General features: G+C 36.5%; 1 protein-coding gene and 1 long non-coding RNA gene across 7 annotated transcripts; one reads left to right on the plus strand and one right to left on the minus strand.

The window, feature by feature from the left end:
• Positions 1-27399: 27399 nt before the first annotated feature.
• Positions 27400-40912, minus strand: LOC149527966 (ACT domain-containing protein ACR9-like). Of its 5 annotated transcripts, XR_016358317.1 has the most exons (9): positions 40670-40912; positions 39721-40308; positions 38956-39174; positions 38758-38863; positions 38069-38495; positions 37669-37953; positions 37225-37475; positions 36502-36667; positions 27400-28051 (listed from the first exon to the last, which is right to left on the minus strand). XR_016358317.1 is itself a non-coding variant. In XM_089807922.1 (8 exons), exons 3-8 carry the CDS (start codon positions 39875-39877, stop codon positions 37332-37334), a joined length of 1338 nt encoding a protein of 445 aa, XP_089664048.1. In that variant the 5' UTR covers positions 39878-39949; positions 40037-40308; positions 40670-40824; the 3' UTR covers positions 37155-37331. The 5 variants fall into 5 exon arrangements, 2 of the variants coding, with proteins under 2 accessions (XP_089664048.1, XP_089664047.1); XR_016358316.1 differs by lacking the exon at positions 27400-28051 and having other exon boundaries at positions 36166-36667; XR_016358319.1 differs by lacking the exons at positions 27400-28051; positions 40670-40912 and having other exon boundaries at positions 36166-36667; positions 39721-39942; positions 40037-40174.
• Positions 28599-29617, plus strand: LOC149527967 (uncharacterized). Of its 2 annotated transcripts, none has more exons than XR_016358320.1 (4): positions 28599-28737; positions 28855-29001; positions 29184-29270; positions 29432-29617. It is a non-coding gene; the product is annotated as an uncharacterized LOC149527967 (long non-coding RNA). The 2 variants fall into 2 exon arrangements; XR_016358321.1 differs by having other exon boundaries at positions 29441-29617.
• Positions 40913-72089: the final 31177 nt, after the last annotated feature.

A 72089-nucleotide genomic window follows, 5' to 3' on the forward strand; every position in this document is an offset into this window, starting at 1 on the left:
AGCCATTCAAAGTTTGGGAATATGTTGTCACTCCTCTGAAGTGATCAAGAAAAATGGTGGACAAGATAATCTCCATCTTGTGGTACATTTCAGACAACTATGCAAACACAGTTAAACCTAACCATTCATTTGTGCATACAGAAGAAAATGATGGATAACATGTCATAGGACCCTTCAATATTTGGCCACAATATCCCATGATGGATAACATGTCATAGGACCCTTCAAATGGTGTAGAAAGAAATATTGATAGCTCGTGGGGACCTTTCATTCATCACAACTCACATGGCAAGGAAATTGCTTCAATGCATTCGTAAATTTTTAATCAAATGAAGGATAGAAAGGATTTATTTGATGGAAAAAGGGGAAGCTATAAACTAATTATGTCAAGGACTATTATTGTTTAGCAGTCTTAAGAACCAATGTCTCTCATGTATTGGCAATACCACCTAGCATAAGAAAATGCTCTCGAATGAGGGAATAACTCAAGCATATATGTAGGTCTTTGTGTGCCTTGCCCACAATGTGAGATCCAATCAGTTGCATCTTAAAAGATTACAAAAATAGAAAAAAAAAATTAAAGTTGCATTGAGTTACTATTTGGAACAATCTGTCACAACGCTAGAGTTGGGTAAGGAGCATAACAAGAAAAATAAGATAAATAGTCCAAGTAGACTAGAGGAACCTTCTCTTTCATATAATTGGATGAGATTCAAGAAATCAAATGTCTCACTTAAGAACATGGAAATAGTTAGAGAAGATGTTTTTTATTCAAATATGACTTGGAGAAGATTTATTCAGAGTGTGCTCAAACAAACCTTAGTGATGAGGCTAATGATTGCCTCTATTTTATGTTAATTTTAAATACTTTATTTTAATGCTGCCAAGACATTTGTGAGCTTATGATTAGTTAAACTTATGATTAAGTCCAGATAGAACCATTAACCCATGGATAGATAGCATGTCATATTTTTCCAATATTATACATATAATGTAGTATTTCATATAACCATCAGAATGTGTGTTTTAATATTTGGATTTAATTTGATTATGCTTATTTGAAAATATTTATGCATCATAACTAACTTGTTAGGGAAGAAGTTGGAGTATGGTCGATTGCATTCAAGAAGGAATGTTAAGTCCTAGCTGTAGTGGAAGAACCATAACGATACGATGAGACATAGTTGCTACAAGGAGGAGTTGTTATTCCAAGAATGTAGGGATGAAGTGTTACTATATTCCCTCTACATTTACTATTGTTTTTAATTGGTTATCCACACTTTATTGCTTGTACCACGAGCTGTTATATTTTATTCTTCTTATCTAGCAGATTTATAGTTAGTTTATTTTATTTCCTATTTTAGAATAAGTATTGATTGTCTATTTATAGGGATGGAATCAATAGTTTTGGGGGGGTTAGAGAAAATTTTATAAAAAAACATTGTTGGCTCTCGTAGTGAATTGTTTGATAGTTTTATGTATTGTTCTTATGTCAGGAGTTTTGGAATATAATGAAGTAATTCTAAGTTTACATTTTGTGTTAGTAGATCAGTAGAATCCAGCCCAAGGGGCCCACTTCGAAGGTGGATTAGACTAGAGTAGTGTAGATTTACTTCTAGCATTTCCAGTATTTCAAGCAGAACTTATAAATTTTTCCAATAACATCTTACTTTGTGAATGTTCCTGTAGCATCTACAAGAGCAGTTATAGTGGATGGTCTAAGTCGAAATATAAGTTAGCATTTAATTGTCTTTTCAGCATTCATTTTAGTAAAGAGTTAAGTGTGTTACTTTCTTGCAACACTAGTATAGATTCTTTCTTTGCATTTTACTTTCCTGCAGCATAAGCATAATGGCTCCTTAAGAAACCTAGTGCATATACCATGTCAACCATTTCAAGTATACGACCCTAGGATGACAAATTAAATTCACCTCATGGTAGGGGAAGCAACCCATAGATTGAATATACTATTCCTAAGTAAGGCCTTGGGCTTGATTATCACACAACTATTGTAAGGCCGATCATTTTTGGCATTGTTGTCGAGGATGGTGTCAAGATAGGAACATCTTTTTGGGTCATAGTTTTTTTAGTTAAGTTTAGAGAATTGTAGTACTAAAATTTTCTTCACAAGTGTGAAGAATTAAATTGCATTCATCGAAGAGGAAGACAATGCAATGAGTATGGCAGATTTCTTCTATTGGAATCTATTAATTTGAACAAAGAAATCGAAGAAAAAGTTGAGCTGCCTTTTGAGGATGTAAACCCTGATTTTCAAGCAGGATCTTCCTCTAGAGTAGAACCCTTGGACACAAGAGGACTTCATCTTTTTACTGAAATTTTGGCCATCTTTCTTGATAGTTCTAGTCCAAATCCACTTCTTGTTGATAATCCTGTAGCCAATGCTCCTTTTCAGTAGCAACCCCATAATCAAATACCTCCAGTAATGGCACAACCTACTTTTTCATTTCTTCTCCCAAGCCTCATAACCAATTCTAATCTCAAAAATATACTCACAGCTATTCTTTCAAAGTTTTATGGCCTTGTAACTGAGGATCCTGATACTTTGTTGTTTGAGTTTGACATACTCTATCATAGCTTGGACTATAACACTAATGCCCACAAGCTCAAGTTATTTCCAGCAACCTTGAAAGAATCAACCTTTCAATGGTTCATGGGCTTAGGAGCAAATGCAACCGATACCAGGGATGAAATGCAAACTCTGTTCCTAGAAAAATAAAAAGAGTGCTACAAAGGGAATGATCCAAGAGGAGATGACATCTTTAGAATATCAAAAAAAGAGGATGAAACATTGGAAGACAATCTTTCATGTTTCTTATATACACTGCAAAAGAACCTCCAACATGTACTAGTGGAGAATTCAAAGAAACTAGTCTTCATGAGAGGGGTAAAAAATAATTGTATGGAAGCACTAGACCTGATGGCTAATGGTGACATATACCAATCCTCTTGGGATGACCTCAAAAAAATATGTCTTAACTACTCAAGGTCAACTATGAAGAAAGGCAAGGGGTACCAGCCCACAACTACTAAAGGGATTAGTCAAGGCATTTCAAAGCTCAAGATATCTAATCTACTCTCATATTTTAAGCATGACATCATAAATGATGTTGCTACACATCTCAACACAATGACTGCAAAAAAGAAACATGCAGAAGTTGAATCATGACTGGTAGAGTATTGTACTCATTGTTGCAAATAGAAGCAAGATTGTGTATGTAAACTAGTAGCCAACCTGGAGAATCAACATTTGCCAATGGAGTACATGAAGACGGATGGGGACAATGATCAGGTGTTCTTCGTTGCTCAATGTTGACCCTGGGCTTCAAGACAAGGTGTGCATCAAGATCCTCTACAATTTTCAAATCCTTACAATAATCAATGGAAAAACCAAATCTCTTAGAATCCTTCTCATTACTCCCAAGCTTCCTGGCCAAACCAACAAAATGATCAAAGGCCTAACTAGAAAAACAACCAATGGAAAAACTAGTAGAATCAATGGCAACAACTGTAAGGAAATTGGCAGCAAAATAACCAATGGAGGGGCCTCCACAATGGTCTAACCAAAATCCTAGTAACCCACAACTACTGCCTCTAGTCTAGAAACCTACAATAATGCCACCTCTTGCAACAAATAATACTAATCTTAAGCTAACCCAATTGCCTGCTCAGTCTCAGCCAAATCTAAACAACAAGCAACAACAGTAGCAAATGTACACTACAGATACTCAGCAGTGCCCTATGTATTCATTAGAGGTATCTGATATGCATTTAAGATTAGGTACAACCTTGCCTACACCAGAATACCCTATTATCACTTAAGTTGCAGACATTCCTATAGCACCCCTTCCAAAAGTTATATTGCCAAATACCAACCTGCCAATTGATGTACCCAGTAGGACTACTGACCATACCACCATGAATCCTCCCTTTCCACATTGGCTAAATAAAGAGAAATCTATATCCCAAAAGGAAGAGACATTTAATATTGTTGAGCAGCTAAAAAAATGCACATCCAAATTCCTATATTTTAAGCTATTAATGATGTCCCTCTTTATGGAAAGGCTATTAAGGAAGCATGCCTTAAGAAGCCAAGGCAGAAGAAGAAAGATTCTCAAATAGTCCATGTTGTCGAGCAATTAGAAGATATCATTTTAGTGAAGATAGTGATACCAAAGTATTCAAATCCTAGTAGTCCAGTAGTTAATCTGATCATAAATTGATAGGCTATGAAAAATGCTTTATTTGATTTAGGAGCAGCAATAAATGTAATGAGTAAAGATGCAATGCATAGGTTATGTATGGAAGGCTTAAGAACAACTCCCACAATGTTACAACTTGTTGATAGTTCAACTATCACTCCAGATGGTCTCATAGAGGATGTGATAGTAACTTTAGATTCATGGGAATATCCTACCAGTTTTCTTATCTTATCACCTAGAGTAAAACTTGTGGTCTATCTTGTCATATTAGGGAGACCTTGGTTAGCCACCGCTGATGCTAAAATTAGTTTTAGATCAAGCAGAATGACAATTTCAAATGGTCAAACCATAAAGAAACTATAGCTATATCCACCTGACCAACCCCAACTAGACTTGGGAGAACCTATTTGGCCAGATTTAGGGGATGTAGAGGAAGAACTAAATTCTATAGCTCATCTCATGATGTTGCATAGGCAATCTTTTCTGAAAATGCAGGAAGAAGATGATGTAGTACACCAATGAGTGTATAGTGGCCAAAGATAGTGCTGAAAGCTTTGTCTTATAGCTATATATCTATGAAGAGGGTATCTACCTAGCAAGCCCTAAGATAATTGACCAGTTACTGCCAAGCAAAGTAGCTACAAGTCTAGTACCAAAAGTGTCAATGGTAGAATTAACAACTACTATAGAACTCTCTCTTGGTCATAATCTCCATGTAAACAAGAAGTTGTCCATATCACAATTGGAATTATTAACTAAGCTCCTCAATCAACATGAAAAAGCATTTGCTTTGGATTATAAGGATATCATAGGATTGAGTACTAAACTTTGCACCCATAGGATATACTTCAATGATGGAAGTTTGTCATTCTGTCAGCCTCAGAGGAAAATAAATTGAGCATTGTGTGAAATAGTTAAGACTAAGTTATAGAAGTTGTTGGATGTTGGATTCATCTATCCAATCTCTGATAGCAAATTGGTATCACCATTAGTTATTGTACCTAAGAAAGGAGGAAAGGGGTGGATATGTGTAGACTGTAGTGAATTAAATAATGCCACAAAGAAGGATCACTTTCCTTTACCCTTTATTGATCAGGTCTTGGAAACTTTGACCGGAAAGAAATACTTCTCATTTCTAGATCAATACAGTGGATACAATCAGATAAGTATTAGTCTAGAAGATCAAGAGAAGACCACATTTATGTTTCCTTGGGGTACCTATGCCTATTTTGTATTACCATTTGGCTTATGCAATGCACCTGCTACTTTCCAAAGAGTTGTCATCGGCATCTTTGCTAACATATCACATGATTGCATGCAAATATACATGGATGACTTCACTACATTTGATGTCATATTTGAGGAAGCTTTGGAGAATTTGAAGAAAGTACTAATCTAATGTGAAGAGCACAACCTGTTTCTCAATAGTGAGAAATTCTTTTTGATGATGTAGGAAGGCATGGTATTAGGACAATTTATCTCTGAAGTTGGAATCCAGGTAGACCCTACAAAAGTAGAGGTAATTTTCACACTCTCTACTCCTACAAAGAAAAAAGAAGTCAAATCTTTCCTAGGACATGTTGGCTATTATAGGAGGTTTATCAAGAATTTTAGTCAAATAGCTAGTCCTCTTTATACTTTTCTTACCAAAGAGGTTGAATTTCCCTAGATGAAGGAATGTGATGACTCCTTCCAGGAGCTCAAGTCACTGTTGACAACTGCACCAATACTTAGGGGTCCTAATTGGACTTTTCCATTTCAAATACATATCGATGCTTTTGATTATGACATAGGTGCAGTCCTAGGACCAAAAACTCAACATGTTGAAAATGAAATCTACTATATTAGTAAGAGACTTCATGGACCAAAGTTAAACTATACAGTGACGAAAGAGAACTATTAGTAGTAGTTTATGCTCTGAACAAATTTTGATATTACATAACTAGTTATCCCATATTTGTTCATACTACTCATGTAGCAATTAAGTATCTCATGAACAGACCTATTATTACACAAAGGCTAGCAAGATGGCTACTTCTTTTACAGGAATTTGATATTACAATCATTGACAAACTAGGGAAAGCAAATGTGGTAGCTGATTATTTATCAAGAATATACCCTAATGAAGATGATACTACTTTGATAGATGATACATTTCTAGATGAGCATTTGTTTCATATTGTTGTCAAAACCCCATGGTATGTAGACATTTCTAACTACATTGCAGCTAATAAAATGCCAACACATTTCTCTTACAAGGAAAAGAGGTTGCTTGTAGAGAAAAGCTTCCATTTCTCTTGGATTGATAACATGTTGTTTTACACTAGACCTAATCAAGTTATGAGGAGATGTGTGAGAGAAGATGAAACATATGACATTCTACATACATGTCATGATGAACCATGTGGAGGGCACTTTGCAGCTAAAAGAATAGCTTTGAAGATTTTAATAACTAGTTATTATTGGCCTACACTTCATAAAGATGCAGCCAACTATACATGGAAGTGTCATAAATGTCAAAGGATGGGATGACCAACAAAAAATAGATGAAATGCCTCTCAATCCACAAATGGTGTTGACACCATTTGACAAATGGAGCATGGACTTCATTAATCCAATAGATTCTCCAGCCAATGGGAAATCATATATCCTTGTATGCACTTACTACCTGAAAAAATGGTTTGAAGTCAAAGACATGAAGCATGCCCATGATCATAAAGTTGCTGAATTTCTATATGAAGACATATTTACCGAATATGGTATACCCAGAGAACTTGTTACTGACCAGGGTGCTCAATTTACTTCTAATTTGATCACAAAACTCATGAAGGATTATAATATCAGACACCAAAAATCTAACCCCTATCATCCTCAAACAAATGGACAAGTAGAAGTTATAAATCGGGCAATAGAAACCATCTCAACAAAGACAATTCATTTGCACCACAAGGATTGGAGAAATAGACTACCAAAAACTGTTTGGGCAACAAAAGATCAATGATGGCATCTCGTAGAATATTCTTCTACATCAATAGCATGTTGCATCCTGTGGCTTTGACCTTCCTTATCATACCCAGAATATAATTCCTCTCCTCCTTCAAAATCCTATCCATCATTATATAATCAAAGACCACAATGTTCAACTCAATGTTTGTCTTGGGAAGCAAAATCTGGAACTGTATTATGCCAATCTTCACATTCTCAATCCTAGTGGTGCCTCCAACTATATGGCTTTCCTTCTTATTAAATACCAAACCCTTAACCATCTTTGTATCATCAATTTTTGCAAAGATTTGACTTCCCTCAAATCCACAATGTTAGGCTTCACAGGGTTGATGACATTCAAGACAGCGTCAACAGCAAGTGGGGCTAATAAGGTAGAATAATGGGTGACAACCTTACTATTCAAAGAAGTGCTCGCACTTTTCACCAAAGAGCCATGGTTTTTCAATTCCACTAGAATAGCCATCATAGTTAAAACCTCGACGGCCTTCTCAGAGTCCCTGTGAAAAGCCTCTGACATAATGGTAGGATGAACACCCTTAAACAAAAAATCCATGCATTGTTTAAGAATCACATCGATGATGACAACAACTATTGTCGTGTCATCACCAGCAATAATATCGTGAGATTTTGAAAGCTCTACAAGCATTTTAGCTCACCGGGGCTACCTGCGGGTATTGTACTGTGGTTGCCATTTTCAACTTCTTCCAAAACTTCTCTGTGTTGTCTACTTCACCTCTCAAAACCCTAGCAGCAAATTAGCAAATCGAATACCCTCTAATGAAGCTTCGAGTGTCAAATTGAATCCCTCTCACTCAAACAAGTTTGTTCTTACTTCTCACTATAGTGACTAGTGAATCGAAAGACTATATGATGAGCTCAATGCGCTGAAGGCATATTGCAAACCAATAATTGCGCTAAAGGATTCAATATGCATTGAAGGTGTATTGTGACCAATCTTCTTTTTAAAAAACTCTAGTTGTCATTGAAATTTTGATGTAATTTATCATCAATGGTATAACAAACTTGTTGAATCATCTCTGTTTGGCATCGATAGTTTGACAAGGTTTGTTGTCGATGGTATAACCGTTGAATCATCTCTGGCTGGCATCGATAGTTCAATATTTTGAATTAGTTGTCTAGCGGCGGCATGTGACATAGATCGGCATGATTTTTGACAAAACTTCATGTCGATACATCAACGCCTATGGAATGTGTCGAACTTTCGAGGTAATTATAGTGTGGATGACTTTCAACATTTTACTATTGAAATTTTGACTAGAACAACATCAAAAAATAGGTCCAAATTAATTAGTGTAACATGCCTAAAAATATAATTTCAAAATTTTCATACAACTCCACCTTTGAAAGAGTTCGATTAAATTTAATAATGTAATCAAGCTAAAGAAATCAATTAGAAAAAAAAAAATTATTACAAAACACATTAAAGTACATATCATAGTACTTCCAACTTGTTATTTATATTGAGTACAAGAACTTTTGAACATGATTACTTAAAATTTATTTCTTATCAATATTATAATCCATGAATCATTATCAACATTTCAAGTTATAATATATGGCTCATTGTCACTATTTATATTGATAGACATACTTGTTGTGTCATTGAATTAAATTGCTTTGATGCAAAGTTGTCACGATCAAAGTTTTCCCTCCTAGCAAAACCATCATGAATACAATTTAAATTCCTTCCTCATAAAGTCATATCAAATTATTGGATTAATGATGAAAATTATGTAGTAAATACGCACTACCCTTGCATATAATATGAGCTCCATTAAAAATAACCTCAAAAAGTGTTGACATATTTCTAGATCCATTTAGTTTAAGGAGCAATCATATCTACACAAATTTACTAACACGTTTAATATAGCTAAAAATTCACTAACACCTTTAATATTTATCAGAATTTAAACAAACCTTCACCTTCAAAAGAGTTTGATTAGAATTAAAATGTGATCAAGCTATATCAATAAATTAGAGAAAAGAGAATAGTAGTTATTATGATACTTCTAAATTGTTGTTTATATTAAGAGTTTTTTTCATCTAGCAATATTTTAAATTATACTCTTCAAATAGATAACATTTCAAATCATAATACAATTTACTATGTGTAGACACCTAAGAATCCTTTAGAAAATAATATTTTTATTTTCTGAAAAAAAAATCCTTGATGACATCATCATTTATTAATTAATTATTTAATTAATTAATTAATTAATTTTTATGCCATTAAATCCCTTTATCTTAATTAAAAATATTTAATTAAGAAATCCCTCCCAAAAATGTTTAAATCTTATTTAAATATTATGTCCTTATTTATTAATTATTTAATTAATAAATTTACCAAAAACCCCAAAATAAATAAAATATTTATTTTTTGCCCAAAACTTGGCCAATTTCCTTAAGACCACTAACCTCTTCCAAAATCTTCTAATCCTTCTTTAATTTTGATTAAAGGCTAATCCCATCATTTCCTACCCCTAATCCCAACTCAAAATATTTAATCAAGATTAAATATTAATCCTCATGTTTATTAAAAATATTTTAATTAATATCTCCTCAACCCAAACCCTTGAAATAAATAAAACTTTATTTATTTCATAAAATCTTATCCTAGGAAGTTCTAGACTCTTCTAGAAAGTCTTCATCCTCATCCAAAGCCTAGACTCTTCTAGAAGATGTCTTTAACCCTAATCCTAATCCCCTCCTAACCTTGTCACATTTCCTAAACATGGGTTAAGACTTGCTAACTCAAGCCAAAGTTAATAAATATCTCCTCCTTCACCCACCCTCATTAATTGCAATCCATTTGCCATCCACTTGCCTAGTCCTAAGCCATCTTTAACCCTTCCTCTAATCATTTTTACAACCCTAAGCAAGCTTAAAACCCCCCTAAACCCTCAAATTCGAATTTCATGGTATCTCTCACAAATATCTTCAACCACAAAACTTTATAAAGCCCACAAAGTCATAAATGTTCTTACAAAGCACTTATGAAGGGTCTTTATGAAGATTTTATCTCTTGAGCCTCCTTTGTTGACTCACCCTTGCCCTTTCCTCCATCCTCTCACCCTGTGACATGTGTCACTCCCTGATTGGTTGTAAGGAAGCACAATCCATGTGCTCTCCTCTCATGCAATCTAAGCCCTCCATGAGCTTTTTCCCATCCTTGCATCCTAGCCTTTGATCCCTCAAGCCCTTTGCCTATTTAAGGAATCCTCTCCTAAGCCATTTCAACACAATCCATGAAGTAAAGTTATAATGCTATTTTGAGAGCCAAATCCATACTAAAGCCATCTATCCACACCAAAAATCCACAATCATCCATTGAAGCCTTTGGAAGCATATTGAGCATACATCCTATCCATTTAGACAAAGCCACTCAACAAGAGAGCTTCTCATTGAGAGAGTCCATTAATGGCTCATATTCTCAATTGAGAGCTCATCTTAGTCTATCTTGAAGTTTATGATTTTTGTTTAGTTTGTAGAAGCTTTATTTAAATTTAGTTTCTATTAGCATACTAACACTAACATTGCTCATATACATTTTGGCACGCCCGGTGGGACCCCGCATGGGTCATCTTCATTAGCTTTTTTAGTCAAGTTTTGTATGTCATTTGCTGATTTTGGCTAATTTTGCTTGTTTTTGTGATTGGTAGGATTGTATAAATTGGTTTTGTAGGTCCACATGAGCATGAAGAAGACAAAGGAACTCATAGTCTATCTAATAGTGTTTGCAGATTTTTCAAGCTTATAGGTGGACAAAGCACTTGGAATTCTTCTTCCTCTTCTTGTCTATATTCTTCTTATTCCATCTACTTCTTGTTCTTCTTCTTGTGGGAGATTTTGGCCATTTTTTTTCTAAGGAAGCAAAATCATACACACTTCTTTTTAGTGCTTAAAATGAACCCCCAAATCATACTTAAATCCATTTAAAAATTAAAATTTTGCAAAAAAAAAAAAATCTTGTAACAAGTGAAACTAAACCAATCTAATAATTTGCATCCTTGCAACATCAAGGTTTTAGATGCATTCATGCAAAGTTAGGAACACTTCATTTTTGGGAATTTAAAAAGAACTTCAAGTTTCCATTTCAAAAGGTTCAAAATTAACACTAAGTGCACACTAAAATCTAAATCAAACTCAAAGCATCAATCAAGGATAAAATGAACCTCATTTGCAAATATTTTTAAGTTCTTTTAAAAATCTCATGAAAACTAAGAGTCCTAAATGGTTGCCAAAATTGACCTAAAAGCTTTGTTATTAGTTCCAAACAAATGTCTTGTTGCAAAATCTTGAATGTTTCTTAGGTTTTTCATGCATCAAAACAATCTAGGAATATCATTTTTTGGGCTTAAAATATGCAAACTAGAACACAAAATCTTGAATGAAAACCAAAGTCCAAAGAGTCATTTTCACTTTTGAGTCCAAAACAATCTTGAATGATCTAAGGTTAAAACAAAGCACTTCAAAGCTCTTAAAACAACACACAAAATCTCAATCTTGAATGCTCAAAGGAAAAAACTTGAATGTTTAATCACTTGTCTTTGAATGCATGTTGTTAAAATCACTCTTGAGTGCCATGGATTAAAATCAAATTTTTTTTTTTTATGAATGCATGATTAAAACAACAAAATCCAATCTTGAATGTCATAGATCAAATAATCATCTTTTGGGATATAAAAAGAATCCACATTTTTGAAATCTTCTAAGTTATAAAAACTAATAAAGACGCTTTGAGTAAGTTTTTAGTAGGACTCACCCTCTTTAATCACCCATCAATTTAACCATTGGTTGCAATCTCAGCGCCATCTATGGGGATGGGTCTACCTAAGAGGGTGTTAAGTGCTCCACAAAGATCAAACTCCACTCACTTGGGTCTTTAGTGGTTTTTCTAAGTTAGAAAATTTCTTGAATGCGCATTAATCTCGCTCACACTTCGTTTGGGCATAAAAATTGGACAAATCTTGACGTGGAGGGCCTCCGAGCGTGCGCTTGGCAATTGAGTTTCACACATCTTTGTTTTGAGATTTAAAACAAACTCACACTCAATCTCGAATGCCTAACAATCAATGAACATCACATGATTTTGACGCATTTTCAATGACGCTTGCATTTCTCATGTTGATGATCTCTCGACTTCCATTATGCTGACGATGCTGTCAAATTGGAATGAACATTGTATGTCATAATCACAAGTGTCTTCAATCATAGCTTACAAAATCTAAATCATCAATTGGAATAAATGCGTATCTTTTAAAGCCCAAGATCATGTATGTGGTCTTGTTTTACACTTTTTAGGAGGCCTGCTTGGGGATTTCATCACCCCTTGGGATGACCTCAACTCCAGTGTTCCGGCGGAGTATAAAGATCGGGAGGTGAATCCAAAGACACCTCTCTTGGGATCAAAATTTTGTCACTTGGGCTAAGCCTCAAGGAACTTTATACCCTTGAGAAGTGAAAGAGGAGAAGTGGATTACCGCTCCTCTCGGCTGTGTGACATCTTTTTGGTTTCATCTACGGATTTGGGCCTCACGTACCTTGCGTATATCGAGGACTCCCTAGCTATAAAAAATTTTATCCTTGTAGAAAGCTTCCTAGGATGTTGGTGTGTTTGACGTGCTTGCTCAAAACTTTTGTCTGCTTATTTGTTCATAGCTTTTGAATGAATGTTTGCCAACTTTGGTCAAAATCCTAAAAAAGCAAAAATCTCCTAGCTCAAGGCATACTTAGCGTAGTCACTGCCTCATCAGAAAATCATCCAAGCTCCCCCGCTGCAACCAAATCTATCTAGTTCCTTGCTTTAGAGCAATCCCATATCCAAAGTCTCTCCAAATCATCCCCCCCTAGCCAGCTAGAAACCCAATCCAAAATCACACCCAAGCCTTTAGAGAGTTGCTGTCATTCTGCTAGAATTTGTTATCCAATCAATCCGATCAATCCACCAGCCTCACCACGGTTATCCTTTTGACAGAGCTTTGTCTAGGGTAATCTAGCTTTGTCACCTGTTATCCCTCATCACCTTGAGCTAAAGGTTGGGATCCACAAGTGATCAATCTCGTGTCATGCCCATAGGATCATTAGTCTATTCTTAGGTTGACACAATCTCTACCAATCCAGCGCATAGGAAAGCAAAACTCTCACTTTTTGACAGCATGCCCTTGAAGTCTTCCACCCACAAGAAAGCCAAAAATCTCCAGCCAATCCTCCTTAGGTCTGTCATACAGCTTTGACTCTCCCTAGGAAATCTTTCATCAGCCAATCCAAAATCTGTGCTTAATCCAAATCCAACCATGAGCTTCCGTGTTCATCCATATGCAAGACCCCATCCCCATAAAACTCATCATCAAAGCATGAAGTACCAATCCTATCATGATGTGTTTGGTCGCATTGTCTTTGCTCCCGCCACCTCCTATTTCAATGATGATGAAAATCTTGTTGACTATGACAAGTATATTGAAAGCCTTAGAAACATTCCCCCAAGCATCCCCCAAAATCCAAGAGTTATTCCAAACTATCTAGTCATGCCATCCGATATTCCAGCTTCCCCTCCATCACCCCATCAACCAAGCTTCCAATCTTCCACCCCCATCACACTAGCTATTCCTGTCAATCCACCTCCACCTTCGACACACGAGTCTCCAAGGAATCTCCTAGAGGAAATACAAGAAAAGTCGCCTCCAACAGTCGATAAGCCATGTCATCTAATCCAACCGTGTGAAGTAGTCAGTGATGAAGCTTCCCCATCTATAATATCACCTCCATCTCCCATAGCTATCATCCCCATACCATCCATCAAATTGCTTAAAATCCTTCCACTTCTCGCAAGCATCAAAATCCCACCACCTATCAAATCCCTCCAAATCCTATCCACATCGCCTCCAAGCATTTTCCAAATCTCTCGTAATGACCCTTATGCATCCATCTTCTACTCACCCATCTCCACTACTGAATCTCCCATCTATCCATCCGCTGCCTTTGAAGAATCCATCCCTTCACCTCCTATCGCACCATCCACTCCAAACCAATCCTATCAAGATCCTACCCAAAAGCATGTTGACATCCCCCAAAGCATAAATGAAGATATCATCGTACCATGTCTTCCATCCATAGTGCAGTCACCATCTCCTCCATCTCCAAAACCTCGAGCCATATCTCCTCCACTACAAGATATCTTGTCATCCCACCAGCTACATCAAGATCCTATCCTTCCATCTCCCCCACTCCATGCTTCCATCTTACCACCTATCCAAGCTATTCCACCATCTATAATCTACCCTCTTGGTTCACTTACATTCATCCACGGTGGCCCTCTCTCAGCAGAAGAATTAAGAACAGTATCTCCCCATTGCAATACACCTAATAAATCACTTCTACCATTTTCTGCAAGCAAAAAGTTTCCTCAGCTTGTTCAAATGCTCAATCGATGGCATTATCAAGGTCAAGGTTTAGGACCACAAGAGCAAGGAATCAGAGAGCCTATTATTGCACAAAAAAATCTAGGATTTCATGGTCTTGGATATGTATCCAAAGGCTCACCATCTAAAGGTGTTGGTACACCACACCCCCAAACCAAGCCTATCTCCAAGCCCACCATGCCAGCCTCCCATCACTCCTTCAAGAAATCTTATGTCATCCCCCCTCCACCATCTTTTCAACCCAAAACAACCTACCATATCCCCTCTTCATCCGCTAAATCCATTTTGGGTCCCTATGTCCCAAAATCTACCATCCTCCATCCTCCTATCAGCCATTATAAAAATCCTATTCCATCCATTTCTATGCAAGATCAAAAAAGGCACATATCACGGCACATCATCCATCATCATCCCCCTACATGCTCTTTCATATCCTCTCCATCTCACAAAGCTTCTCCTAACCATCTTCCCAAAGCTTACCACAGCAATGTGAATGCCAACTTCAAAATGCATAAAGCTAAAAATCCACATCCTAGGCAATCATATGTCTATTCTAAAAGACATACTCCAAAAAGGAAAAATCTAATCAAAGAATGCAAAACAATGCAAAAGCCTATGAAAAGAAAATCCAAAACCATGTGGATCCCCAAGAAAAAAGTTGAAACCCAATGCATAATGGCATCCACCATTACTAATCCCCCATCTAGTGACTCATGTCCCCCATCTCCTAACTCCATCTTGGGAGCCTATATCCCCAAGCACGCTTTCACAAATCCTCCATCACGCCTGCATCTACCATCTATCCCCCATATACTCTTTTCACACCCGTTCCAACATGTGCCAATGTTGCTCTTGCAAGCATCCCCATCTCATGCTCCTTTCCAGCATTTTCATCCCTCCATCTCCTACCATCAATCCCATCTAATCCGATCTATTGCATAAATCACACATCCGGTGTACCAACAGCTAGCAAAAAAATTGAACATTCCAACAGCCAGTGAAAAATTCCAAAAAAGCCAAAATAGCTTAAGAAAGCCAAAATCATTCCAGCTAAGTCCAAAGTCAAAAAGTCAAAAAAATAAATAAATAAATAAATAAAATAAAAGCGTCCACTGGTGAAAACTTGGCAATTCAAGCGCCTTGGACAGGTACCATGATGAAAACTTGGCAAACAAGCGTCATGCGTAATCCCGCCATCCCCAGCTTAGCTTATCACCCTCATGCTTTTGGTCATCTCTTAACATCCAACTCCATCTTCCAATCTATCCACCTATCCTCCACCCTCCATCTTCCATCTCACACCATCCACTTATCTCCTGCAGCTTCAGCCAACCATCCCAGCTATCACCCATCTCCCTAGCCCCTTCAGCTTTTTCCATCCTAGCTTCAATCCTATCACATCCATCATAAGACCTCCTTCTGCATGTCATCTTCTGATTGGGGGCACTATGTTCCTTGGAGATCTTGTCTTTTCCATCCTCCCTTGTCATTGGTATCTAGCTCTAGGCTATCCTCATGCAAACCCAATGTCATCTCTTTATATCCATCATAATCCTAGCTATCTACCATCCTATCCATCCATCTCATCCTGCTCCTCTAGCTATCCTTGGTCACAAAATCTCTCATCATCATTGGATGCATCCTGCTAAATCCATATCTTTCGCTATCACCCCACCCTTAGCTTTCGCATCTTGCACAACATCAAACCATCCCGCTATCCTATCATCCTGAGCTTTTGCCTGCTTGTAACTATCTTGGTCTGTTAGCTTGTACCATATCTTGATTAGCTCACTTGTAGATATCTTGGTCTGTCAGCTTGTACATTCTCTTTAGCTTAGTACCATTGCATCTATCTGGCGTTCATGTCAATTCGTCCTTGATCAGCATCTTGCACCCATCGCACATCTTGGTTAGCTATTCCAGTGCATCCTTTAGCTAGATTTCCTATCACCAAAGTGTTATCTTTCTTAGTTCAGCTTGCTAGACGCATCACTCATCCAAATCCACCAGCTTAGGTGCTCTTCGATAGGTCCTTGCAGGATATAGCTTTCCTCATGTCTGATCTTGGTCCGTTAGTACCTCGTCCTACCCATCTCGTTGGCAAACGGTTCTCTTTTGAATTTTCGCTTTCTTTTGATTTGGACTCTTCCCTGTTGGGTCTTGAAGTATATTTTCCAAGCAATCCTTTTGTTCCCTCCTCAAGGTTGCCACGATCTTCCATATCATGGTATACTGTGAATGGGGCAATCAGAGCGTAAGGTCTTGATCATGTCTTTTGCTCTCTTTTTTTTCTGCTTGTGGGTTGCCCAGTGTCGTTTCTACACTGCTTCCTCTGGGATTCATGTGTGATACTGGGGCAATCCTTGCGTGTTTGTTTTGAGTCAGTTCGTCAGTCCTCTGGACGGTTGGTGAAAAGGCCTTGATGTTCTTGGTAACCTTGGCAATTAACCAACAGTCCTATAGCAAATCTAGTGCTCAACTACATGGTGGTACTTCTTTTTGAAGTATCCCCCCGCTCAAAAAGCTTCAATGGTTTTCCTTCATCTCCATTATCCCCCATCCATATCCAGCATTCGTCTCTCCTACCCTAGCTTATGCATCAGTATCTCTTTGAATCACTCCTCACCTTTAGCTTTAGGGATCCACAATCTTAGTCTTAGGGATCCACTAATCCAAATCAATCCACCAAGCCTCATCTTTTGAGATCCACAATCCTAGTCCTAGGGATCTTCGAAACCCCTCTTTCGCCAATCTGACTCTTTGAAATCCTGTTGCATCAACTTTTTAATCCCCTCATCCATCTCCCCATCCTGGATTCCTTTTATAGCGCTCCACTCCTTCATCCTCCACCTTCCCTGAGATCTCAAGCTTGCTTCCCCTTGTGCCTTTGATTCTCCCTTTATCATTCTCCCGTAGTGAGAGTTTGCGCTAACTAAACCTCTTCTCTTAAGCCAATCTGAGTCTTCTTGCTCATCTTGGATTCTTGTACTTTTCAAGAAGCCACTGAGCCTCACTTTCTCTCCCCACTGCATTCTTGAGGGGGCATCTCACAGTCCATTCTCTCCTCTTCTGCTCTAGCCTTGGGCATCTTATTTTCTTATCTTTGATGCCATGCCACTTGTGGCATCACATCAAAGAGGGGCAAAATGTAGACACCTAAAAATCCTTTAAAAAATAATATTTTTATTTTCTGAAAAAAATCTTTGATGACATCATCATTTATTAATTAATTAATTAATTAATTTTTATGCCATTAAATCCCTTTATCTTAATTAAGAAATCCCTCCCAAAAATGTTTAAATCTTATTTAAACGTTATTTCCTTATTTATTAATTATTTAATTAATAAATTTACCAAAAAACTCAAAATAAATAAAATATTTATTTTTTGCCCAAAACTTGGCCAATTTCCTTAAGACCACTAACCTCTTCCAAAATCTTCTAATCCTTCTTTAATTTTGATTAAAGGCTAATCCCATCATTTCTTACCCCTAATCTCAACTCAAAATATTTAATCAAGATTAAATATTAATCCTCATGTTTATTAAAAATATTTTAATAAATATCTCCTCAACCCAAACCCTCGAAATAAATAAAACTTTATTTATTTCATAAAATCTTATCCTAGGAAGTTCTAGACTCTTCTAGAAAGTCTTCATCCTCATCCAAAACCTAGACTCTTCTAGAAGGTGTCTTTAACCCTAATCCTAATCCCCTCCTAACCTTGTCACATTTTCTAAACATGGGTTAAGACTTGCTAACTCAAGCCAAAGTTAACAAATATCTCCTCCTTCACCCACCCTCATTAATTGTAATCCACTTGCCATCCACTTGCCTAGTCCTAAGCCATCTCTAACCCTTCCTCTAATCATTTTTACAACCCTAAGCAAGCTTAAAACCCCCCTAAACCCTCAAATTCGAATTTCATGGTATCTCTCACAAATATCTTCAACCACAAAACTTTATAAAGCCCACAAAGTCATAAATGTTCTTACAAAGCACTTATGAAGGGTCTTTATGAAGATTTTATCTCTTGAGCTTCCTTTGTTGACTCATCCTTGCCCTTTCCTCCATCTTCTCACCCTATAACATGTGTCACTCCCTGATTGGTTGTAAGGAAGCACAATCCATGTGCTCTCCTCTCATGCAATCTAAGCCCTCCATGAGCTTTTTCCCATCCTTGCATCCTAGCCCTTGATCCCTCAAGCCCTTTGCCTATTTAAGGAATCCTCTCCTAAGCCATTTCAACACAATCCATGAAGTAAAGTTATAATGCTATTTTGAGAGCCAAATCCATACTAAAGCCATCTATCCACACCAAAAATCCACAATCATCCATTGAAGCCTTTGGAAGCATATTGAGCATACATCCTATCCATTTAGACAAAGCCACTCAACAAGAGAGCTTCTCATTGAGAGAGTCCATTAATGGCTCATATTCTCAATTGAGAGTTCATCTTAGTCTATCTTGAAGTTTATGAATTTTGTTTAGTTTGTAGAAGCTTTATTTAAATTTAGTTTCTATTAGCATACTAACATTGCTCATATACACTATGTCAATTAAAAGTACAAGTATTAGAAGGAAAAATGGTAGAGTGTGCAAAATATGTGAAAAAGTAGGCAGAGTTTAACAAATATCCCAAAAAATTTGTAATCCCTAAAAAGGGAAACCCTAACCATCGACGGTAGCAAATATGCAAAACATCTAGCTCACAAGAAATTTTGACAGTATGACCATGGTAGAAGAATAATCAGATTTTTTTGAGCAACCAATTCAACGTGCTCATAGAACAACATGAGGAATGAAACAAAGAAATTATTAAGCAAAATTGAAACCAAAAAAGATCGGTAATTGTTAAACCTCAAATACAGGAAAATATAAACAAACAAAAACAAGAAGAGGAAGAAGGGTGGAAAATAGTTTGATCTAGGACAAAGATTTGAAACCGAAAGGAGATTAAAAGAAAAAATACCAGGGAAGCATGGGGGAACCCGATTCAGAGTCTAGCTAGTAATGACCAGCAGAAGAAGCAAGCAAGTTTTTTTGAGAAAACAAAATATGCCATGCAAAAACAAGTGTCCAAGGAAAGAAGAAACAATATAAATTGGAAGAGCCATGCTAAGGAGAGGCAAGACCTAATTGTAGCAAATTATTTGGATACACAGGTTGTACCTAAGCCCTGTTATCTATTAGAAGTAAATAGTATACCTCTAAACCCTAATCTTCCTCATAACCCTTATCAAATAAAATATGTGCCTCAAATCTGCATTAATATTTCCAATTTGGGAGTTTTCCCCATCTTAAACTTGAGAAAGATCTTACTCTGCTACCCTGAAATCGAAAACCAGAAGATAATGTTGTCCCAACCATCATAATTAGCAATAAGAATACTGAAGAAAGATGGTTTGATTGTGAAGAAAGGGGTCTATATGCAATTTGGACCGGACCAATATCAAAATGATCAAATCTGGTAAATTGGTTCAACTCCATGGATTCCAACCAGGTAAGTATCACATTTCTTTCAAATAGGCTAGTTTTTCTGCATTGTAAAATTTTAAGATTTAGGTCTTGTCTTCTTAAAAATTCACTTTATTTTATTAGTGGATATAGCTTGTATTCTTGAAATGGAAACCTAATTTTAATGATAATTCGAAGAACATCTCTGAAATCCCAATAGGGATTAGTTTAAAAAACATCCCTGCTAAATTATGTGATATTAGAATTTCTATACAAATTGGTCAATTACTAAGAGGAATCAAGGGATATGAGCCTCATCATATCAAATCCTCATCAGCTAAACTATTAGTTACACTAAAACCTGAATATGATCAATAAGAATTTATAAAGATTATCACAAATAGATCATTTTATAAGATAAACTTCTCCAAATATCAAGGGAAAATCGGATATATGAACTTTCTCAAGGATGAGAAAAGAATGGCAGAAAACAGTTCGGATTTTGAGGAAATCAACTTGGATACCAGATTAGAAGAGAAACATTCAGAATTGGGAGAAAAAGTCCAACATAACTATTCTAGAAAAGGGGAGATCAGAAAGCAAAACCATACAGAGAATACTATCAAAATCCTAAATAGTGAGATTGAAGAAGGAGAAATTACTGAACCAGAGATGATCCAAAGCATTCTTAAAAGTATTGAAAAGAAAGCTAGGAAAACGAAGGAAGAATATATCAATCAAATCATAGAAAAGAGATATATGGAAGGAGTCAATCTACTAAATATAAAATTTGCAAGCTTAAAAGAAGCCTCAAAGCAATCAGAAACAGAAGTGAAGGAAATTGAGGAGAATATGGGGAGAATTAAGCAACTAAATAAAAAAATAACACTCAAGATTAATGATATAGTTGATCAAATAGAGATCGTACAACAAACAGAGGAATAGAATAAGATTCAGAAGTTGAAAAAATACAACAGCAACAAAAGGACAAACTGGCATAACAGAGCAAGAAAACAAAGAATCTAATGGAGCAGAGACGATTAGAAATAATAAAGCGGATCACATAGTAATAGAGAACACATTAAGGGAAAAAGATGATATAATACCACCAGCATCAACAGGTCACTAGAGCAATGTCACAATCAAAAATAAAAGAGCAAACAAGAGGAGCTATAAATTTTGGGAAACTCCAACAAATGGAATACACCCATTTGTAGTTATAACCATTGAGAACATTCAACAGATAGAAGAATACAGAAATATAGGAGAAAATTTGCTCTCTGCAGAAGAAGCATTATTGAAAAATGCAAATAATCACTCTTAGAGCTAATCAAGAATTAGCAAAAACATGGTAGGATTGGGAAGAACATGGTATAATGATGGATCCGGAATAGACAGAAGACAAGGAAGAAACAAAAGCAAGAACAATACAGAGAGGAAAATTTAGAGCAATTTGAGAAACAAATGGATCTAACAAGACAGATTATCAAAGAAATAAAAGGGGAAAAGAAAAATAAGGAAGATGAAAACAAAACAGCAAGTATCATTAATGCCCAATAGAATGTAGACAAATTTGGGTATTGCAATGAATTGAGAGGGTATCAAAATACCAAGATGTGGTAAGCAGAAGTCAAAATGAGGGAGAAAATCGCTCAAAGAGTTGAGAGAGGCAGATGGTCAAGCAAGAGAATAGAGAAAACTTTTCCAAAATCTAAAAGCAAGGAAGGGGAAGAGCCTTCCCATGTCAATATGGGAATTACTACATGGAATGCTAGAGGCCTAAATGCCTCTAGCAAAAAAATGCTTACTAAAGCGTAATATATCTCTATTTGAATCCAATATAATAATAATACAAGAAACAAAACTAAATAACGAAGAAAGTAATAAGTTAGGAAGGAAATTGGGTAGTTGGAAAATAGTCACACAAGAATCTAATGGAGCATCAAGAGGAATAGGAATTTTATGGAATCCAAGGAAAATAATATTAGACATGATTATTTCAAATAATAATTGGATGGGGTGTAAATTTAAAAGTATAAAACAACCTCCAAATCATCCTAATTAATGTATAAAAGCCTCTACAAACAACATATAAGAAGCTTTTATGGGAAGACTTAAATACATTTTTGAGAAATTATCATAACGAAAACATTCTCATTGGAGGTGATTTCAACATTATATTAAATTTGGAAGAAAAGCATGGGGGACACCAACAGTTGTCATAGGCATCCGTAGACTTCAGAGGATGAACAGAAGAAAATCAGCTCCTGGATATCCCAACTAACAATGGAATGTTCGCTTGGAACAACAAAAGGAAAGATTTCAGTTACATTGTAGAAAAACTAGATAAATTCTTTTTTAAAGGAGAATTAAAAGATAAAGAGATGACAATCCATTCAACTATATTACCCATAGAAAGATCTAACCATTATTTGGTTAGAACTGAATTATTTGAACCTTCTAGACCATCTAGAAACCCTTTTAAATGTGAAAATATGTGGTTCTTAGATCTAAATTTTATGGAAAACATCAAACAGCGATGGACAGAAGGAGAGTTTCAAGGATCCAAGATGTATTGCTTTGTGTCCAAAATGAAAATGATCAAAGAAAATATCCAACAATGGAACAAAACACATTTTAATGATATTTTCAAAGAAAAATTAAGCAATGAAGAAAATTTAAAAACACTAAACAATGTTATTATCAAAAATGGAATGGATAATAAAACATGTCTAAAAGAAAAAGAACTACTTGCAAAACAAGAAGAATTTTTAGCAAAAGAAGAGATATTTAGGAGGCATAAATCATGAGAAACGTGATTAGCAGAAGGGGATCAAAATACTAAATATTTTACAACAGCACTTTTTTTAACAAATCAATGAATAAAATTTCAAAAATTAAGGATAACGAAGGAAATATAACTGAGAAACCAACAATTATTGCAAAATTTTTTGTGGATTATTTTAAAAATCTCCTAAACAACTCTAACTGCTCTAACTTAATGGCACAAAGAAAAATGTTAGAAAGCATCCCAAAATTAGTCACTATAGAAGATAACAAACTTCTTAACAAACCAATAACTCTAGAGGAGGTCAAATCATCAATATTTAGTATGAATCCCGACAAATCGCCAGGTGTTGATGGCTTTTAGGCTTTTTTCTACCAAAAGTGTTGGGATATAATAGGAACATATTTTTGAAAAGCAATTGAAGCTACAAGAAATGGTAGATAATTATTAGCAGAGATTAACCATACATTTTTAACACTTATCTCTAAAAAAGCCTCAGCTGAAGTACTAGGGGATTCAGGCCTATAGCTTTATGCAACACTATTTATAAAATTTACTCAAAGATTAACCATACATTTTTAACACTTGCCTCTAAAAAAGCCTCAGCTAAAGTACTAGGGGATTCAAGCCTATAGCTTTATGCAACACTATTTATAAAATTTACTCAAATGTTTTAGCTCATCATCTCAAATTGACCCTTCCCAAACTCATTTCAGAGGAACAAACTGGATTTGTTCTAGATAGATCTATTTTAGATGGAATTATCATCATTCAAGAAACGATTCATTAGCCACCAAGAATAAAGAGGCAAGTATGTTCATGAAATTGGACATTCAAAAAACATATGATATGGTAGACTAGAGATTCTTATGCAAAGTTCTAGAAGCATTTGGTTTCTCCCATCTATGGATCAATACAATTTTTAATTACATATCAACACCTAAAATATCACTTCTCATAAACAAAACCCCGAAAGGTTTTTTCAATACATCTAGGGGTATTAGACAAGGAGACCTGGTATCACCATTTATTTTTAATGTTATGGAAAAAACATTTGGGAGAACAATAAAAAGAGCTCAGTTAGAAGGGAACATTAAAGGCATAACTATTGCAGAAAGCACCCCAAACATCACACATCAATAGTTTGCTGATGACACAATATTAACTAGAGAGAGCTCTTTGGTAGAAGCACAAAATTTAAAAAAAATATCCCCACCACTATATGGAAGCATCAGATCAAAAAGTGAATGTAGAAAAATTTGAGATCTTATTAAATACTAAACTTGATATAGAAGATCAAATATGCAACATTATGGGATATGAAAAAGGAATATTTCCATGTAAATAACTAGGAATAGAATTAGAGCAACGAACCGGTCAAAATAAAGGGCTGAACAACATTTTAGAAAGAAATGATAAGAAAATATGTTGTTGGAAAGGTAAGTGGTTAACTAACGCTGAAAAAGCAACAAAAATTAAAACAATTATGTCAGTGATTCCTACTTATCAAATGTCATGTCTACCTTCAACCAAAAAAGTAAATAAAAATCTAGAAGGTAAGCTAAGAAGCTTCTTCTAGAATGATACAAATGACAAAAAGAAAAAGGGCCCTAATTAAATAGGATAATATATATAAACCAAAAGAGTTAGGGGGACTAGGGATCAAAGAACTCAATTTGGAAAAATGAATCATTAGGAGCAAAATTGGTATGGCGCATTTATCATAAACGGGAGCAAAAGTGGGCTAAAATATTACATAAGAAGTATCTTAATGTTGAGGATCCCACATCAATCTTTAGGATGCATAACTTACCTAAAGGTTCAAAAAATTGGAATTTTATAGTCAAATATCGATCACTAATTAGTAGATATGTTACTTGGGATATTGGATTAGGAGAGGAAGCACTTTTTTGGGAAGATTCATTGGATGATCTTCGACCACTAGATAGCTTAAGCATCCCAGCAAATGTTTAAAATACATTTATAAGTTTATGGGGTAATAAAGTAAGCAACTACAAACAAATAAGGGAGGAAAATGGAAACGAGAATTGGGAATGGAAATCATTGGAGAATTTAGGTTTGGATCCAAAAGGTAAAAAGATGTTAGACCACACTCTCAAACTTAGAAAGGTAAATCATAAAGAATGAAGAGATAAACTCATTTGGGGAGCCTCTAAAGATGGTAAATATAAGGTTAAATCTGGATATAACCTAATAATTCACTCTCAAAGGTGGGAAGCTATAAATATGCCAACCAAATTATGTTGGGATCCAATGTCTTCCAAAAGCAGGAATCTTCCTCTGGGCAGCAATTCAAAAAAGGATTCTAACAACAAACAGACTTAAAAAGCTAGAATTTGAAGGCCCATGCTGGTGTCATCTATAAAAAAAAAAAAATGAGAACACAGAGCACCTTTTATTCCAGTGTCCATATACAAAAGGATGTTGGGATTGGCTTCGACAAAAACTAGTTTGGACTTCTCCTCTTCCTGGGAACCTAGAAAGTTTACTCCTAGGTTGGACTAAAGGTAGCTCTTTTCAGACCTATGGAAAACTTTGGAATATTTCTCCTTCTATCCTTATGTGGAAAATTTGGAAAGAAAGGAACAAGCAGATGTTTTGTGATCAAGAACTAGATGCTTCTATTCTACGCAACAAGATCGAAACAAGTATTACTGAAGTCATGAATAATCATCTGAGAAGAATAGAGATAGAGGAAGGAACTTTCTCCAATTGGGATGGAGAAATGAAGAAAAATTGGAACAAACAAATTAATCCCCCACAAATTTATAAGGAAACCCCAAAAGAGTTGGAATAGGATGCATAATCAACTCTGACTCAGGAAAATGGTTCATCAAAAGGGCCAAACCAATGGGTATTATCACAAACAATTTAGCAAAGTTAGAAACCCTCCAATAAGGGCTCCAATTTAGTTTAAATTTAGGGATTAAGAAGTGTATTATAGAGGGAGACTCCCAAATTGTTCTTAATGCTTTAAGAAAAAGGGAAAGTCCCAATTGGATTCTTAATTCAAAACTAGAAGAGGTATTAAAATTATCAAATTTACTAGAAGATACTAAAATTCAACATATATATAAGGAAATAAAAAAGCAGATCTCCTGACAAATAAGGGAGTGGTAGGAGAAGATATTACTATTAGACAAGTTATTTAATCATCTCATCTACTGCTACGATCCCCCATTTCTAGGAGAAGGTTAGGTTTTATTTTTATAACTCTTTTTAACTCATCCTTCAAACTTTTAGCGGTTTTAGATATTTGTCATGATATACTTTCTTAACTATTAGAGGTTTGTCAAGGCTTTCTACTACCTCCTTCAAGCTTGGATAGTTTTGCTATCCAGGATAAGTATGTCTAATCAAAAGATTTTCTAACATCTTTACCCTCTAATAGATTTGGTCTTTATTAATACAATTTGGCAATATCTTTTTTGTTTATGCAGCAAAGGAGGGGTTCTATAACTGCAAGGCGATGAAAAGACTCTGACTAGTTGTGTTTGGCTTTCGATCGTTCACTTCTCTCCCTTGTAGACTCTTTTGGATCATGTTGCTCGCTTTGTTGTTTTGATCCCTCCTTTATTTTTTGGATTCAAAGTAGAAATTTGCAACTTGTGAATCATTACTTTTACCTTATACTCAATATAGCCTCAAAGTTGAGATTATGTAAACTAGGGTATGCCCTTTTTATTTTTGTAATAATATAGAACCTTGGTCCAAAGCAAGACTAGAGGTTTTCTTCTCTCTTCTTCAACTCTATGAGCATCATCTAGATCCAATGCGTGTGAAGTGTTTTTTTTATCTTTATAAGAGATGGCTTCATGTGAAACTCATAAAACATGAGTCAATGAATTTGACTTAAAAAAACCACATACTTAAATTTTGATAGCAATATCACAATGCCTTTAATGTATTTAAGAATTTACACAAACCTTAACAAGAGTTTAATTAGAATTAAAAATGCGATCAAGCTATATAATAATAAGTTTTAAAGATAGAACAATGAATTTGACTCAAAAAAAACTACATACTTAAATTCTGATAGCAATATCACAATGCCTTTAATGTATTTAAGAATTTACACAAACCTTAACAAGAGTTTAATTAGAATTTAAAATGTGATCAAGCTATAAAATAATAAGTTTTAAAGATATAACAACAACTGTAAAATGTATTAAAATAATTATTATAATACCACTAATTATTGTTTATATTAAATTTTAAGCACTTTTAGATTTGACTGTCTTTTTCTTCCACCAATATTTCAAGTTCAAATTATACTCTATGAATAATTAACAATAACATTTCAAATCACAGTCTATCATCATCACTATTTATACTGATAAAGACCTAAAGACTAGCACTAAAGGCTTGCTGTGCCAATGAATTAAATTCTTTAGACCAAAGCTATCACAAATAGACTTTAGACCAAAGCTATCACAAATAGACTTTAGATTCCCTCCCAGCAAAGCCATCCCGAATACGCTTCAAATTCCTTCCAAGCAAAGCGATCATAAATACACTTTCTCCATCGAGATGGCTTGTTCAAAAACTTGTACTCTTTATATTTCAAATCGCTATCCACCCAGCGGACAATCCAATAAGCCAAAAAACGCTTATTCTGAAGATAACGTTTGCACTCACGCACGATCTTTTCCGATAATCAAACATTTGTAAGTACCAAAAAAATTAGAAGCGTTAATCCCTTTTTTTGCCAGTTTCATACTTTCTCTACCATATTTGCATCATTTTATCTCCCATCTGCATAATCGCTCTAGTTCTAGTTCGAGAATTGCAATTATGCTTTGTACATTAAATGCCCACTGCATGCATCTTTTTCATCATATTATTCTCGAGCCCAATCAAACTTGAACAATTCTACTTCCTTGCCAAAAATGGCATATCTAGGGGTACCGCAGAAAAACAATACACTGATACCAATAGAATAGCTTCACAAGAAAATAAAGTGGGCCATTCAAAATTAAGCATCAGACCGATGAAACATGCATTCCTTCGGAAATTCATGTAATGACGTCACCTACAAACACTCCATTGTCAAGCATTTCCCCAGAAGTCCTTAGGTGTATAATACACCTACTGACAAGCATCCCATACACAGATGGCAGCTGCGCCAAACAGAAAATAAATGTCCGATCCCAGTTCAGTCGAGAAATTCTTCTTCACTAACAAATTTTGCCTATGTTAAGTAATATGAAGATAAATTGCAATCAATGATACAGAAAGCCAAATGAAAATGAAGCAGAAGTCATTAGAGCACATGAACAATTATACGTCCACTTCTGTTTGAGAGTGCAAAGAATAGCAATTAAAATAGAGAGAACTATTCGAGAAATAAGTCTTCATATTATAAGGCATTCATCATATTCACCATCGAACCATATTCCATTAACATGAGAATTTGAATAGAGTTTCACGTAAGTTTCAACACACAAAATAAAGAAATTTAATTATTTTCATTGCTAATGTGTACAAGTTGAATTGAAAATTCACATAACTTCGTCACAGAAATTATTCAAAATTGCATGTTTTCATTGTAACTTTGTGTATATACAAAGTAAAGTAAAGACCCTTCAAAAGCAACTTTTCTAAGGTTCAACCCCCAAAATAAAATGGACGAATCATCCATCCTATTACTTTAACGACACACTGAGATGAAACTAAAAGGGCCAAAAAGAATAATATATGTGGTATGACATCCATTGTTATAAATAGATTGTATATAGCGAAAAAACGAAAAATCACAGAGCTGTTTTGCCCTTTTTTTTCAAATATTGATCCGACTACATTAAAGGTATGAAAGTTTTTCTTTCTGTAACAACATCATTAAATAGGTTTTCTTTTGTGATATTACTATCAAGATTTAACTGTGTAGTTTTTAAATCAAGCTCATTGTCCCAACAACTGACAGGTTTCAATTTGAAAAACTTCGAGATTCAGAACAATCCAGACAAAATCTGGATTACTATTAGCAGTTGACAGATGAACAAGATGGATTGTGCTTCTATTTTGCCATCACTTTGAATGTTGTTTGACACAGTTTTTGATATGCATAAGGGTTTGTTTTCAGGGACCCCCAAATATTTGAGCTTTGTTGTATACTTTATACATAATATATACCAGTTTCTATCTATGAACTACAGATTTTCAGAAATATGAGATTCCAAATATCTTTATCAACTATGATCTTGAAGCACCTTTTCTTTTATTTTCTTGCTTCTCATTTTTGTTGTTATGTAGCTGAAAATTACATCTGGGACCAGCCAGATATTCTCAACGTTTCTGATCAAGATAGAGGCCCAAGGATGAGTCCTCATATAACCATAGGTAATCACATTGGGGTTAGATAGTCACAAAATCTGCAATTTAAACTAGGAAACTATGGAAATGATACATTCATTGATTCGGTAAATCCTTACGAAAATGAAGCGGGTTTTTTTTGACAAGGAAAGAGAAAATTATATACATTTACTCCTAAACATCCAAAGGCTATGTAGGTTGTTTTGGGCCGGGCAGGAGATTTTTTGACGTGACAGAAGTTTGAGTTCATTGGGGTCGAGCTTGAAGATCCAGACTGTCTACAGAGCTCTGAAAGGCTCACGGTTGCTATGGAGCGACGACTTCTTTTGTCACCCTTCCCATTGGCACCAAGTTCCGATAAGTGGTGCTCTAGTGGATGCTGAGCTCACGGCTGTTGTTCTGCCAACAGCGGCCTCTTTCTTTAGGGATGACTGGTTTTTTGTTTCCTCCATCGTAAGTGTAGTGAGAAATGTCTGCACTTTGGGCTGATTTTGTGGAAGGTTGTTGACAGCCTTCTTCAGATGAAGCCATCTGTGATCCCTCTGCTAACGAAAGTCGGATTAGCTCATGGAGCTGTGTGTGGATGCCCTGCTACATGCTCTTTGCAGAGGCTGTTCATTGCTCTTGAAGGTGTTGCTCATACTCGGGCCTTTGGAAGGGGGGCAGACGGTGCCTTGGTTCAGCTGCTTTCGAGACTTTGTTGCTAAGTCTGTTGTTGGCTTATTGCACATTATGAGTTGGATTGTTTGGCACATGGAAGGTGCGGTGATGGTGGTCAAAATACTGCTCTTTCTGGAGCCTATGAGTTCTGTTGTCTCCTCTAAGTTCTTGTTGTTCGTGCCACTTTTGGGTATGTCACGGCTGGCAGATGGAGCTTTCCTCTATTTGCGCAAATATTGAAAGTGGGTGTTCTTGCTGAGGAATGTTGGAAGTCCTATGTTTTTCAGGGCTTTATCCATTTTTGGATCTCCTTTGTGGATTTGGAGTTGTTATAGGTTATGAGCTGTCTGAAGGGAAAAGAGGTGTTAGCTTTTCGATTTTTTGGAGAGCTGGAATTGAGTTTGGTGAACGGGCCGCTTACAGACTTTATGGATCTGATCTCCTTTTTGTGGTCAGCTTTGTTGGACAAGGATAAATCCTAAGTTTGGGAGCTTGGCAAGGGATGGAATTCTTTTGTACAATCCTGCTCTATTTAGGGACTACGGTAATGTGGACTCTTGGTTTCAGCGCTAGATAGCTTTGTTTGATGGAGTCGGGATGACTCCGCAACTTACTACCTTAGGGATTTATCAGAATAGAAGAGTGATGTTAACCAGGAGGAGGGCTTGGGTCTTAATGTTTGTTTCTTCTTTCACAGCTTCTATGGAGGTGGAGCAGTCTTCTATTGTGGTGGAGATTATGTTCATAAATTTGGAGGTGGAGGCGATTCCAACTGAGGTAGAGAATATATGGGCTACCTCTTGTGATTGTGTTGATGGAAAGAGGTGTAACAGCTTCAACTTTGTTATTTTAATCTTTCTCCTCCCTTCTCCCATTGAGGTGGACCCTTTTGCTATTGAGGCGGAAAAGGAGATTGTAGCGGGTTGGAAGATCCTAGCCAGTGGCTAAGACTTGTTTTTGTATTTAGTTAAAGTTTGCAACTTTTGTGGGGGCTTGTCTCAAGATAATCTTTGACATGTTTACCATGTCTGGTGATTTAGTTGCACCAGGACCGTTGTTTCTGAAAGATCTATATTCAGAGTATTGTTTTATCTTGTCCTCTATGAATAGTCATTGTTAATGTGTTGTTAATAGCATCTAATATCTGCCCCTTAGACTTGTTCTCTGGCCAAAACCATCTTTCCTACTGCCTTTTATCAAAAACTATAGAATATGAATATGATGATGTAATGAAACAATTAATCATGTTCATGTAAGCGGTATGCATAACAGTATCAAAACTAGGCTTCATCAATAAAAGCGGCCCAAAATGGATCCATCTTATTGAGACAACTCATTTAATACATTTACCATTCCAGGTGCTCGTTTGTTAAGATTTATTTCAAGCTACTTCGAAATACTCACTGGCGAACAGAACGTCCTTGTCCTCGAGCGTATATTGGTGCTTGGCATAGAAACCTCATCTAAAGGATATTTTATGGTTCAGTGTCAAAGGTCGTCATCTTTGCAATCTCTTCGTCTGCCGAATAATTCATGCCCCTTATAATTGTTAGATAATTATTGATTCCCCTTATAATCGTTAGATAATTATTGTTTCTGAGCAAACATGCTAACACAATATTTAATGCCACTTCAAAATATTATGAATAATAACAAAATTCATAGTCATACAATTCATGGATATGCATGGGCAGACATTCTTACATCTTAGATCTAAATAAATCTCAGCTACACCTGCATATGATATAGAGGCGCTTGAATTTCCAATAAATGCTATAACAACTTCCACTGGTGCCATTTTATATCTCTATAATGATATTAAAGTCTATGTAATATATCACTAACATCGATATCTTAAATACATCTACAAGGCGCTTCAATTTTCAATAAATGTTATAATCTAACTTCCACGAGTGCCATTTTATATAGCGATAATGATATTAAAGCCTATATAATATGTCACTGACATAGATATCTTGAATACATCCATCTATAGAAATGCCTATAGATATCAATTAGAATTGTTTAAAATTAATTATTTTATTTTACTGTTGTTACATACAAAGATATTTAAATTTTATTATAACTAAACTTTTATTCATTTTTTTAAAATTTGAATATTTAATCTAATTTTCATCATTAGAAATTTAAAATTCATTATCATCATTTATAAAATATTAAAATTAAAACTTTATCAAATATATTTCTTTTATAGTACCTCTTCATTTAAAAACTAGTTAGATATCTTAAATAAAATAATAATTAAAAATTAATTTAATACACTTCAAACTATTTATATTTTATTTATCTCAAAAAAATCACTAACTTAAGCTTTTTATTTTTAAATTAATTATTTATATCTCCAAAGATTATTATTTCAACAAATATTTTATGTGGAGTTTATTAAATTATTTTTGAAGTAGATTTTGTTTATAATAAAATTAATTTAACCTAGAAAGATACAAGTTAACATTAGCATACTTACAGCATCCCACTCCGCCCCACCCTTTATGCCATTGTAGAAAGCCTATCTGCATTAATTAGATTTTTTAAATTATCTTTAATTTTCTTTTATAATTTTTAGTTATACATTTCTCTAAAACTTGTAATGGTGAAGTAAATTTACAATTAATAATACTGTTTTGACTTGTAAATGATTGCCAAATTTATGTAAGAATTTGCAATGCCATAACACTCTACCCCTACCCCTTACTGACATTATAGAATGCCTATCAACAATAATTAGTCAACCATTGCCATTTAGAATATTAATTACATATTTATCAAAATCAATATTCAACAAGAATCTATAATGGAAGCACAAACTTTTTTTAATAAGACTTCTGATAGCAATAAGAATCAAGATTTGATCTGTCATCGACTCATAAGCAATGTGCTCATTGGAAAATCCTTAATACTTTTTTTTTAAATGAACATGCTTCTCAGGCATCAGCAGCTGGAAAAAAAGAGTCAGCCTTTATAGTCTTCCTATAAGTCATCATAACACAAACCACACATGCATAGCAATTCAGAATCACAACTATTGTTATAAGCTCAGTTGCTGATTCTAGGACTTTCTAAGGCATTTCTAAATATGAACCATATAAGAATCTGATTCTGAAACGAATCTCCTGTGGGTATACATCTGGGATATGTGTTTCAAATTTTTAATTGCTGAAATATTTGGTGATTCTTGTTTGATCTTTTAGATATTTTCAAGACCTCAAGACCTAGACTGCTGATTAGCAAACTGTGAACTTATCTATCATGACATTCTTAGCTTGATCTTTTTGATAGAGAAACCTAAATTTAAATTAGAATGATATGTTTGGTTTCATTTAGCATGTATAGGTATATGACATTTTAAACTCAACACTCTTAATGAACCATCCATCCATCCATCCATCCACCCATCCGTCGACTGTCTGTCCCTCCATCCATCCAATTTTGTCTCGGGTCCAAATGCAGCCACCTGTAGCCACTTGCATCACTGTACCCAAATGAGCCTGAAACTAGCTAAAGATTTCACATGTGAGGATGGATTATAATCTAAATGTTCAACTGGTATCCCTGATTGAAGATTATAAATTACATTTTTACAAGGAGGCACACGGTACAGGTAGCAACATGTATGAAGACAACAATCACATTATAGGATACATGATAAATGAAAATGAAAAAGGCTATGTTTACAACATTTGTAGTCGGAAGAAATTGTGAATTTGGGGGAGATATCAGTTCACATTCCTATAACCTAGTTTTCTGGCAGCCGTGATATATCATAATATAGAAAGGCAAATGATTTAACACAGGCTGGTTTTCCCCACCTTAGCTTCAATGATTAGATTCTTTTTAAGTTAGTGTGACAAATCTCTTGAAATATAGATCCTTACAATTCCAATTGAATGCATTTATGATTTTATTCATGCACGATAAGTATAATTATGACCATACCATTTGCCTTTGGCAATAGCAGCATTTTCATATCCCTTAAACACATTGTCTGGCACATTCAAACATATTTATCTAGCACAACTTCATCCATTAAGCTTCAAGAATCACAAGAGCTAGGTTTATACGGTGTAATGGACCACACTTGCCTCCAATATTCATATTGTATTCTTCTCAAAAGTTTACCAAAAGTGAGATATCCATTCTGTTCATCAGATCATCTTTATAATGTCAGCCAAATGTGATTTCAGTTTTATTTTTGGTTTTCCACCTTGACGAAGCAAAAAATTGAGAAACTCCATTGCCTGTAAGGCTGCAAATTTCTGTCAGGCGGGGGCCCGAGCTCGGTTGGCTAAATCCTCCCTGTTGCAGGGGGTTGGTCACGGGTTCTAGTCTCCCCCGTCCCCGTGGTACCGGTGGGCGTGTCGTGCCAGCGCTACCGGTCACATTAAAAAGTTTACCCGGCGCATTAAAAGAGCAAAAATAAAAATAAAAGGCTGCAAATTTCTGTCATCTTGATTTAGCTTGTGTATTAACTTAGCATAGCTTCAGAATTTAAGCTTCACAAAATCATTCAAGGCTACGTTTATAACGTGTAATGGCAAAAGCACTTTCGAATCTCCAGTATTTCTAGGTACAATTCACAATCCTAGTTTGACTGGGAAGACTTGCCAACTATTTTTATTAGTTATTTAAAAATGTTTGTTGTACAACCAGAAATACAAAATCTGTGGTAATTTAGGTTTCTTGGCTACCATAATACTTACTGGTTCTACAAAATGATCTGTCATCACTCATAGCCTCATATGGCTAATTTATAACTTTAAGAAAAGAATGCCTTGCTCTCCAAAATGATCTGTCATAACTCATAAATAATATATAATTTTGAGAAATAAATGCCTTCTGTTACACACTATAGAAGTGGGAATTTTAAGGAAACTTGCTGTATTTGCTTGTTAACAGTCCTTAGAATTTAATTTGAAATTCATGAAGATAGAAATCAAATACTCATATGATTTAACTTAAGGCAAACACTTCTTATCCAGTTTTCATATTTTACATTGATTTTGTAAAAAGTAAAACCAAATTTTAGTTTCCTTCACATAGATGAAAACTGCTATTTGTACCAATCATATTTTAGCATCTATGTCCAAACTTCAACAATCTTACCTTGTGCAAAGTATATATAATTTTGATGTTAAAAGTTATTTTGGGCAGAAAATTCAAAATAGAACACCTTTGGAACAAACTAATTGCAACTAACTATAAACTTAAGCATTCCCAAACAATAGGCTTTGGTGGTAGTTATTGAAACACTGTACTCCATATGTTTCATAGGAGAAGGTAGAAGTGAGAAGGCATCTAAACACCAAATAGCAACATGATAATTTGTTATACAGACAAAATAACAAGCTACACAAATATCTTCAGCAGTCACCAAAATGAATATTGAAAAAGATGTGACTGCTACCTTACATTTGGATAGGATTTCTTCCACATGTAATTGACAAAATGTCAAAATGAGGTAGAATGGATTGCTCTATATATTAGAACTGCTAATTGGAAGAAACTGTCCCAAGAATTTTTCTAAACAGTGAAACCCGGGGACTCACACCCCACCCAAGATGTCAAAGTACCTGTCCCCCGGTCATCCCGCACTAGGTACTTGGGGAACCTGAGTACCCCCACCTCCACCATTCAGCAACCACACCTTTGCTGAGACAGGTGCTTAAATTTCTCTTTGAATTATGTTAATATGTTTAATGTTCAATTGTTCTACTTTGTGTTGAAATTTCGCTATGTTCACGTATTTCAATTTGGTATCTGAAACAACATTTCATAACTAGCACTTCAAGTTCTATATCTATAGTATACAAGACCCCCTTGCCCCCTCAGCCCCCGCAATCATCCCCCCATCATCCCGAAATTAAGGCCCTTTGTTACCCTAACCTGAAAACTCATCCCAACATCCCAGCATACCCCAAGCTTGGTATTACACTGTTTCTAAATCAAGTTATTTCTTGATTGCATACTCTAGGACTCTAAAATGACACATTGTAAATCCAAATTGAAAAACTAAAGTCTAAAACATATTTATATTATTTACTTTAAACTTTTAAACCTACCAATCTTTAAGAGCAGCTAGCCTCCTTTGAACATCTATAACTTCACTACAGAATATGTGGTGCTATGAGAATCCAGAATGCAGACCAAGATTATACCATCATCAAGTATGTACGATGAAAACTGCTCTATTCTCAATCTGCAAGAAACTAACATATAAAAGATATTCTCAAGAGGCAGCTACATATGTTGTTCTTTACCTTTTCAAACAAATATGTAATTTAATGAAAATGTTTTCCTTACATGTGTCGGAAGGTGGCAATAACTAACAATGCATCATCCAACAAATTCTTAAGAACAGAGGTGGAGTGCTGGAAGACTAAAATAATAGCATCTCGGGACTTCTTGATGGTGTCATGATTTGCAATATGCTCAAAACAACTTGAAATTAATTTACATTTTACAAGCATACCTTACTACAATTTTGAGATCGTCACTCACCTCCCTGACAATCACATATTGGTTACCTACAAGAATTGTTAGTTAAGGACTTTGCATTTATTGCCTGTAAACAAGATGTCACCTGTGAGCAATGCCAGCAGTCAGCCAGTACATCTGTCTTTTATCCCCGACTAACAAAATATTCTCATATAAGACAAACCAGAGAGATCCATTAATTGAAACTTGAGACCATTGTGATGAATCTTCATGAAGCCCATATGCTTCCTGTGAGGACGACTTAGCTATGTCTGCATTTGGAAACGATCAAACAGTCACAATTGAGTGTCTCGTGTACAATAAAAGAATCTATGACATTCTTGTGCTTCGTCTTCTGTAACATGCTTATAATACGAACAAGGAAATTTATATAAGAATTGTCAGGCAATAAAGAATACTAGTAAATCTGCAGGCATCCCCATAAACCCAGTAACAAGAAAGAAAATGAAAGAATTTGCAGTACTCAAAATGTTAAACAATAGTTATGTTAATGAATATCAGTAACATTTTTTGAACCATGCCACTGTTAGCAACAGTCAGAACAGATAGTCCTAAATTCCAGAATCCAAAATTGCAAGTCTGTAAAGATAATGTAAGGTCCTTAATAATTGGGTTTATGGGATAATGTCTGCTACCATCCTTCTGACATTTGAAACATACAACAATTTAACCAGATCACTTAATTTTACAGCTACCGTATTCCTAGACTGAATCATCATGCACAGTTTAGATGCAATGTTACAATAATAAAATAACCATGATATAGGAATGTTGATTAAAAAATCATTAATAGAGGTCAACAACTCGCCTTTTGTTCCACATCAATCGTTACAATCCATAATGGTTTTTGTCTCGAAGCATGTCTTGATAGCAAACAAGATTTCCAGAAAAAGACTTGCAATACAAAGTTGTCTGTCAACCAATCAACATGTTCTCAATACGTTCTGTTATCTGGCTTCTAGTACGACTGCTCTCAAGTGATAGATCTGGCCTATCAGACAAAAGAAATCTGTACACCTCCCATTGGAGATCACCCATTGCATATCTGACAAGATCAGCCTGCAGACGCATACAAACATTAAATGGTCATCCTACATGACAAGATCAGGTTAATTCATCACTCAGCTCCATATAATAATCTCAAACGTAGCAAATAAGAAATGGTTAACAAAACAAAATTATTTAAGGACTTACTCAAAGTAGCAATATCTGATTTATGCAAACAGAAGATAGTAAATTATATTAAACTTACTGTGAAAATACTGATATCTAGTGTCTTTAACACCAATGTAACATCATATAGAATTCTTGGTCTACACCTTCCGCATATCTCTACTCGAGATGCGACCAACAATTCTGTGTCAGGGCCACGATCAACTACTTTCACTCGTACAGGATAGGAAACTTCAATTTCCAGACGAGAACACAGGCCAGTTTGTTTCTGTGGATCTATTATCTTCCTTCCGTCAGCTTGCAAAATAAATAAATCCACTTCACATATTCCTTTGGCATTAGTAGAAAGCCGTCCATATGAAATCTGAAAGATATAGCAAGAAAGCCATACCACATAAACTATGCTCTTAGCATTTATGGTTCCACCATATGTTTCCATAGTTAATAGCAGCATTATAATGATAACTACAAAGAATTACCTGTATATTATAGTCCTTTAAGGTCCTCAGTACATCATAAAAAAGGCCCTTATGATCTTTGCATGATATCTGAAGTAGGGTATGGGCAGGGCTTAAAGAATTATCAATTGTGACTGAAATTTTGCTGGAGAGAGTACCATTAGCCTGTATAAAATTAGTAGCCTGCAAACCTTTATTAGCTTGTAAATTTTGAGTAGCTTGTACACTTTGATTAGCATATACACTTTTGGCATCTGTTTCAGAATCCGTTAATGGTAATTTGCACAAATCTTCAATAATGGAAGGTCGAAGCAAAGAAAATGATGCACAATCCATGGTCCCAATATCAGGAGCTACATAGATTTCACAGTGTGTAGCAGATTCACCCAGAACAGTTTTTATGTGATTGCAAACTTCAACTTGCCTCTTTTCAGTATGAAGTAGATCCCTGCATCACAAAAGCAAATGTATAAGTAGACAAAATTTACACTTCACTCCTACCAAAAGAGATTAAAACAAGAGCTTCCCTGATCCACACCCCTGGTTGATTGAAACCTCTCCCTAATGCAGTGTGTTGTTAGCATATTCGGGACAATATCACATGTTCAATATTGGCAAATGTTACTTCCAACAAGATAACGTTTAAGAAATATTCCAAATTAAATGCAGGACAACTGTTCTTATCATTAGACAGAGATTATAATTCTCACCTGTTATCTATGACAAAGAAGAGGTCTATCACCCTGCTGTCTGGAGTCGTCGATGCCTTCACCTTCTGAATAGAAAATTCAAGATCCCATAACACTTGAGACATGTCTGCATTGATTCATGGTTCAATATGTCACATTTTTTTGCCAAGTACTTACAAAACCAGGGAGCAGAAAAATATGAAAGGTGGGGACACCAACCATTTAGAAGACCTGCTCGATCCAAGGAAGAGATCTGCAAGATATAGACCGTTGGGGGCTTTGGATCTGGATCAATTCCAAAGAAAAGCTGAACAGGGCTAGGGGGACAAACAGATATAAGGTTCTTTCTGAGCAATGCCCAAGGAAATCTCCGAGGTGATCCAGGGCGCGGTAGGACCCAAAATATCAAATAACACCATTTTCCATCCGTTGACACATCTACATTGTCACAAGTTGATCCAAAACCCTCGTCAGACTATCATAATCTTACAAGTATCAAAATCCATAACATTATAGTAGAAATATACACACAAGTGCGCTGTCATAAACTTACCAAAATCATATACAACATCAGATGATCGTCAATCAAGAAATACTAAAATTCATATCAGATGACACTAAATCAACACAACCAAGTTCATTTCCAACCACATCAAAAAAACATATTCTAAAGCACTAATATTCAAAACTTTAAAAGTCTATACATATGGGTTGTCAATATAAGAATTCAGATTCATCTCCAACACATCACGATGTCAAAAATTGCAAAACCGGCAAGAACTTGAAACATATTCCCCCAATCCAAGTTCCTTCAATTGGCCGCAGATTCAACAATACCAAATTGAAATTCGAAATGCTCATAAATAACTGATAACAAGATGTCTAATTCTAGAAAAATTATATGACATTATTATTCCCAACGGAAGGACCAAGAGTATAAACATCCAAATTCGCATATGAGATAAACGGAATTGTAAAACTTACCTCCTCTGACTACGGTCAACCCATAATCAAATATTATTCGGGCAAAGTCGCAAGTAAGACCAATCTTATCAGCACAATTAACTGTAATTACAATAGGGTCCCCGCTGTTCTTCCCAAGCTTGATAGTGACGACCTCGTCATTGTAAGGAGCCCCCATTGCGAACTCACGATTATCTCAATTTGAGATATTACACCTCTAAAGTCCAAAATAGGCACCAGCAGCTGCAATCTATCATAGATTAGTTGCACTATTGACTGTCTGATGCCAAAAGTACTCGCCTATTCAGCTGATCAATCCATCCCAGATCTAACTTACCATATTCCAAGCGACAAGACGCCCCCCAGTTTCTCAAAACCTCATCAATTCAACCAGGTTTGAATTTCTTTTTATTAGCTAAGCAGCGAATCACCAAGAATCTGTTTCCCACTATGTAATGAGCCCCCTGCCAAGCTATAGTTTCCCACATAGAATCTATACTGGAAATCCCGGAATTTGTCCGCCAATTGACGCGCATTAATTAACCCCGCTTGATATCGAGCACAGCCTTGTTTCGGCTCTTCCCAACCAAACCTGTCATTTCCTGTAGCCTGTGAAAATCATAAGCAACCCCTTTCACCATGGCGAAATTGATCTCAATTGACAAAAACAGATTAACAAATCAAATACATACAACGATCATCCCGACCCTTATAACATCCATCTGCCCAGCGAAAATTCAAATTACATTCTACAACCTCGTTATATATGACAACAATTTCCAACTCTAAACCCTAACAATCCAATAAAGAAAGGCCCAGAACCAAAATAAATAAATACATTGAAAATCAAGAAATGTCTTCTCGAAATGTCCACGAAAATCGAACCCGGGCCCGCGATTTCGGCGGGCAAACTCTCTCAAAAAGAAATTTTCGAACGACATCAGGGATGCCATTGCTTTCCGTTACATACCTCTATTAGAAGATCCGTTAAATGCGACGGGCACTGGATTATTGTCAAATGCTCATCGTACTACAGCGAATGACAGCCAATTTTAGCATCAACGAGCAGAGCCGGGCCAGTAATTGAGAGCCGACAGATCCGACAATATACCCTGAATTTGTAGGCAAGGGTTTTGAAACGGCAGATTTATTATATACCTTCAGAAGCCATTTTTAGGGTGGGAAATTTATGCTTAACGTTGTTTGTTTGTATGAACGCGGGCGTTTGAATTTCCAGCCTATAAAAAGGTCGGAAACTTGCCACATCGACAACACATTTTCTACAGTGTCAGGGAAATATGGGAAAATTAAATTAGTATTTTTTTCTGATTTAGATGATTAGATGTTTGGTATATAGGAGACTAAGACTCGTGATTTAATTAGTTGACAGGTCTATTTGTGAAAATTGGTGAAACTATATATGGGTTAAAGGAAAGATAATTTTCGATGGATAAATGAACCCACAAAACAAATTTCCTCAGTTTTTTTCCATAAAAAGCACTACATAACTGCCTTGTCTTTCTTGTGTTTTCTATAAAAACATTTCAATACATAGAACACCTTTTTAGAGCCATTATCATTATCACCATATGGTATTACTAGTTGTATTATCCATAACGGATGGGAAGAAAGTGTCAATGTGGGATTACAAGTCTTAAAGCTTTGTTTTTTTTCTTTTGAAAATAAGTTAAGGGTTATTTATTTGATTAAGTTAAGAGTAAATTTGATCTTATATTTTGAGATGTTGAGGTCTTGTATTTAATAAAACATTATTTTTGGTGAGTATTGCCTCTTACAACAAGGTCAAAGGGTGAATAGCTCGTAAAAAATAAAGTAGCAGTTGATTATCATCTTACTAATAGAGCACAAAGAATATCAAAAACATTCTAAACATGTCTAACAACAATATCATCATAGCCATAGTCTATAGAATACGTATCTGTCAAATCATCTATACTAACATAAGTCTTATAACAAGGTCATTTAGGATCATCCCTAGAAAAAATCATAACTAAGCTACTTAGGAGTTTGAGAACTAAAAGTATAAACACCCTTAAAAATCTTAGTATAATGCCATATATGGCAATTAACGTCAGATAAGCAAAAAAATGCAAGAGACCTTCTCCCAATCAGGTTTCTTTGAACTTGCACCCCTTTTGTTGTAGCACAGTAAACCACTCCTCCATCAAGAACTTGAAAAGTTCTTTATAATTACCTTTCTCACTCATATCAACACTACGAATATCATTTTGAAGAAGGCACAGGGAGGTGGTAGAGTTATATGTTACTTGTAGGCTAAAGCTACAGATGCTAACTATTTTCCTTTCCATCTCAACGACCCTAGCATTGGTGTTGTCTAGTTTATTTGTGGCTTGGTGATTCATTTAACATAGTTCCCCTTTCATTTGTCGTTACATGTCCCAATTATAGACACCTAAATTTGATTACACCGCTTTCGTAATCCTATTTAGTTATCTCTAAAGGCATCATTAATTAAATTCCTATTAAATTAATCCTTTGCCATCCCCTAGCTGATTAATTTAATTAATCATCTATAGTCCTAATTGATAAATCAAATAACCTATTATTTATCAGTTAATCCTATTCTTCTATCTAATTCCAAAATCCTCATTTATTAAATAAATCTATTTGATAAATAAAGCCCTCAAATCTAATAACCCCTAAACTATCATAAACCCCCTTTTTAGCCTAATCCACCCCATCCACCCATACTAAACAAGTTTAGCCACTAACTCACCCACCCTCATGAATGTCATCCACTTGCAAATCTCTAACAAGCCTAATCTAATCCTAAACCCAAGCCTAATCCACCCCCTAATGTTGTCACATTCCCTAAGCAAGCTTAAGACTTCCCTAAGCCAAGCAAAGTCAACAATCTCAACTCCCTCCAAAATATCCCAACCACCCAACAATGAATGCTCTTACAAAGGCAAAAAAGACTCTTACAAGCTCTTACAAGCCATAATGAAGGGTCTTTATGAAGATATTATCCCTTGAGCCTCCTTTGTTGACTCATCCTTGCCCTTTCCTCCACCCACTCACCCTGTGGCATGTGTCACTCCCTAATTGGCTATAAGGAAGCACAATCCATGTGCTCTCCTCTCATGCAATCTCAACCCTCCTTAACCATTTCTCCATCCTTACATCTTAACCCTCCATCCCTCAAGCCCTTAGCCTATAAATTGAATCCCCTCCCAAGCCATTTCATCACAACCTTTAAGCCAAAGTTATAATGCTAGTTTGAGAACCAAAAGCCATCAACCATACCCTTATAATGCCAAATTGAGATCTCACAAAGCTACCAATTTGCCATTACCCATCCAACATCCATTGAAGCAACTTTTGAGCACTTGAGCATACATCCCAATCCTTAGACTCATCTACCAAGCAAAGAGCTAAATCCTATTGAGAGAGTCCATTCATTTGGCTCACATTTTCAATTGGGGTTTCCTCTTTAGTCTCTCATTTATGTTATGGTATTTTAGTTTGTAAATGCTTTTGATTTCTTAATTTAGTGTTTCTAACATACTAATATAGCATATACATTTTGGCACGCCCAGTGGGACCCCACTATGGGTTATTCATTCATCCATTTCACCCTATGTTTTGTTCTTATAAACTAACCATATAATGTTTGTTGTTGTTTGAGTGGGTTGTAGGGTGTTTTGCTTGTTCTTGCAGGTTAAAAAATGCACTTAGGAAGAAGACATACCCTCTAAAAATTCAAAAAAAAAAAAAAAATTCGTGCATTTCAGTTCTTTTCGCACAGTGTCGTCTGCGTAGATTGGCGTCTATGCCTGCAAATTGTCGTCTCCGCCAGCTACTCTGTCATCTTCGCAACCAAACTATCGTCTCCGCAGTTTGGCGTCTCCGCTTAGTTTTCTACTGTCGTCTCTGCATCCTTAACTGACGTCTCTGTAGATCAACGTCTCCGCCAACTACTATGTCGTCTTCACAACCTAAACTGTCGTCTCCACTGCCGCCAACCTAAACTATCGTCTTCGCCGTCGCCATCCTAAACTGTTGTCTCCACAGTTCAGCGTCTCCGCCCAGTTTCCTATTTTCTGCGCCGCCAAACTGAACTGTGGTCTCCACCTCTTTCTTTTTCATCTCCACAGATCAGCGTGTTCGTAGATCAGCGTCTCCGCAGTTTGGCATCTCCGCTTGATGAACTGTCGTCTCCGCCTGTCTTTGTTGCATTTATGTTTTAACATCTTTATTTCTGCACTTCGTAGTTAAAATTTTATTTTTATTTTTAAAAAGGAGTATAAATCAAATTTTAACTTTTGGTGGTTCCATAGAGTAGAGGTTTTTTTAAGCATTTTTACGCCTAGAAAAAAGAACAAAAAAAGTTTTTAAAAAATTTCCATAGTTAAGCTTTCATTTTGGAAGATTTTGGGTGACTAATCAATTTGTTTTTTTTTGTCTTATTGCAGGTTGGAGCAACAAAATTAATCATATTTTTTAGGTTTTTCGTGGAATGAATTTGAATGGTTAAACACATTTTTCTTTGAATGTATGTTGTTCAAAACACACTCTTGAATGCCATGGATTAAAATCAATTTTCTTTGAATGCATGATTAAAACAACAAATCCAATCTTGAATGCAAAAGATCAACTAACCATTGCAATATTATCACACTTCATCTTTTGGGACATAAAAAGAATCTACATTCTAGAAACTTTCTAAATTATAAAAAACCAAATAAAGACGCTTTAAGTGAGTTTGTAGTTGGACTCACCCTCTTTAATCACCCATCAATTTAACCATTGGTTGCAATCTCAGCACCATCTATGGGGATAGGTCCACCTAAGAGGGTGTTAAGTGCTCCACAAAGATCAAACTTCACTTACTTGTGTTTTCATTAGTTTTTCTAACTTAAAAAATGCCTTGAATGCACATTAGGTTCGCTAACACTTCATTTGGGCACTAAAATTGAACAACTATTGACATGGAGGGCCTCCGGGCACACGCTTGAAATCGAGTTTCACACATCTTTGTTTTGGGCTTAAAATAAACTCACACTCAATCTTGAATGCCTTAAAAAAAAATCAATCGAAACTTGACATGGAGGGCCTCCGAGCGCGCGAGTTTGCTTTTTGTTGACCCTAACTCTTCTTCTTGCTTGCATTCTTCGATCGATTTTACTTTTGTTATCACATTTCAAGTTGGAATTGAACATTTGCATCTTAAACATGAGTGCTTGCAAAGTCTAGATCAGCACACATAAGAGTCAATTAGTAAAAGAACAAGCGTGTTTTTTAGCTCAAGATCATCCAAGTCTTCTCTCCCCTTGTCGTCTTTCAAGGCCATCTTGGGTGCATAATATTAGGATCCAAAATCTTGTTTAAATTTTTTTTAGGAGACCTGCTTGGGGATTTCATCACCCCTTAGGACGACCTCAACTCCAGTGTTCCGGCGGAGTATAAGAATCGGGAGGTGAATCGAAATACACCTCTCTTGGGATCAAGATTTTGTCACTCGGGCTAAGCCTCAAGGAAATTTATTCCCTTGAGAAGTGAAAGAGGAGAAGTGGGTTACCACTCCTCTCGGCTATGTGACATCTTTTTGGTTTCATCTACGGATTTGGGCCTCACGTACCTTGGGTATATCGAGGACTCCCTAGCTAAACCAACAGTCAGCCTTGCAGACAACCATCTAGGATGTTAATGTGTTTGAAGTGACTGATCGAAATATTTGTAAAACATACACACTCTGAAATGTCTCTTTCTCTGATTTTATATGATATTTCCAACCTTTAATCAGATCTTTAAGATCAAACAACTAATATCCCAAAGATCCACCAATTTCCTCAAGAAACCCCAAATCGGGTATGTTGAAAATAGTGCTAAAAGCTTCACAACTTCACAAATTATTAATAAATATGAAAATGGAAATTTTTACAAAAATTTTAGTAGAATAACAGCCTAAAAATTGACATTTCCAGATCCGTATAGCCTTTACACAACAGCTCGAAAATGTAGGACCAAAACTATGCTCATCGGGCTCCCGAAATAGCACAAAATATGCCCGGAAACACCACAAAAACACTAATAATCTATCTCAAAAGTTTAACCATGTCCCAATATATATATTCAGCTCTATTTTAACATTTAAAAGTCTGATATACAGCAGCAACCCAAACTGATATAAAATACTCAACTGTAAACACCAAACTCATACAAAAAACACACCCGAAAACTCACAAATCTGCATTGTTCAGCACAAAGGCAAACTCTGTATGAGCATGCACATGGAATGGCTTCAAACTCCCATCCTTAGCCTTCCTGAAAACCTGCAAACTCCCGTTCTTGGGTCTCCCTGGAAACCTGCAAACTCTCGTTCTTGGGTCTCCTTCTCCACAGGTTTGGCAGCCTCTGAAGAATAACAAAGAATGAGCAAAAATCAAGTTTTGGAATGAGCCCAAAATGTCTCCAAACCCCTTAAAAGAGGGCATAACTGTAACTCACATCCAAGAGAGGTTAATGAAACTTATTTTAATAATAATTTTCATTTATTAGTCCAACGGTTTCCAAAGATTAACCCCCTTTTTCCGAAACTTCACTTTCTTGGGCCTGCCTGCCTTAGCAAAGATTTTCTTTTTTAATTATTTGAAAAGGGGACATGACAAGTCCTCCCCTCCCAATCATTGCTTGTCCTCAAGCAATGGCTGAACAATAAACCAATCAATCCACCTGGATCCCAAATGTAGTCATGAACTATACTACTACCAATTAACACAGGCTCCTATAATATCCTCTGCAATATGACCAAGAGGAATCCATAATCAAATTGACAATTATAGCTCAACCAAACTCTGAAATCACCACTACCACAATCAAAAACCCATGAGGCACAAACTCTTAGAACATCAGAACCCAAGTAAAGTGGACAAATCAAACTACCAACACAGTAAATACCATCAACGCATCCCACTGGCCTATATGGAATGTACAATCCAACTCTGCAACAATGGTGAACCCTCTCGAATGAAACTGTACCAAGTATGGAGAATCCACACACTGTACAACTCCTGCAGTCAACACAACTCTGCAAATCATCAACCACTATCTCATAACCATAACTCCCATACACTGCTGATGGTGAAAAGACATTACAAGATAAAGAGTAAGAAATGGAATCCAAACCAAATTTGTCTACCATCAACTCCTCAGCACAAGGATCAAATGCTAACTGATGTACATACCCTGCAATATAATGTTGATAAAAAAAACCAACCTCAGTCAACAGCTCACCATGAAGAAGTGATACAACCCACTGTGACTGATCACCAGCTAAGTCAAGAGATGTCATAGCCAAAGGAGTAGAATCAATAACAACACCTGCTAAAGCATCACTCCAAAACTCCTGCTCTAAGTCATATATTATCAACCTGTCAATTGCAGGACCTATCACCATGTCATGCCCATCACAATCTCATCCCGAGGCATCAAACTATCCCATAACTGATGATAACCACTAGGAACCAAAGTACATCTCTGTATCATCATCTCATCAACATGGTCATCAAAGGTAGATAGATGAGCATACCTCATAGTGTAATGCCGATAGAATGCACCAATCTCAGTCAGTGGCTCAGACTGCAATCCAGATGTAACTAACTGCAATTGATCATTAACCATGTTGGAACTAACTACTACCTCCGAAGATATCACCAAGGGAGTAGTGTTACTAGTAGGAACCATGCCAACTGCCGACTCACCAACATCACACATGATCTTTGATAAATCTCTAGTCTCTGTGCCATCAATACTAGAGGCCACCACCATGTCAAGCATACAACAATCTGCTACAACACCCAACTCAACTGAACCTAACTCTAGTGGGAATGAACCTGATATTCCAATGTTAGTATCAAGAATGGATGCATCCCCATCTCCACTGTCTCTGACAATCTCGGCCATGGACATCCTCGGATCACCCAACACCACTGCTTGTGACTGTATAGAATCAGGTGAAGACTGTAGTCGCTCTAACTCCATGGTCACCTTAGCCAAATGAAACTGTGACTCCTTGAAAGCCAACTGTGTACTCTCAAGAATCTCAGAAGTCACCACAAGCTACTCAGTAAGCTCACTCACCTCATCTTCCTTGGCTAACAATGCATCATATGCTGTACTGCCCCACTTCATAAGATAATCTCTGTCGGCTACCAACTGCATATAATCCTGTCTCAAAATCTGGATAGCCTCCCATAAAGAGTGGAACTCTGTCAAGGAAAGATAACTGCCTCCCTGCTCATCACTAGTAGGAGAACTCCATCCATAAACTGCTAACAACTGACGAGCAGCATCGAAATGCTGGCAAGTGATAGCAATGTCTTGGTCACTAACTCTCAACTAATTAGACACATGATGGCACTGGCTTGACTGTCTCCTACAAACCTCCTCTGATGCACTGTCTAAAGGAGTATCCTCAAAGTTACTAGTCTCTAGAGTATTACCATCCATATCCTGTGAATCAAATCTAAAACTCATATCAACATACGGAGTATCAAAAACATTAGCATTGCTGTCCAACTCCTCTATACCCAAGGAAACTAAGTCTTCAAAACTGCCCACTACATCCTCCTGGATGTCATCAATGCCAATATGATCCTGGGACTCATCTGTACACACTGACAAATATGAAATATCATCAACACATTCCAGCAAGTATGGTCGACTGGATATATGAACAAAGCCCAACTAATACCAACATTGGATAAGCTCCTGGCACAGGAAAAGACAACACTGTGCAATTTGTTAATCAAATCCATGGTAGCACCCAAACCACTGCTACCAAAAAGTGTTAATGATTTACAGTCAACTGAACCCCAAATGCCAATATAACAATCTCGAGTCCATATCTGTAAACTAGAATTAGCTGGTAACTCAAGCAAAATCCTGACTTGAGTAATATGACCAATACCAACTAACTCCACATACCTGTCATGATGAGATAATGTAGTGACAATACTGTCTTCACTCACCTTCAGCTGGAGGAATAAATCATGTGAAGTACTACTAGCCTTAACCTCATGTGATGAAGCATCTAACTATGCCTGGTACTCTCTCTCAGAAAAGTCATGAATGCTCAATGTCTGCTCATCTACACCAGGTATCTCACCATCATGCAGAGCAACATCCTCATAATCCTCATCTAAACCCACTACACTGTAGTCACTGCCTGTTGTAACTATACCATCCTGAATACCTGTGGCATCACCCTTTGACGACCTGTAAACAATTGTCTCAATTTGAGTATCAAGTTGACCATTACTATCAATCTGTGTAATATCCTTTCCCACCACCTCCTGTGGAAGAGTAGAATCTGAGACCTCTACCTGGCTATTAGCTAGTTTCTCAAACTCCTCATGCAAGTTCTTGGGAATTGTGTCATTTGTCCTGTGAGAAAATTTGCGAAATAGAAATCCAGTCAACTTATCCACCTTAGCTGGGTCAGATAACATGTCATTCATTATACGGTGGTGCTCAACCAACTGTTTAGACATGTCATGGCTTATTTTCATAAGTTTATCTCGAATGTCTAAATAACCATCCTTTCTACTGTTTTGACTCTGGCTATCAATTGTCCAAGATCGTTTCCTCTGAGACTCTGTACTATACCTGTCCATTCTGGATAAAGTAGAGTGTAACCCCAATAGGATATAACTTCTTCAAACACCAAGAACTAACATGCAAATGATTAGAATTAGCATGCAACCATAGATTTGGACATGCAACTGATTAGAAGCAACATGCAACCACCAAATTATGACATGCAAGATCTGGGTAGTTGTCAAAACTGACGTGCAAGATCTGGGTAGTTGTCAAAACTGACATGCAAACTTCTACAACCACCAAATTCACCAACAACTAACATGCAAATGATTAGAAGTAGCATGAAACCATAGATTTTGACATGAAACTAATTAGAAGCAACATGCAACCACCAAATTATGACATGCAAGATCTGGGTAGTTGTCAAAACTGACATGCAAGATCTGGGTACTTGTCAAAACTGAAATGCAAACTTCTACAACCACCAAATTCACCAAGAACTAACATGAAAATTATTTGAAGTAGCATGCAACCATAAATTTTGACATGCATCTGATTAGAAGCAACATGCAACCATAAATTATGGCATGCAAGATTTGGGTAGTTCTAAAAACTGAAATGCAAGATCTGGGTAGTTGTCAAAACTGACCTGCAACTTCTACAAACCCTCAGGCTGGCAAGATCATGGCTCTGATACCACTGAAATGTCCCTTTTTCTGATTTTATATGATATTTCCAACCTTTAATCAGATCTTTAAGATCAAACAACTAATATCCCAAAGATCCACCAATTTCTTCAAGAAACCCCAAATCGGGTATGCTGAAAATAGTGCTAAAAGCTTCACAACTTCACAAATTATTAATAAATCTGAAAATGGAAATTTTTACAGAACTTTCAGCAGCATAACAGCCTAAAAATTGACATTTCCAGATCCGTATAGCCTTTACACAACAGCTCGAAAATGTAGGACCAAAACTATGCTCATCGGGCTCCCGAAATAGCACAAAATATGCCCGGAAACACCACAAAAACACTAATAATCTATCTCAGAAGTTTAATCATGTCCCAATATATATATTCAGCTCTATTTTAACATTTAAAAGTCTGATATACAGCAGCAACCCAAACTGATATGAAATACTCAACTGTAAACACCAAACTCATACAAAAAACACACCCGAAAACTCACAAATCTGCACTGTTCAGCACAAAGGCAAACTCTGTATGAGCATGCACATGGAATGGATTCAAACTCCCGTCCTTAACCTTCTTGGAAACCTGCAAACTCCCGTTCTTGGGTCTCTTTGGAAACCTGCAAACTCCTGTTCTTGGGTCTCCTTCTCCACAGGTTTGGCAGCCTCTGAAGAATAACAAAGAATGAGCAAAAATCAAGTTCTGGAATGAGCCCAAAATGCCTTCAAACCCCTTAAAAGAGGGCATAACTGTAACTCACGTCCAAGAGAGGTTAATGAAACTTATTTTAATAATAATTTTCATTTATTAGTCCAACGGTTTCCAAAGATTAACCCCCTTTTTCCGAAACTTCACTTTCTTGGGCCTGCCTGCCTTAGCAAAGATTTTCTTTTTTAATTATTTGAAAAGGGGACATGACACACTCCTTGGCACAAGTATCACATTCTGAGAATCAAAAACTTCTATCTGGTTGTTCCTATCTATTGCTTTTTTTTTAAATTTGTTGAATGAATGTTTGCCAAACTTGGTCAATCCTAGCTTAGGGCATACTTACCATACTCACTGCCTATTTCAGAAGTTGAACGAGTTGAAGCAAAACAATCAAGATCTCTCAAAGCCAAGTAGATTCAAAAATTCATGTCAGAACAACCCAAACCCAAACACAAGTTTCACAAAGTTAAACTCAAGCCATCTCAGGCATACCAAGAACTTTTAGCCAGGAGAAAGGAACTAACACCAAGCCCTCGAATTGCCAAACTCCACAAAGCAGAGGAAAAAGTTGTTGACAAAGCCCTTCAAAACACCTGGTTAGATCACAACATCCAACTTAACCAACATCTAGGAGTTAACAATGCTTATGCCCTACCAACTAGGCATGATTTCTATGATTAGACCCCTTTGTTTCTCTGCATCTTCTTGCATAAGCTCCACTTTAGAGTAATCCTTGTAGGTAAGCCAGCCATCCTTAGTCATCCTCTTAAGCATTTTAGCTCATCCATCTCATTTAGAACCAAACCATCTAGCCAGCAATCCAAAAACTTCACATCCAAGCCTTCAAAATTGTTGTCACTTTGCCAAAAGTTTGCCATTCCTAACATCTTCCACATCCACCAGCCTCACCAAGGTTATCCCTTTGACAAAGCTTTGTCTAGGGTAACCTAGCTTTGTCACTTGTTATCCCTAATCACCTTGAGCTAAAGGTTGGGATCCACAAGTGGTCAATCTCGTGTTCTTCCTAAAGGATCATCAGTCTATCCTTAAGTTGACACAATCACCACCAAGCTTGCACATAAGAAAGCAAACCTTTCGTGCTTTGGCAACATATCTTTGAAGTTAGCATCCCCAACTCAATCCACCTTAGGTTTTATCATATAGCTTTGTCTCAACCTAAGAAATCATTTGCATAGAAAAGCCTTCCCCCCTTTTGCATCCATTAGCATTGTTGCATCTCATCCCTAGGAAACATTCTACATTTTCATGCCACCCGTCACTCGCTTAGGCAAGAAGAAGAAAGAAACAATGGAGCCCTATCATTTGGATCCAATAGCATCGCTCCCCTTGAGCACTCAACCATCCTTCAGCCCAAAGAACGCTATACCATCACCTACTGACATTGAAGCTTTCATGAACCAACCAGGAAATGCAGTATTGGTGAACGTCATTATAGACAAAAACAATGAAACAATCATGGCTAACTTTCGAAGGGACAACATTGGAGCCTTCAACTTTGGAAGACCTCCCCCCTTATCAAATCCATCTCACCCCTTGTTTGAGCAACTCCCACCACCCATAGGCTCTTATGATTCAAATTATCCTCAATATGTGCCAAAAGAAGAGCCTCAACCCACCCCATATGATCCAACAAACCCAAACATACCAGCCTCCACTCAAGTTGAAATCTCCCTTCCACAAGCCAATCAAGCCACCACCACTCCACCATTGGTCCATACCACTCCATCTCAAACTTCCTTCACCCAAAACACCTCATCATTCACTCCCTTCACTATTGCTGCTGCTGCTCTCCAACCCAGCCTTCCAAATCCACCCATCTCCCAAATCAGTGCTAGTATCTTTGGCCAACCTCAGAAATACACAACCGGGATGCCACCCATGGGGCCAAGTAACCAACCCTTCATCACCCCTAGCTTGTTTACCTCAGCTCAGAACACCATTCCATCATTTCCACTAGGTCCTTGGAGCTCAGTGTCATCAGCCACAAATCCACAAGCTACTACCCTCACTCCACAAAGCTATCAAACCCCACAAGCTACTACCAATGTTCTGCCAAGCTCTCAAGTGACCCAAGCTCCTGGCACCATTCTACCAAGCTTTCAAATCCAGCCACCAAGCTATCAAACCCCATCAGTTCCATTTCCAAGCTTTCAATTCCCACCACCTCCACCACCAACTAATCCATTACCTCCTATTACCAACTATTTTTCTATGCCACTTCTAGGAGGAAATCCACCACTACCAACCACTAATTACTTGGCCTCCTTTGCCATGCAGATACCTTCCCAAATGGGGGTACAACCCACATATATTGGTCAAACTCCTCAAATCCAAAGTTAGGTTCCACAAGCTCCCCGATCCTTTCCCCAAGCTTCACAACCATCTTATACCTTACCTCCACAAAGCAATCCATTTATCCCACAGCCAGCTTATGTTCCTCAATCCCAACCTCAAATCCAATATCAGCAACAAGCCTCACAACACATGCAGCAATATGTGCCCCCTCTACCTCAACAACCCATCATCCACCATTCAGTTGCCCAAGCCATGTACAATCCCTACCAACCCATACCTCAAAGTCATCCATATTTCATTGCCCCATCTAGCACATACCTACCTTAGAGCACTCCTACACTGGGGGCACCCCAACCATCACCCATTAATTCAGAATGGGAAGCCATGAAGACAGCTTTGAAGAACATCCAGGAGGGAAATGATCCAAAAACCTTCAAGTTTGAGAATGTGTGTCCTTACCATTTAACAGAGCCATTACCATGACACCATTTCCCAAGCATTTTGAGACACCCAAGTTTGACAAATTCAGAGGAAAAGGAGACCCTGTCACACATATCAAAGAATTTTACATGCACTGCTAAGAAGTGGCATATGATGACGTCTTCCTCTTGTGTCTCTTTCCCAAAAGCTTGGCCGGACCAACTCTTGAATGGTTTTATAGAATACCATATGGCACAATTAAAAACTTTGCTGAATTATCTGAGGCATTTGTAGCCCAATATGCCCATCTTGTTGAAACAGAGCTATCAGTAGTTGATCTTGTCCACACTAAGCAAAAAGGTGGAGAAAGCCTTCCCGAATATCAGCAAAGATGGCAAACCCTTACCACCCACATATCTTGCACCTTGCCAGAGCGCCATTTGGTGAAAATGTTTATTGATAATGCCCATCCTAGCTTGGCTCACCACATGACCATGAATTGTTTGCAAACCTACAAAGATATTAAAGAGAAAGGAATGATCCTTGAGCAAGGACTCATTAAAGATGGTGTGGTCAAGATTTACAAGGAAACCAACCAAAATCAATCACATTCCAATGACAAGTCTAGGTATTGGAAAAAAAACAAGCATGTTGCAACAGATGGCGTCATTGACACTAGACATGTGAATATTGTTGGTCCTTCTCAAAACTAGTCCAACCCACCATATCAACCAAACAATCAGCAAGCTATCAACTACCAACAATAGAATAACCAAAGCTATCAAAACCACAATCCAAGACCCAACTTCCAAGGGTCTAGTAATCAAGCTAATACCATCAATATAGTTGCAGGACAAAAGCCCAGATTCCAACCTGCACCTAGAAATTATACACCCCTTGGTGAACCTTTGGATGTCATTTTTGAGAAATTAGTCAAGGAAAACCTCATCAAATTTCCTCCTACCCAGCAAATCGAACCAAGCCAATCCAAAGCTGCATGGTACAAAGACAATGAGCACTGCAAATTTCATAGGGTAAAAGGTCACACCACCCTCAGATGCATGAAACTGAAAGATTATGTGTAGGACCTCATTGATCGGAAAGAAATCACCATTGGTTCCCAAACCTCTCCCAATGTAGGCTTACAGATCTATCAAAATGCTTTTCCTCCTCACAACAACCAAATTCCTAGAAAAGCACCTATCCAAGCCAACAACAACAACACCAACAACCGCCAGCCAAACCAATAGCATGGGAAGAACAATGACCACACTTCATCCTACATAGACTATGGTAGCCTCATAGGTTGTATATCCGAGAAAGAGCCTTCTGTCAATGTTATAAATATCCAAGGACCAAACAATGAGTATGCAGCCACCACTCGAAGAGCGAGATTTAACATCGCAGGCCCACCAGTTTCACCAGCACCATCAGCTCCATCAAAAAGCTATTACAATATCTTGGAACACCTTGGGAACATGCCAGCCCAAATCTCCATTTTAGACCTTCTTCGCACCAGTCTTGTGTACAAGAACATTCTTGACAGTGTTCTTATAGAATCCCATGTCCCTTCAGATATCAACGCTACTGATTTTCGTAATCTTGTTGGACATCTATCCTCCTCATGTGCCCTATCATTCAAACCCACCGACATACTCGTGGTCGAGCTAGATCACACCCTTTCGCTTCGCATAGCCATCACAGTATCCAATTTTTTCATGAAAAGAGTAATGATAGATAATGGATTAGCCTTAAATATTTGCACCCTAAAATTCATAAAACAAGCTGGGTATACTGAGGCGGATATCATCAGTGAGGTTATCACCATCAAATCTTATGATAATTTGGAAAGAACCACAGAAGGAACTATTTTGCTGCCAATCAAGTTTGGGCCAGTCATCCAAGAGACACTTTGCCATGTTATTGATCTAAACCTACCATTTAAAATCCTCCTCGGTCACCCATGGATTCATGCCATTAAAGCTATTCCATCCACATACCATCAGTGCGTCAAATTTCTGCATCAAGGCACTGAGGTAACCATCCATGCCGATCCATAACCCTTTGCTTACTGCAATGCAGTTGAAGCTTTATATACAAACCAATTCCCTAGAATTGATATCGACACATCCCTCACCAGCTCATCCCACACTTGTAATGACCCAGAAACCATCCTCGCCTCCACCCTGTCGACCATGAAGATCAATAACAAAGGCTGTGGAGAGTATAGTCTGTCAGATGTATTTGTTGTCGGGGCACTCCCACTTGATCCACATGCCCATGGACGACCGACATATCACAAAGCTAAGGAGATTCCACCTCCTCGATACAAACAGTTTGGCCCAACAACCTTTGTATCCTCAAAAATCCCTCTTCATGAAGAGCCCACTCCAGATATCAACAATTGGTTGCATAAGGATACACCTCAAAGAAATCAAGCACGCCTTGATCACTTCAACCAGAAGTATCCTCAACAACATAAGCTCATCATTGACAAATGGAACTATCAAGGTGGTGGTCTAGGACCAGAAGAAAGAGGCATGCAGTACCCCATCGAGGCACACAAGTGGGAATCAAAGTCAGGTCTTGGCTTTGGCATACCCACAATTGGGGGCACCAATACGGACGGTCACGCTTTTTCGAACATTCATCGTGACCCTATTGAAATCGAAGACATTCCTAAGGAAGTTGAAAAGAGAGCCTACGACAATATCCTAGACCAAATCTCCCTCGAAGACTCTGTTCTCCAAGAATTATCCATCCACCTCATTTACCTACCACTCACCCATCCACAACTCATAGATTGGGACCAACCAAGCGTCATACACATTGATGAGTTCACATCAGAGGAAGCGATTATGAGATTCATGGGAGCCGAAACTCCTCATAAGCAAACAAAGCCAGATTCTGCCTATATCTACAAGCTAGATCCCAAGGGTATTTTGGAGAAAATCTCCAACCTAGTTTCGATACACCCAAAACTGAAACTAAGGTGAATCTGAGACTAGCTAAGGCAGTGAAGAGAACCCATCAGCAAGAACATCCAAAGCCACAAGTAGAACATGAGGATTTAGCATTACCTCCTCAAGATAATCGACCAGAGGTGTCTTCTATTCTAATTGAGGATACTAGGGAAGTCAACATCGATTCTTTAGAGATCCGCAAACTTGTTCATATTGCTGCATCCCTATCACAAGACCAAGCTGACCTCCTCTTTGAGGTCTTAAGAGAGAACATTGGCAGATTTGCATGGTCATATCAAGACATGCCAGGACTTGATCCAAAGCTTGTAGTTCATCATCTTGCAGTCAATCCAAAGATCAAGCCCGTCAGACAAAAGCTTAGAAAAATGCACCCCAAGGTAGCATTACTGGTCAAAGCTAAATTAGAAAGAATGTTAGCTACTAAGGTTATCCGACCTATCGACAACTCAGAGTGGATCTCCAACATAGTCCCCATCACTAAACCTTCCAGTGACATCATAATCTGCATTGATTTTAGAGATCTTAACAAAGCTTGTCCAAAAGATAATTTTCCCTTGCCCAACATAGATATGATTGTAGACCTTACAGCTGGACATGAAATTCTGTCCCTCATGGATGGATTTTTTGGGTATAATCAAATCAATATTGTAGAAGAGGATCAGCATAAGACAACATTCACTACCCCTTGGGGAACCTTTTGCTACAACATGATGCCTTTTGGCCTAAAGAATGCAGGGGCTACCTATCAAAGAGCTATGATAGCCATTTTCCATGATCTTATCCATAACATTTTGGAGGATTATGTGGATGATATTTTGGTCAAATCTCATACCTTCATGGATCATCTTGCTGACCTGGAGAAAGTCTTTGATAGGTTAGCCAAATATCATCTCATGCTGAATCCCAAAAAGTGTGTCTTTGGGGTCACATCTGGCAAGCTTCTAGGCTTTATAGTCTCTAAATGAGGTATAGATATTGACCCCAAGAAGGTCAAGGCTATCTTAGACATGCCTCCTCCCCAGACACTGCGACAACTTCGCTCTCTTCAGGGAAAGCTTCAATCTATCCGGTGCTTCATCTCCCAGCTTGCAGATAAGTGTACACCATTTTCACATTTACCAAAGAAGGATGAGAACTTCAAGTGGGATCCTTTATGTCAGCGCAGCTTCGATCAGCTCAAGCAGTATCTCACCAATCCCCCTAGCTTGGTTCCACCAGTTCCTGGTCGTCCCCTAATTTTGTACATATCAGCAATGCCTACTGCTCTAGGGGCACTTCTAGCACAACTTGATGACTACAGCAGAGAAAGAGCCATCTACTACATCAGTAGAACCCTAGTTGGTTATGAACTCAATTATACTCCTATGACAAAAGCTTGTTTGGCAGTTTTTTTCTCAACTCAAAAGCTTCGCCACTACATGCTAAGTCATACCATCCAACTAGTCTCCAAGATCGACCCTCTCAAGTATATGCTCTCCAGAACAGCACTTACAGGCCGTTTGGCCAAATGGGTTATGCTCCTTAGTGAATTTGACATCCAGTATGTAGACAGAAAGGAAATCAAAGGGCAAGCTATAGCAGATCACCTAGCTGATGCACCTCTAATAGATGCTTACCCGTTGATCACAGAATTTCCAGATGAGCATATTTGTCTAATTGAAGAACAACCCCCATGGAAACTTTATTTTGATGGCTCATACACATCTCATGGATCAGGGGCAGGAATATTGTTGGTCACACCTTAAGGAGATTACATTCTAAAAGCCTTCAAGCTACAATTCCCTAGCACCAACAATATAGCTGAATATGAGGCCCTCATAGCATGATTAAAGATAGCTGCAGAATGGAACATCACTGAGTTACAAATCTTTGGCGATTCTCAGCTCATCATCAAGCAAGCCCTAAATGAATATCAAACCAAAGATGAAAAGCTATTACCCTACAAAGAGCTAGTTGATCAGCTAACCCAACATTTTACAAAGCTTCAATTTACACAAGTGCTTCGAATACAGAACAAAGTAGCAGATGCTATGGCTACTATCGACTTGCTCTTGGAAATTCCCCAAGCAGCTACACGGTATGAGTTTTTAGTCGAGCAGCTCCTCACACCCACCTATGCGAATGAGGATTCAAACCGTGTTTGTATCTTGGTTGGTCCCCAATCCCCTTGGTACCATGAGATTCATGCTTACCTTAACGATGGTATCATATCCCCTCACCTCACACGTACCCAATGCCAAAACCTCATCCGAAAGTCATCCCACTATGTTATCATAGCCAATACTCTATATTGTCAGGGTTATCACGATACTCTCTCTCGATGTTTAGACCAAAATGAGGCCACGATGGTGTTAAAAGAAGTACACTCCCAACTTTGCGGTGCCCACACGAGTGGTATTGTCCTAGCGTGACAAATCCTTAGAGCAGGCTACTATTAGCCCACCATTGAAGAAAACTCCTGTGACTTTGTCAGAAAGTGTCTCCCATGTCAGCAGCACGCAAATCTTGTGCACGCTCCAGCACAGGATCTACAACCTATTGCACCACCTTGGCCTTTTGCTTGTTGGGGCCTTGATCTAGTTGGAACTATCACACCCCTCTCATCTGATGGACATAAATGGATAATAAAAGCTACAGTCTATTTCACTAAGTGGGTGGAAGCAGTCCCCCTAGTCTCAACTACAGGAGTTCAGGTCTCCAAGTTCATCTTGTACCACATTGTTTGCCGCTTCGACATCCCATCCACCATCTTCACCAACCACGGAGGTAACTTTGAAAATCTCAACATGGAAGAATTATGCACTTCCCTCCAGATCCATCACTGCTTTTTATAGCCCATATTTCCCACAAGGTAACGGCCAGGCAGAGGCAACTAATAAAACCCTCCTCAAAATCTTAAAGAAAGTTGTCAATGATTCTGGCTGTGATTGGCACCTACAAATAAATCTAGCCCTATGGGCCTATCGAACCTCCTTTTGTACATCTACCGGCACAACTCCATACTCCCTAGTCTATGGTGTCGAAGCGGTACTACCTATAGAGGTTGAACTTCCCTCCTTGCACATATCTTTGCAAGGGAAAATATGAGATGAAGAATACGGAGTAGCTCGACTCACCCAGCTAGATCTCTTAGACAAGAAGCGACAACAAGCCTATGATCATCTCACAGTCTATCAAACTTGTCTCAAAAAGAATTTCAACAAGAAGGTGCTTCCACCACACTTTCAGTCAGGTGACATGGTCCTCAAAGAAAACATGAAAGTCCAAGCAGATCGAGAAAAGAAAGGCAAGTTTGAACCTACATGGCTTGGTCCTTATGTTGGCACTGCTTCCTTTGGCTTCAGAGCCTATCAGCTATCTACACCAGAAGGAGAACTCTTGAATGATCCTACTAACATCATTCATCTCAAGAAGTTATATGCTTGAACATCCTTGGTATACCCAGCATTTGAAAAATACACAAAAAAAAAATAGTAAAGAGAAATAAGCGTCCAATGGTGAAAACTTGGCAATTCAAGCGCCTTGGTGAAAACCTGGTAATTCAGGCACCTTGTGTACTAAGACTAATCCATTATCTATCACTATCCTATCCCTCATCCATTTACCCACCATCCCATAACACATCTGCTTGTTCCTTTGGTGTTCCAACCAAATATCCAAAATCTAATGGAGCTTGTAAATACCTCCTGTACAACTTGTAAATCTTGTACCTCAGCTTGTAAATCTTGTACCCCAGCTTGTAAATCTTGTATCCCCCCTTGTATCATAGCTTGTATATCCGAATCTTGTCCAAAGCTTGTACCATATTCTAGCTTGTAAATAATCTTGTATCCTAGTTTGTATCCTATCACATGCACACAAAGAATCCCATTTTCACTTAAGCTTTTTGCAAACCATCTACCTATCCGCCTATCAACTATTGCAGACATCCCACCCTTCACAAATATTTCCATCTCACAAAACCCAAACATGAACAACCTTTTACATTTGTAACATATTTTGGTTTGTCAGCTTATACATCCTCTTTTTCTTAGTACCATTGTATCTATCCAGCTTTCATGTCAGTTCCTCGTTGATCAGCATCTTGCACACATCGCACAACCCTTGGTTAGCTATTCCAATGCATCCTTTAGCTAGATCTCCTGTCACCAAAGTGTTATCCTTCTTAGTTCAGCTTACCAGACACATCATCTAGATCCATCAACTTAGGTGCTCTCCGATAGATCCTTATAGGATATAGCTTTCCTCATGTTTGATCTTGGTCTGTTAGTACCTCGTCCTACCCATCTCGTTGGCAAATGGTTCTCTTTTGGATTTTCGCTTTCTTTTGATTTAGAATCTTCCCTTTTGGGTCTTGAAATATCTTTTTCAAGCAATCTCCTTGTTCCCTCCTCAAGGTTGCACGATCTTCCATATCATGGTATACTACAAATGGGGTAATCTGAGCATAAGGTCTTGATCAGGTCTTTGTTTGTTTTTCTTTTCTGCTTGTGGGTTACCCAGTGTCGGTTCCACTCTGATTCTTCTAGGAATCATGTGTGATGTTGGGGCAATCCTTGCGTGTTTGTTTTGAGTCAGTTTGTTAGTCCTCTGGACAGTTGGTGACATGGCCTTGATGTTCTTGGTAACCTTGGCAATTAACCAATAGTCCTATAGCAAATCTAGTACTCAACTACATGGTGGTACTTCTCTTTGAAGTATCCCCCTGCTCAAAAAGCTTCAATGGATTCCCTTCATCTCCATTATCCCCCATCCATATCCAGCACCTATCCCAGCTTATGCATCGGTATCTCTTTGAACCAATCATCACTCCTCACCTTTAGCTTTAGGGATCCACAAATCCTAGTCTTAGGGATCCACCAATCCAATCAATCCACCAAGCCTCATCTTTCGAGATCCACAATCCTAGTCCTAGGGATCTCTGAAACCCATCTTCCGTCAATCTGACTCTTTGAAATCCTGTTGCATCAGCTTTATAATCCCCTCATCCATCTCCCTATCCTAGATTCTTTTTATAGCGCTCCGCTCCTTCATCCTCCCCCCAATCCTGGAACGTCTTAAGCTTGCTTCCTTTTTAGCATCTGATCCTCCCTTTATCATTCTCCCTTAGTGAGAGTTTGAGCTAATTTAGCCCCTTCTCTTTGCCACTCTGAGTCTCCTTGCTTATCACGGATTCTTATATTTTTCAAGAAGCCGTCGAGCATCGTTTTCTCTCCCCGCTGGCTTCTTGAGGGGGCATCTCTAAGTCTAGTCTCTCCTCTTCTTATCCGAGATTGGGGCAACCTTGTTGCTAAAACATCTTCCTCATGTCATCTCCATTCGAACTTCTTTGAAATAGTGTTGTCTCAACACTATGTCAAAGAGGGGCAAAATGTAGACACCTAAATTTGATTACACCGCTTTCGTAATCCTATTTAGTTATCTCTAAAGGCATCATTAATTAAATTCTTATTTAATTCATCCTTTTCCATCCCCTAGCTGATTAATTTAATTAATCATCTATAGTCCTAATTGATAAATCAAATAACCTATTATTTATCAGTTAATCCTATTCTTCTATCTAATTCCAAAATCCTCATTTATTAAATAAATCTATTTGATAAATAAAGCCCTCAAATCTAATAACCCCTAAACTATCCTAAACCCCCTTTTTAGCCTAATCCACCCCATCCACCCATACTAAACAAGTTTAGCCACTAACTCACCCACCCTCATGAATGCCATCCACTTGCAAATCTCTAACAAGCCTAATCTAATCCTAAACCCAAGCCTAATCCACCCCCTAATGTTGTCACATTCCTTAAGCAAGCTTAAGACTTTCCTAAGCCAAGCAAAGTCAACAATCTCAACTCCCTCCAAAATATCCAAACTACCCAACAATGAATGCTCTTACAAAGGCAATAAAGACTCTTACAAGCTCTTACAAGCCATAATGAAGGGTCTTTATGAAGATATTATCCCTTGAGCCTCCTTTGTTGACTCATCCTTGCCCTTTCCTCCACCCACTCACCCTGTGAAATGTGTCACTCCTTGATTGGCTGTAAGGAAGCACAATCCATGTGCTCTCCTCTCATGCAATCTCAACCCTCCTTAACCATTTTCCCATCCTTACATCTTAACCCTCCATCCCTTAAGCCCTTAGCCTATAAATTGAATCCCCTCCCAAGCCATTTCATCACAACCTTTAAGCCAAAGTTATAATGGTAGTTTGAGAACCAAAAACCATCAACCATACCCTTATAATGCCAAATTGAGAGCTCACAAAGCTACCAATTTTCCATTACCCATCCAACATCCATTGAAGCAACTTTTGAGCACTTGAGCATACATCCCAATCCTTAGACTCATCTACCAAGCAAAGAGCTAAATCCTATTGGGAGAGTCCATTCATTTGGCTCACATTTCCAATTGGGGTTTCCTCTTTAGTCTCTCATTGATGTTATGGTATTTTAGTTTGTAAATGTTTTTGATTTCTTAATTTAGTGTTTCTAACATACTAATATAGCATATACACCAATAGCACTTGGTTTACTCATGTCCTCCTCATCGGGCATCATATCATTTGTATGATAAATGAGTCAAGAATTAAGTCTTTCAAAAACATGTGTGGAACTATCATCATTCTTTGAAATTCGTTCAAGCTTAACATACACCTTTTTCTTCTTCTTCATCTTTTATTTTTGCTTTATTTTCCTTATGTTGTTGTCTTTCTCCTCTATGTCAGAGCCCAACATTTTCTTCTTTTTTCCCCTTCCCTAATAGAGTAAGTAGCCAACCTATAAGATTGTCTAAGGGGGACTAGTTTCTTTTATAGATTCATCATTAAAAATGATGTCTTGTATAGTGAATTTGGTTTCTTCACAAAGGCAAGTTTCATTTTTCCTCAATTGGGAGTAGGGCTTTCCTTTTATGTTCAACAAGTTATGACTTGGTAGTGGTGTGGATGGGGGCTTTGGGAGTACCTTGATGAGAGACAATTTTCAATCCAAGATTCTTAGTATAGTTCTTCTTAATTGAGTCGGGGGGTGTTCATCAAAATGAAAGAGGAAGGGGTGGAGGGATTGGGGGCTTCATGGACAACGATCTATTTGGGTGGGTATAATGTCATATGGTAGTGATAAAGGTAGAATATTAACCCTTCGTGAATGAGAACGAGTTTTTTTAAGCTTCAAAACTAATACTATCCATGGCTAATTTCATATAATTCTCCAAATAATTTAGCTAAAAAAAGAAAAATAAATGAGACCATGGTTACGAAAATGATTAAGCAAGGGCATATGATAGAAGTAGTTATCCCTAAGTTATCCTTCAAGAGTAAAGTATTTCATTAATGTTAAGGCCTACCTAGTCACAGGGTTTGAGAAGGTGTTATCATTCATTTCCACCATGAAGTGTAACAAAGCTTTCATTTTCCTAGAAAAAATGGTTTAGGCTATCCAAGTATGGTACCCTACTCATATTTCTTCACTTTTTGGTAGTTATAGGGAGTCTAGTTGCTTTTATTATGTCTTTTTTTTTTTTTATCAGTAAAAGGCTCCATGTCCTATATATTGTATTTCAAAGTAAAATTATAAAATGTCTTACCCTATTCAAAGTGCAGGCACTAGGGAAAAAAGAACAGGGAAGAAAACCCTCAGTATTGCCTAGGACATTTAATGTCCTATATATGTGTTCATACATTCACCTATATTTCAACACAGGTCTTTGAGAGGGCATACCCTCCCTTACATGATTTCTTCCCCTTTCAACTTTTGGGGATTCAGGAAGGCATACCTTCTTTTTGCAATAATGATTTATACAGTCAATAAAGTCCCCTATAAAGGGTTACAAGAAATTCATATGATTAGTTTTTACATTCATTAACACTTTTATACTTTTGGATTCAAGCATCTTTCTATTTTGTTTCATCATCTATTATTAAAGGTTTTGATTTTATGTTTCTTTCAAAATCATGTAACTTCAACCACATTTCAACCTTGCCTTCTAAAGTTAGACATCAGTACATATGAGCAAAGGTAAAAAGAGATAATAAAGGATCCATATCTTGTTTCAGAGCTTTTATTATTATTATGTTTTGTTTCTTTGATGTGATAAATTTAAATATTAACATTTAGGTAGTAGGTTCCTATATGGATATAGGATTTAAAGATTGTTTCAGCTTAATCTCCTACAGTTAGATTATAAAGATATTAGGGATTAGGATTTAAATTGGATATCTTGTTTATTTATTGTATTTTCAAATGTTTATTAATTGTCATTTTGATTATTATTTTTTAATTGGAAGGTGACACGATTAGGTGGGAAAATGTCATATTTATGTTATAAATTTATTTCTTTTTTGAATTCATTAGTTACGAACTTTCCTAACAAAGAGTTAGTAGTGTGTTGCCATTACCTTATGAGTCCTTGATTTCTTTTGAAATACTCTAATTTCTTAAGCTACTAAAATGTGGTTATTTGTGCTTTCCTTTAGTTGTACTTATATGAATTTTAAGATTGATCTTATATTTCTTAATTATAGAAATAACTCATACTTCTTCTATGAACTTATTGTTTATCAAAGTTATCACAAGCTTTAGAAGTTGACCCATTACATGTCCAAGTTATGTTAATCCTTAGTTTTTAAGCATTTTAATTGTTCAAATGAAATATTCTTTATTGGAAAAATGATTGATGGTATAACTCGATTCATTTGATAATGATGATAATCTAATTTGTGTATATTTGTTGACATTCTAACTGGTCTAAATCTATTCAAACTATATAAAACTAGAAATTATGTATTGCATTTGAGTAACCATCCCGACGTATAAACAAAATAAGATTTTCCACTCTGTAGTGGTTGATACAATTTGTAAGAGACAATTATCATGATTTATGAATTCCACTAATCTTGTTATGTAAATTCCAAATCATCTTGATCCTTACAGACCTTGCCTCTATAAAAGTTGGTGTAAGTCAACGCTAGGATGACTAGAATATGGTTTTCCTTATTCTCTCTAGAAATGAATATCCTAATTATAGGACATAATAACCCGGCCAAAATAACCTTGGGCAAAATAACCCAGCCATAATAACCCAATGGAAAAATAACCCAGGGTCATAATAGCCCAATCCAAAATAACCCAAAGTCAAAATAACCCATGGACAAAATAATCCCATAAGATTATAGAGAAAGGAAAACAAAATTTATAAATTACAAGTATATTTCTAAGAAAAAAAATTATTCAAATTTTCAAGTAAAGTGTCAAATTATGAGCATTGCCTCTTACATAATCTAAAATATTATTATTGTCATAACCATCAACTAGTCTTTTTAGTCTTTCTTTGAGTTCATGAATTTTTTTCCAGCTTGGTTGCGTAGTGTGTCTAGCCATATATTTCTCTATTTTATTCTCTTGGTGACCCTATTCTTTTTTCACTGCTTTGATGAATCTCCAGATTGAGCTATGTGATGATTGGAGCGGTTCAATAAATCCTCTATGTCATCCCTCAATAGAATTTTTAGTTTTGGGAAGATCATCTTGAATAGTTGAATAGAAGTTCCACATTGTGATTGGAAACTTAGGTGATCATTTATTGCCTCTTCTAGTTAGTTTTCCATTCCATGTGCCTTCAAAATAATCAATTATGGGTTGCAAAGTCTCCTCATGTTCTATATAATAAGGAGATTGTAGAAGTATTTCAAATGCATTGATTACATATATTTGAGGCACAAAAGCTAATGCAACCAATTTTTTGATCTCAAATGAAAATACTTCATCGACACTGTAACATGTTTGTAGACCTACTTCTTGAACTTTCCTCCATAAGCACTGAGAGAAATGAAAAAGACATCCTCAGATGCCAGACATAATAACCCAGCCAAAATAACCCTGGACACAATAACCCCACCATAATAACCCAAGGACACAATAACCATGGTCAAAATAACCCATGGACAAAATAACCCACAGTCATTCTAGATCTCAAGTTAGTATGCTTAAAAAGAGATTGTGAGGCACCATAGATGATATTTAGGTCATTTTTAGACCATATATCCATTATATACCCCTAAAATAGCCTTAAAACATCTTTAATATGTTTAAATAACTTATAAAATGGTAAATAATTATAAAAATAAAGACAAATTCGAGGGAATAAGCTAAATAAGAGTTATTATGAAAAGATGTAAGTCAAAAGGCATTATGAAGAGGCATTAAGAGGATATATAAAGTGGTAAAATTAAGAGCTTAGAGAAGTAAAGGAAGGAAGAAAGGGAGAAGAATGAAGAGTGTGTAGAGTGATAAGAAAAAGAGAAATCAAAATTCATACAAAAAAATATTTTTTAATATAATTTTTTAAACATTATATTAAATTTTTCTAGGGGTTTCTATAAAGTATACAAAAATAAATATAGTTTTAGGGAATCGAGAAATTCTTCATAATTTTTAATATATACAATGCCTCTTCAATTTTTAACAAGTCAAAAAAAAAGAAATTACTCATTTTAAATGGTTTCACATATTTGCTTCATCGAGAAGGTGTCAATAAAATAATTTGGCATTGTGTAGAATATTTTACAAATAAATGTTCAAGTTGGTGCTATACTACAACTCAAATAGAATCTGGTGATGTGATTAGCAGTACAAGACATAATCATGCTCCAAAAATTGAGATGATCATTGTCAAACGGAAGTTGGATGAAATGAAAGACATGGCGTGCTTGACTCAAGACTCTACAAGAAATATCATTTCTACTACATGTTCTAATATTTCATTACCAATAGCAGGAGCAATACCATCAACCAATGCATTATCCAAAATGATTCAAAAGAAAAGAATAAGATTTGAAGCACCACCACCAACTCCTCAGACATCGAGAGATCTTATCTTACCAATTGAATCTACAATTACCAATAGAGGGGAAAAGTTTCTTTATCATGACAATAATGATGAGAATCATTTTTAATAGTCACCACCACACAAAATTTGCAACTAGTAAAAGAATCTGAAAATTGGTTTAGTGATGGTATATTTAAAATATTACCAAGTACTTTTCAGTAGTTGTACACAATTCATGCCTTGAAAATGATGCAATATTTCCACTCGTCTATATTCTTATGACCAACAAAACAAGATCCACTTATACACAAGTACTTGTAAAATTAAAACAACTGCAACCTAATCTAAATCCAAAAACTATACTTATTGATTTTGAATTAGGTTTCAAGGGAGCTATTTTTGAAAATTTTCCAAATATCATTATTTGAGAATGTCGATTACCGAACATAATAACCCAGCCAAAATAACCCTGGACAAAATAACCCAGCCATAATAACTGTAAGAAATGATAAGATTGAGCAAGGAACGAGAAACAATCCAAGTAAGTTAAGTGTGAAACAATGTTACCATAAGATAAGCAAAATCCAAGAGCATGCACCAAGATGGTTCAACAATGGAGACAAGGATTTATAAGGGGAAAGCAAAGAAAACCCCTTGTGAGTATTATGAATGAAGGCAAATGCCTAGAGAAGAGAGAGAGAGTGTGTTGGAGCAAAATAGCTCAATACAATAACATCAAGTGCTAAGAGTGAAGAAGAAAGAAGGAGGAGCATCTCTTATATAGAGATGATAAAGGAGTTGCATTTGTAACTCCCATTTCTATGAATGCCACATTCATGTGCAAAGTGTCACAATCCTCTTAAGGAGGATAAACTAAATAAAGGAATAAAAAGGAGTTGTCCTTACATGTGGAATAAAGGACAAACAATGACATGTCCTCCACATGTGTACAATAGGACAAACTACATTTAGGGATCCTTGGAATATCCCAATTAATACATCCAAGGAAAGATTAACCTTTCTAACACCCCCCCTTAATCTTTACTTGGGGAGTTTACATCAACGGGTTGTAAACCCAAATTTTTACAATGGAACTGAAATCTCTCTTTAGAAAGTGGTTTGGTTAAAATATCAGCCACTTGATCTTCTCCTTTACAATAAAGAAGAGTAATTTGCTTGTCTTCAACTTGTTCTCGAATGAAGTGATGTTGAAGTGAAATATGTTTGGTTCGTGCATGAAAAATTGGATTTTTTGCCAAGGCAATAACACTTTGATTGTCACAATGTATAGGGGTAGGTTATTGTTGAGGTAGACCCAAATCTTCAAGAAGTCTTCTAATCCATAAAGCTTCCTTAGCTGCATTGGTACAACCTTTGTATTCAGCTTCAGTTGAGCAAAGGGAAATAGAGTGTTCTTTTTTGCTTTTCCAAGAAATTGCACCTGAACCAACAAAGAAACAATAACCACAAGTGGATTTCCCATCATTGGGATCTCTAACTAGATCGGAATCAGTATAGCCATGTAAAATAAATTCAGAATTAGCATCATAATTAAATAATCCCATATTAATAGTTCCTTTAATGTACCTTAAGAATTGTTTAGCAACTTTAAAATGAGTTTGTTGAGGTTTAGACATAAATCGAGAAACTAAACCAACACTATAAGCAATATCAGGTCTAGTAAGAGTTAAATAATTTAAACTTCCTACCAATTGTCTATACAAAGTTTCATCAACAAAAGGAGTATTCATATCAGCCAGTAATTTAGTTCCTAGTTCACATGGAATTGAAACATGGTTAGAGTCATTCATCTTAAATTTTTCTAAAAGATCATAAGCATACTTGCTTTGAGAAAGAAAGATACCCTTAGGAGTTTGGAAAATTTTCATACCTAAGAAGTAATGTAAGATACCTAAATCAGTCATCTGAAATTTCTATTTAAGTTGGAACTTGATATCTGAAATCAAAGCGTCTGAACTAGAAGTGAGAATTAGATCATCTACATAAACAATAACAATGATAATATCATCATTAGTATGTTTAATATACAAATTAGGATCATTCTTACTTCTAGCAAAACCTTGAGAAATAAAGAAAGAATTAATTTTAGAATACCATTCTCTAGGTGATTGTTTAAGACCATAAATAGATTTGTTCAATTTGCAAACCAGATTTTCACTACCTTTCTTAACAAATCCAGGAGGTTGAGCCATATAGATTTCTTCATGTAAATCACCATTTAAGAAGGCACTTTTAACATCCATTTGATGAATGGGCCAATTCATTTTAGATGCTAAAGCAAGAACTAATTTGATAGTAGGCATTTTAGCAATAGGAGCAAAAGTTTCATCATAGTCTAATCCTTCAATTTGTGAAAAACCTATAGCAAACAGTCTAGCCTTAAATTTACTAATTTCATTATTAGTATTCAATTTTGTTTTGTATAACCATTTACATGAAACTATATTCTTTCCATGAGGTAACTTGACTAAGTCCGAAGTTTGATTAGCAATTAAAGAATCATATTCCTCTTGCATGGCTTTCTGCCAATGAGGTTGAGAGTTAGCTTGATCAAAAGACTTAGGATCGTTAGAATTCATAATAGTACTCATCAAAGCATAATTAAAATAATTAATCCTTCTATGTTTAATTTCACCAAATCTAGAAATGTAGTCATCACCTTCATTGATTAAGTTTTGAGCCCATTTAGGTTTACGTTTAGTTGCAATAGAATTATCACTAGAGGAAGAATCATTAGCAATAAAAGCATCATTAGTAGCTACTTGAATATCATGACTTGTAGGAGCAGAAATAATAGGTGGAACTTGAGTTGAAGGGTTAAGAGGAGGAGTAGGGTTAAGAGAAGGAGGTTGGTCCTCCACTAGCACAATTTTAGTGCCACTGAATTCTGCATCATGTGTAATAGAACAGTCATGGACTCCATTTTCTACAATACAAACATCTCTAGCAACTTGAACTTTGTTAGTAGTGGAATCATAAACACGATAACCTTTAGTGTTTTCATCATACCCAACAAACATATAAGGAGATGACTTAGCATCTAATTTATGCCTTTTCTATTTAGGAGTATGAACATAAGAAATAGATCCAAAAATCCGCAAATGATGTAAATTAGGTTTCCTACCAGACCAAGCCTCTTCTGGAGTAATAACCTTGAGAGCTTTGGTAGGAGTCCTATTAAGAATATAAGTTGCACAAAACATGGCTTCAGCCAAAAAATTATAATGTAGATTCTTAGCATGCAACATGCTTCTAGCCATTCCAACAATGGTCCGATGCTTTCTTTCCGCCACACCATTTTGTTGTGGTGTATAAGGAATAGTAAGCTCATGTTTAATTCCACATGATTTCAAATAAGAATGAAAAGCATTATTCACATATTCCTTTCCATAACCAGTTCTAAGAATTTTAAGTTTAAAACCAGATTGCCTCTCAACATATAACTAAAATTCAATGAATATATGAAGAACTTGATCTTTGCTATGCAAAAAATAGATCCAAGTTCGTCTAGAAAAATCATCAACAAAGGTAAGTGCATACCAAGAACCTTGGATGGAGTTATTCTCCATGGGGCCCAATAGGTCACTATGGACAAGATGCAACTTATGAGTTGCCCGCCATGATTTTCCACTTGGAAATGGCTCCCTATGCATCTTACCACTCATACAACTTGTACAGGTAATCTTAGAAGGAATAATGCGAGGCAAGCCATCAACCATATTGTGCTTTTGCATGAAAGTAATATCATCTGAATTTAAATGGCCAAGTCTTTCATGCCATATATTGAAATCAATAGAAGTATGTAACGAATATCGTGAACTAGAAAATTCATGGAATTTAAACAAATTGCCATTATCCATTTTAGCATGAGCAATCACTTTTTGAGTTTGAGGATCTATGACATAACATGTATCTTTGTAGAATTCAACTTTATAGTCCTAACATAACTGTGAAACAGAAAGCAAATTAGTTTTCAAATCAGGTACATATAATACATCATGCAATTTACCATTAGGAATAGTTACATCACCTAAACCTTCAACTTTACAAGTCTGATTATTAGCTAACTGAATAGGAATGTTAGCAATATCAGGTTGTAGAGAATCAAAAATTTCTTTATGAGAAGTTACATGTTGTGATGCACCACTGTCAACAATCCATTCTAACGGTCTAGAAAGATTAAAGCTACAAGTAAAAGCATGACAAGAATTAGAACTAGTAGAGTTACCTTTTTTATGATTTGATTTTTTATTATTGTTACTATTGTTCATAGTTTTTTATCATTTTGCTTTTTAAAACAGTTATTGACAATATGACCATCTTTGCCACAATAAGAACAATGAGGTTTGGGATTGGAATGATTCCTTTGATTATTAGTATTACGATTGTTATTATTGTTATATTTCGCATGAAATTTATTGTTGGAATTATTTGAATTAGTATTATATTGTTTGTTGTTATTATTATTATCATTGGAACAAAAATTATTATTTGAATTTCTAGACACAAATGCATGTTCAGTTGATTTAAGGGTACCAAACTGAATTAGCTTAGCTTCTTCCTGTCTTAGTAAAGTTTGAAAAATAACATAAGTTAACTGAGAAGTTAAAGTAGGAATAGCAAGCTGTGCATGAATATTAGTTATAAACTGTTGAAACTGTCTAGGAAGACACTTTTTAAGAATAAGATGAATTAAATGAATGTCCTCTAATTGAACACCTAAGGCAATAATTTGGCTTTTAAGAAAGTCAAATTTTAACAGAAATTCATCCATACTCTTAAAATCTGCATACCTGAGATCTTCAAGTTGATCCTGCAACTGTATTTTGCGGTAT

Source organism: Cupressus sempervirens, chromosome 11 (assembly GCF_028749045.1).
Source record: "Cupressus sempervirens isolate cs-2001-9-10 chromosome 11, ASM2874904v1, whole genome shotgun sequence".
Classification (NCBI taxonomy): Eukaryota; Viridiplantae; Streptophyta; class Pinopsida; order Cupressales; family Cupressaceae; genus Cupressus; species Cupressus sempervirens.

Bases quoted from the DNA above. Each gene is read 5' to 3' on its own strand.
- LOC149527966 (XM_089807921.1), bottom strand. From the start codon at position 39,877: ATGGGGGCTCCTTACAATGACGAGGTCGTCACTATCAAGCTTGGGAAG. The intron at 38,864-38,955 runs GTTGGTGTCCCC...GAATCAATGCAG, and splicing joins TCGAGCAGGTCTTCTAAATG to ACATGTCTCAAGTGTTATGG. The intron at 38,496-38,757 runs GTGAGAATTATA...TTTGTGATGCAG, and splicing joins TTCTTTGTCATAGATAACAG to GGATCTACTTCATACTGAAA.